We start from the raw sequence: 72,089 nt of genomic DNA on the forward strand, positions 1-72,089 counted from the left end.
CTAACAAGTGCAAATGCTATTTGCTATTTCTGCAAATGCTTTTGCTATTTCTGTAGCTCTAATTTGCTCTCAAGATTCTTTATCAGTCTCTTTCTTCTCCATTCAGTTTTCTTTTACAGAAAATCTGTATTTCCACATCTCAAATTTCTTATCTCAGTGCTAATCCTCCTTCCAGAGGAGTCTTCTCCTCCCTTCAATTTCTCTTCCTGCCAAGTAATAGCCCGTCTCAGTCTTCACATTAGAGTCATCCAAACTTTTCATCATATCCTTGCTTCCTCCCCAGTCTCTGGCCTCCTTCCCTAGGCTGCTGGGCAAAACAATTTATTTCTCCATGAATGTCTGGATTGCTTTAGCCGAAACTGTTAAAATAATTTTGCTGAGAGGCTTTAATCTCAGTATGGAGAATTTCAAACAAAACAGACTTTAGCTTGATCATAAAAGTTGGTTAAAATGGTCTTTTATAATCAGTCAGGCTTAAGTGGTACGTAGTGCTACAGGCCCCGGATGTACTGAAGACTCAGTTCTCTAAGATTATTGAAGCAAAGTACTCTATTAAAATAAAGTGATATACTGCACCGGCTACACTTATCCCAACTTATAAAACAGAAAGTTTCATGGCCAATATTAATTTTCTTTTGCTACAATACACAGTTTTATTTCATGCTTCATTAATAAGTGTAGGTGTTCTTGACACTGCCGCAGCTCTTTCCAATTAGGTCTCATGCATTCATGCTCTTCCTCATACAGGGCAAAACAGGGGGACGAGGTGACTGTTAAGAAAAAAGAGGGCATCGTTTATTACTTGAAGCCTGAGGATTTTTAGTTTCTATTTACGAACCACTGCCAACTTGGCAATTTGCTTAAGGTGGAGGTGATCAGCCTGCAGCCAACCAACTAACCAACCAACCCGGTGTGTCCAGCGCCACATCTCTGCTCCTTCCTGAGCCTCCTTGGTTGCTCCCCAGCAGCTGTCGCAGAGCAAACACCATGTTCTGGAGGTGGCACTGGGTGGCTGCATCTCCTGAGGCTTGGCTGCCCTGTGTCCTGTCCATCTCCTGTTGTGGCATGGAGTCCCCAGAAAGGCATAGCCGAAACAACTCATCCAGCCCACAGCCTCCGACCAGCCCAAACTGGTGGACTGGGGAAAGCTGGGAAGGAACCGTATGATTATTCTGCCATTAACAAGTCACTGCTGGCTGCCGTCTTTGCCAGGATCGGTCTATGGCAGCAGCTAAAGTGGATCCCTCAGTGGATCCAGAATCAGGGAACACTGCACCAGGCAGCTGTGGGGCATATGCCGAGGAGATGGAGGCAGACCACGGGACAGGGACTGCAGCTTCTGGTCCTTGCGAGCCACTAAAGGAAGCTTTGTGCTCTGCTTGCCTGAAAAGGTGTAAAGTTGAAAAAATGGTGGTTCTCATGCATCAGCAGTGTATTATTTTTACGAACAAAGATAAACTTTACGAAAGCGATTGCCTCAAAGCTGAACTGTTTTATCAACTATAGAGCATGTAGTAGAATGCACTCCTGCACGAGCATGTCACCATAGCTCCTGTTAACCTCGCTTACACCTGTCCTGACGGTTGATAGTAATTCCGCTAAATAAAAAGCCTGTTTGTAACACTTTATACTGCCAGAGAAATGTGTTGTTGTTAGAGAAAAACGGTGAGTTGAAGTATTCTGAAGGGGAAAAAAAAAAATCTCTGTATTAGCAAGCACCTAAATGAGGACAGTGTATAACATTGAACTGGTACAACAAATCCATGAGAAAATGTCTTATCTAACACAAGAATGCCAACTCACACCCAAGTTTAATTCTTACAATGATAGTGCATTTAATTGTGGTTTTAACAGTATCACAGTAGTAGCTGGAAGATACAATTTAGTCAGGTAAATTTTGCAAATGTGGAGAAACAGAAACATTTAAAGCGCTTATGTTCAAAATAGGTGAGATATCCAGATGAGGAAGCAGAGATGAATTGTAATTCTGCTTTCAGAGATGAGGACTGAGACACCGAGAGAAAAACTCCTCTCCCTGTTCTTCTCTGCATCTCCTTGACTCCAAGGTCAGACCGAAGCAGGGCAGTGAGCAGAATTGCACTCAGCTGCTTTTAAGTGCCAAGCCCAGGCTTTAACCACGTCCTACCTAAAGGAGCTTTTGCAAGTCAATGCAACAACAAAAATGAGACATTTTGGCATATCTTATTATAGTTAATTAGACAAATTTGTGTCTCCTTCATTGCCTTTATTATATGCTGATTATACACTGATGGAAGGCACTGTGTTTTAAATCCTTAACAACAAAGCAGGTTTTTAAGTTAATCTTTTCAAACTATCTTTGAATGCCTTTGGCTGTACAAAAGAACGGAGAACTCCTTCAAGGAGCTTTCCAAATCATAGAGCTTACCACAGCTCTATGAAGGAAGCATTTGGAGGAGTGAACTGTGGTCCTTGGCTCATCTTATTTTCTTACCTTACCATCTTTGATTCATTCTCTGAGCTGGGATTCTTCATTTCTTCACAGAATTCATCACAGCTGGTACCTAGATGGAAACTTCTGGGCCACTGACAAAAGAAAAATAAAACCCAATGCTCTTGTAGTTAATTTTGCACTGCGGCAGGGAGGTTGGGGAAGCTAAGGAAGTGCCAGACGTCAAGCTAGAAAGTGGTGTAGGATCTTGTTTCCACAAAGCACTTAGGCGCACTCTGAGATCCAACTTTCTTCCAGGCAGCAGGAGATTGCATTTAGGTAAACGCAAAAGAAATGTACTATAATAAGCCATCCATATATTGCAGCCATCTGGGATGCATATAAAGCGTATCACCGCAAAACCCCCAATTCGCTGTGCAGATCTGTTTAATGGAACTAGTTTTATGTGCCCAATAATTAAACAGCAGTTGTGCACATTCACGCACAGGAGGAATTATTTTGGCCATAATTGTGAATTATAACAGTTAAAACAGCTATCATGCCCTTTTTCCTTAAACTCTAAAAGCTGTTGGAAACAGTCTCTTGAAAGCGTTTTTTTGTGCGGGTGTTCTGAAAGTTTGTGTCCAGAAAGAGAAAGTTTGCCACCGTCCCTCGTTGTTATCTAAAGGATCGCAGTGCCATCGTGTGGCAGCGAACGCATTTTCAATTGTCAATAGGCTACTGTTTGTGGCTAAGAGGGAAAGGAAAAGCCTTGAAAATTAAACACGGGAGCTGATTTAAGGAATAACTATCCTATGCTAGAGGTTTTCTGAAAAGAGGTACAAGGTAGTAATTCTCACTATGCTTCATCGCATTTCCGTGAAGAGTTTCCCAAGTGCTTAGAAGTGGTCTCTTGTTGGCAGGAAAGAGCTTCTTCCACTGAGTTGTGATGTCAAACCCCCCAGTAAAAGATCTTCTGTGCTATAAGCAGTGGAAACACACAAACTTCTTAACATTTTCGGTAGCTTGAGGTACCATTCCCAAAACCAACAGTCCCAGCTTCACATCTTCAGGGTGCTTCTGGCATCCACAGCACCCTCAGAAAGCCTGGCTGCTTTCACAGTACCATAACCATGTGTCCAACACCTGATACCTGTCCCTGACACCAGCCCAGAAACTCCTCAGCATCTTTTTCTGCGTGATGATCCTGACACCAGACTGTCTTCACTCCTTAGCCTCAGCATTTCCACATCTCTTTCTCCTGCACAGATGCAGATATATCATTTTAGGTAGGTTATGTTGATGATATATTTAATTTCTATTATATTTCCATGATATACATCTCATAAAATTGCTTGCACAGAATATCATGCAAAGAACTACAAAAAATTGACTATTACACTGTAGTTGCCTTGAGAGATTTCATCCTAGTAAGAATTTTTAGTTTTGCTGAATAAGCATTTAATCTGTTTCAGAAATACTGCTACAACAGCTGCCACTTGAACCTGCCCTGGCACTAGGAAGAAATCTGGAAATCTTTCTCTGTGAAAGAGGCACTGCCATCCCTCACATGAATACGTTCAGGCTCTGGAAATCCCTGCTGAGCTCCCCTAGGATGTGTTCCTATACCTAATCATAATCATAATGGGCTAGAAAATCTCATAAATACTTGTTTGTCATATCAGTGCTTTGATAAAGTAGTCATCATTCTGCAGATATTCTCAACAAGTCAGTCCCAGCAACACAGAAGGAAGGCAAAAATCACTTATTTGCTTGCACAGTCTATTAGTTCTGATGCATGGGGTGGAAAAATCATTAAAGCAAGTTGTTGAATCCTTTGTTTTAAAGAATCATACATTTTCTTTCCATATCCAGTGGCTATTATTCAGGTAGCTGGTGACACTGTGCTTTTTTTGAGCATTCCAACCATTGAGAACTGCCCAGCCCATTACAGTCAGTAACAATCAATTTTTGAAGGCAGAGAAAAGCATGCAGAGATCAGGTTCAACTCATACATGTGATAATCTGAGAACATTTAATTGCTGTCAGATCTAACTCCAGTATGCTCACAACCAGGTAAAAAGCATCACACGATATGTTAGTTGTTTAGATCAGTCTTACTTCTTCTTACAGGTATTTACCGAAAGAGGGTGGCATGTGTGATGATGCTGGCTAAATATGTGCTAGAGACAGAGATACTTACAGCTCCTGGCAATGAAAAGGGAAAAAGGAAAAAGAAAAGCAAGAAAATATAGGTAGAAAATGTGGACAATGTGAAACCTAAGTGTAACATTGCAGGACTAGACTGACATGGATTGGGCAAGAGGATAAAATTGCTGATATTTTACAACAGTTATAACCACTGAATTGGGAGATGCAGGATATACCGCTCAGTCATGGAATAGAAGTATGTTTGGATTAATGAAATCCTTGAGTAGGTCAGAATTAAAAGATGAGCAATCCAGAAAGCCTGTTAATGACAAAATATGTCTAGAAAAAAAAAAAAAAGGCAAGTAAAACTGAAATTTGGGGAAAGAGCAGGTGGATAAACAAGGTAATAACAAAGCTGAGAGGGTCTACTGGAGAGCTTTGTTTTAGTATAAATTTTCTCATAACAAACAATGGTCTATAGACTCATGCTCTGATGTCCAGTTGGTCCAACAGAAATTAAATATAATAATATAATATAATAATAAGTATAGCTCCAGCCTTTCAAATATTTACATACAACCCCAACACTCTGAATAATTCAAGGAGCAACTATCCTGCCAAAGTCAATAAAACTAAATGCCTTTATGGAAACACTTTTTGGGGAAAAAAAAAAATCTGCTCTAAATTCTCTGGAGGTTTTTTTTCCACATGAAAATATAGCCTGTCTCTTTCTATTTTCAAATTCTTTTTAGGGGAAGAAGGAGAGAAAAGAGGAATGAAATGCAATACTCTTCAGTGTTCACCTGAGCAAAGAAAAAAGCCTCAACATTAAAGAAAGAAGGGTTTGCTTGTTCAAGAGGTTGGGATTTTTTCTTTACTCTAGGATATATTGTACTTTTACCAGTCCTCTGTTAACTATCTACATATGTCTTTGCAGGCAAGAGGCATAAATTTGCCATGAAGCAACTCCTGAAGCCATGACCCTCTTCCCAGCAGCCACTTTGCTTTAACTGCTATAGCTAGGTCTGAATCTCAATTTGTCCTTTACCTCTCTGTCTTTAAAAATGTATTATCAGTAACATGCTAGACTTGTAGGTCACATCTCCGAAGAGCCCTCACCAGGACCTCTGCGTTCATATCTGAATAAAAAGCAGAGTGCTGACATTTAGCTCCTTGATTGCAAACACAAGTGTTGCTTGTGACCACAATGCAGAGTTAGATATCAAAACGCCGTTTCTTTTGCCATTCGGCTGAACTGAAACATGAGCACTGAACTGTTTAAGAAATTTTTCCTCTAGAAACATTTCACACAATTTACAGCTTGTAATACTAACCTCCACAAATGTTTTAATGTATTTCAGGTTATTTTCCCTATTACACAGACTACTAGAAAAGCTGCCCCCCAAAACCCGACATTTTCCAGTGAATGACAGATTATAGAATTGATAAGGGAAGAAAGTGTGAAGTTTTGTGAAGGTTTTAGGAAGCTGCGAAATAATTTCTTCAGTAACTGCCTCATGACTGTAAATATAATTTAAATTTTTTTCATAATTGAATAAATGCTAAACTCTTCTAACGATAAAAGTGTTTATTTTGAAGTCATTCTTCATCTTTTACATTTATATGGGAAAAAGAGGAATATATATACACTTTAAACTAAAACGTCTTCTACAAATATCATGGACACTTGGCATGTTTACATTCAATTGAGGGCCCATTGTTGGAATGGCTTTTTGCTTTGGCCGGATGATTCTTTGGATGTTTAGAAATCATACTGAGCTATTCTTTCCTTTGCATCAGGAAACTGCCACATTTATTTGGCTTTGATATATTCCTCCCGGAAGGACTGAAAAATGATTTTGCTTTCAGCTGTTGAATTCCATGTAATTTCAGTTAGCTTTACGCTTGTATTAAAATGTCATGCAACTTTCATCAAAGTGGATGGCCTACTGACTTCAGCAAGCCAAAACAAACATTATCTGTCCATCTCTAGTAATTCCACCACCTTCAGTGACCCACTCTGCTTGTAAGTGAGCCAGCCCTGCACTTTTCTTCTCCATTTGCTCTCTCTTAATAGTGCTCTTCTCTCCAACCCGGTCCACAAATATCCTCACAAATTGACTGAATGGCCTCATCTTCCCCCCTTGGGTTTCCATTGAATCGTGTCCCCTCCATCCGCTTCCCAGAGACCGTGCTGGGGAGACCTGCCTGTACTCCTGTCCTGTGTCGGGACATCCTCATTGCTAAATGGTGCCACAGGGCAGACAGTCACACTGTTCCTCAGGGCTGGTTATACTTTGTCATCCTCCTTTCCCATTTCCACTATAGTATTTTGCATCTCTTCCTTTGTTATTGTTCTTCCTGAAGCTGCCTTTCATCAGCTTCGGTGTCACTGTATCCATTAAGTTGCTCAGTACTAACACCAGATTCATCAGAGACGCTTTGTAATCACCTTCAGCCGTGCCATCCTGGTCCTTGATCCTCCTTAAGCTCTTCAAATTGAGTGCAAAACGCTATGCCACCGCTTTTTGCCCCCAGAGGCAAGGGCTGACTGGGGTGGATAACAGAAGGCCGTCTGGCTCATCTCTAATACCTCGCCATAGCTCTATCGAAGTACCGCTTTTGCTGCCCAACGCCCACCTCTGCTCAGTTCGCTGATCTCCTCCTTGGTTTTCTCTTTTCAGAAGTGTTAGGGAGTATTTATCTGCAGAAGAGAGAAAGAAACTCTAAACTGCAAAGCAAAAGTACCAAACTTTGCTGTTAGAGTTGGAACACCCGTTGCTATAAGCAAAGGCAGCCCCACGGAGGTCAGTGGAGCTGTGTCAAATACCTATGATAAAAAACTGAACTAACAGCAAAGGCAACACAAACCACGTGCAATAGATAAGAAGCATGGTCGGTATTGGAGAAAAAATCTAGTTACAAGAAGATAAACCACTAATACTATACTGTCTTTGGATTTATTGCTTGTAATTGACGTGAGTTTGGTGGCCTTTGGTAGCCTTTAATTCAAATCAACCTCACTTTGTCATGTAACTGACAAATACCACAAATTACGACAAAAGCGGTACGGCCAGCATCCAACGTCAAAGGATGACTAAAAACTAATTAAGTATAAAACTAAAATTCCCCGTTGCCTAACTAGAGGCTAGTGCTGCAGGGCAAAATTAAGGTGCATTTACAGAGCAATGCAGAAAAACCCGTGTTGTGACCCTCTTCCCTTCGAGACAGAATAAACCCTAGTAAAGGTCATCTTTATTTAACCTTGCGTTATGGAAGTGACTCATTCGATGCCTCCTGATCATTGAAAATCTACCACATGATAAGGACACCAGTCAAAAATTAGTTCCACACGTGTTCATGCTTGAAGCACACTTTTAATGATTTGAATTGTATGAGTCAAATATTTGCTAATGGGCAAAGACAAAATATTAACTTGTTAAACAATAGACTGAACTTCTCAGACAATATTTACACATTGCCTAAAAAACAATTAAAGAGAACATTTTCAAAGACCCTGACTCCAGCTCCCACTGACGTTCCCATCTCTTTGCTGTTCTGTTTTTCTGTCCCTTTGAAAAATCATCCGATAAATGTCAGACTACTTAAGCAACAGTGTGATCCCAAAACACAGACCTCTCCCATTAAAGGACACGCAATGCAAACTACAGAAAAAATAGCAAATCAACCTATTCACAAGCACTGTGGACTTTAATAATACTCACGCTTATGATACTGCAGTATTATAAGTAGTCATTACTTCAAATCAAGAACTGCTTTAAAATCTCACCTGGAGTTAGTTTTATATTGGCTCTGGATGCGGATGACAATTCCAATTAAAAGGAAGATCGCAGCTGTGCATATTTAATTCCAGCTGCCATGTCCTAAAATACGGTGGTTCTGCAGAGCTTCCTTGGTGCCACCGGTCCTTCCCACCACCGTATTGGGCCTGGATTCTCCACAGCTGCAGAAGGTCTTGTTTGAAGCTACCCCTTAAGATTTCAGGTTTCAGTTCAAAAAGGTATGCACGTGTAACTTTGAGTAATCCTACAGCTGCCAGACTGATCAGTCCAACCAGCACACATTCATAGTCACACGTAGGCTTTCCATATGCGGAGCCAATGTCTTTATAACCGTTTTCTTTGACAGTTTTTCCCTTCTAAAGACATACTCTGCCACTGACAAAGAAACAGACAATCACGCCATTTTAATTACATTATTGCAGGCTTACCTATACTGCAAATAGTTACTATAACTCCTTACGGCTACTTAATCACACGCTTAGTGCCTTGTAAGTTTGCATGCACCTACATGATAGACCTGACAGTGGGAGACAGAGAGGAAAATATTAATGACACATTAGGAGAGAAGAATGATGAAATAACTGTAGTTCAAAATCTGTACACATTTAAAATACCAGAACTGTTCTTGCTAAGCTTTGGATCTGTAGTATGATGATTAATGGCCCCATTTAAACAAGAAAGATGATGTGACAATGTACTTCCCTGTAAAAGTCTCCCAGTATTTGGTTCAGTAATTCTAAACCAAATACATTCTTGGAAATTAAGTTTCACTGTCAACATATTCTGTCTGTAGTTTAAAGAAATGAGCATTTGCTAATGAGTCTGCCAGTAACAGTTCCTTCAGGGTTCACATGTTCCACTACAAAGTCTAGGACAATTTTTCACTGATAGGAATTGTCAGTTCTTAAAGACCATTTATAGCTGATGACACAAAGTTATAACTTATTTCTTCATGCCACATACAGTTTTCCACGTGATCTTGTGATGGTTCATTCATTTTTATACAAACATGAACTGAAATACCTGCATACCGAAGAACAACTGAAAACTCCCACGACACATCCATCGTCCATCTGAGAAAAGCATAGTCCTGCTTTTTCTTCTCTTTTTTCTTCCTACAGAAATCTTTTCAGCTGACATTAAAAAAATCAACGCTATTAACAGTCTACTTGTCTTTTCTTCTCTTTTTCCTTCCTACAGAAATTTTTTCAGCTGACATTATAAAAGAAAAAATCAACACTATTAACAGTCTACTTGTCAAGTAAATGGGAAATGTAAATCAGAAGGGATGGGAACACAGAGCTTTCTCCGGCCTGTCTCAGAGCTCAGGAAAACTCTGCTCACTCTTCTCACTTGCTGAGTGACAGACCACTCTGTGCAGCGAACTTGAAATGCTGAACATTTTGGCTCCTCTGGGATCCTCTTCCTTTCACCTGGGCACCTAGTCCTCAGAACTGTTTCCCTTCCTATTTGTCCTGTTCCTTCCAGGTGTCAAATTTTTCTTTGTCATTGCAGGGAAAAGTGATTAGAGCCATTTTTGCAGGAAAGTCCCTTAGTTCCTTCCAGCTGTGCTTACTTTTTTTTGTTACTCTAACTGTTTACTTTTTCCTTCCCAGATCTTTCTCTTAGCCCAAGCCAATTTATTCCACACCATTTTTTCTATATTTTTCCCTCTTTCAACAGCACATTCTTTACCACATTGGACACCCAATAAGAGTTGGTTATTACTTGGATATGCCTTAAGGCTTCCAAGCAGCCAGCCACCTATGCCTTAGACAGACTTACGAACCCCTCAGAAAGGGATGTGGCTGAATGAGGCTATCAGACCACAAACCACGCAACACTGGTTAGGCTGGGAGTCTTGTAACATCATGGAGTTAATCAGAAACACAAAGCATTACTCTCCATAGCAGCCCTTTCCTTGGTCACATTCTCTGCTCACGTCGTTCTCCCTTCTATTCTGTCTTGTGGTCAGAGATACCAGAGAGGAGTCAGGAGGAGGAAAAGTCTCCTCTGTGCCAGTGTTGCGCTTGGCTGTGGACTGCTTGAAGCTGCAATTCCCCTTTCTTCCGCCAGTCTCTACCCTGCCTACTTGCAGCTGGAACAACTCATCCCTGGTAGCAGGTATGGACCAAGAGGTGATAGGCTACCAAGATGATTAGGGGAATGGAACACCTCTCTTATGAAGAAAGACTGAGGGAATTGGGTCTCTTTAGTCTGGAAAAAAGACGGTTGAGGGGGCACCTGATCAATGCTTATAAATAGTTAAAGGGTGGGTGCCAGGAGGATGGGGCCAGGCTCTTTTCGGTGGTGCCCAGTGACAGGACAAGAGGTAACGGGCACAAACTTGAGTATAGGAAGTTCCACCTAAACATGAGGAGGAACTTCTTTACCTTGAGGGTGGCAGAGCACTGGAACAGGCTGCCCAGGGAGGTGGTGGAGTCCCCATCTCTGGAGACATTCAATACCCACCTGGACGCGTTCCTGTGCAACCTGCTCTAAGGTGGCCCTGCTCTGGCAGGGGGGTTGGACTAGATGATCTCCAGAGGTCCCTTCCAACCCTATGATTCTATGTTTCCATGATTCTATGATTCTATGATAGGGTGTGTGGTATATAAATCAGTGACATCGGCAGGCATTTTCAGAAACATTTTCTGGGTAAGACCTCTTCCCATCACTTATGATTTGAACTCTGTCATTCAAACAGCACTGGCTCCTTGACAGGACCAGGCACAGTGATATGCACAGGGCTGTAGTGCCGATGGAGCATGAGTAGCACCAGATGAGGAGCCTCCTGCTCCCATTGCATCCTGGGCTTGGCTGGAGCAAGAACACATGCTCCCAAGAGCTGTGGAGATCTTAGCAAGTGACATGACACTCTGATCCCCGCAGCGCAGTCCAAAAGAACCCTGCAGTTGCACAGATCCTATGGTTCCAGTATGGAGTGTAGTGAAGATGATTACTCCTTCTCTAAGAAACAGGAGATGAGGAGAGGAGACTGGAAGGATCTTGTACTCCTGCCTGATTATGCTTGGTTCAGGGTAGGAGGATTTTTACTTCTCCACGCTTCTTTCATGCAAAGGTCAGTTACAGCAGAGGAAAGCAAATTTTACCTTGCATGACTGCTTCTCCCTTCTGGAAGGATATTGTGGCCACCCATTTTAAATAACTCCTGTCCTGGGAACACAAAGGATTATTAGGAAACGCTGAAATGAAGCCTTAACTTACATTACAGTAATTTGGTATTTAATGATTTCTTTTGGCATGAGTTAGATGTAAACATATGAGCACGATAATTATATATATACACACAATTACTCATTCCAATTTGTTTTATTATAAGTATGTCATTTTTCATCCTTGTCAACTACAACACACAACAGGACCAGTGAGTTCTTAGCATTTGGTAGCAGGTTGATTTTTTCCAAGGAGTTTTGACAGAGACACGTGAAAGACAGACACACATTCCATGTGACAGTAAACAAATTTAGAGACAGCAGCCTCTATAAATAATCTATGTTCATCATCTTACATAAGAAAGTGGAAGGTTAGCCACTTATTCCAATCTATTAAATGGTTTGCAGCAGTCTGGTAAGAAAACCTACAGGCTTTCTCACTATCGTTATGCTGTCACGTGGCTGCAGTCAGGGAATGGCAGGAGAATAAAGCCCATAAGCATGTGAATTATAAATGGAAGTACAAGTCAGTGATTTGGAAACACACAAAAAAAAAATCTAGAAAAACAACATTAAGAGAACAAGAAGGAGCAATTTTTCTTTTCTGGTTCTGAATAATTTGTCACTTTTTACAGTATTTATTAAAAAGCTACAAGAGCATAATTTGGAACTTCCTATAGATCCCAGAATATAAATGTCAGAAGCATGTGCACTGGTCCTGCCTCAGCAAGGAGCACCCAGTCTGTTCGGAGAAGGATTCCTGAGGTTAGAGTACGGGAGACGAAGGGCAGGGGGTTTATTCCTAGCCAGGAAAACTCCTTGCACCACCTTGGATAAGTCAGTTTTCCACTCAGTGTTTCTTCCACCTGTAAACAATAAAAAAACCCACTTCCTAATCCCGAAGTGGGATAGTGCATACTGTGAGTACTTCCTATGAGAAAGAGATCTGGTTCTCTGCCTGCCCCAACCCCTGAGTACTGCTGCTGTGGTGAGCATGCACGAGAAAAGCCTTTGAGTTAAGGGAACAGAATATGTTCAGCAGAAGTCACATACAGGACAGCTACAAGCTATAAGCTGTCCTACATAGGAGTCCTGTAAGCTTCAGGGCAGGGAAACCTAGCAGTAGTGCAAATCCAGGAAAATAAATCAAGGAAAATAGGAAAGACTGCTCCTGTCACATATGGAAGTATGAACTCCTGGCTAGTCTACCCATGTTGAAGAAAAGTTTAAAAAACAACAACAACAAAAAAAGTTAATTTTCTCCTTGGTTTTTATTCTGCAGGTATGATGGGGCCAGCTGCTCGTTTGCATTCCTCCTTGGAATGAATGAATTGGAGAACTGGAGAGAGGAAATAGTTTCCATACCTTGTTCCACTTCATCCATGCTCACTGGCCCACATACTGGCCTCTTAGTGGGCTAAATAAGAAAATATCGCTCAAGGAAGCAGCTCAGAAAATCCTCAGGCACCCTCCCTTAAACAAAGAAGAAGCAGGGAAGGTGTCATGACTAAAGAGCATCTTGGATACACAACCTTTAAACATGATTAGGGAACTGCATATTAAAAATGACTTCTCATCTTTTTCTGCCATTTTTTATTGTAATCCAGGCAGATAACAGTGCCTATCACAAAGGAGATTGCGAACTTTCCTGGTTCCTGATTCCTTATAATTTCCCGAGCCTTGTTTTTTCAGATTGAAATGACCGAATATTCAGGATCTGGTGAAGATTTCTTGATTTTCTGAAGGACTTCAGCCTGAATCATTGGGGCTGTTTCTAAACAAACGGAGGGGGGGAAAGAGTGGTCGGGCATTGGAATAGACTGCCCAGGGAGGTGGTTGAGTCACCATCTCTGGATGTGTTTAAGAGACGTTTAGATGTGGTGTTGGGGGATATGGTGTAGGGGAGAACTTTGTAGAGTAGGGTAGATGGTTGGACTCGATGATCCCAAGGGTCTCTTCCAACCTAGACAATTCTATGATTCTATGATTCTATGAAAGGTTGTTTCACTTATGTTCCAGAAAGATCAGGCAACACTTGCTTTAGAAAAATTCCAGTACTCTCCTTTCACCGTCCTCTTTCAAAGTAGAGATTGGACACATGATATCAGAATTCGTTTTCCTATCTGGTATAGTTTTTTTTTGTTCTTGTGCAAATCCACCCTCATATGATCAAATTGTAACCCTTTGGAAAAGGAAAACTCTCTGCATACGTGCAATATAACCTTCTTGGTACTAGCTGCAAACTTTTCAAGTGATCCAACCTCCACTCAGCATCCTTCATCACAGAGAAGATTAAAGGATTAAAGACTTTGGCCATAACACTTGAATTCAGAGTATGCAACATCTCATCTGCATCGCTCCTGCTTCCAATGCTGTGCTCTGAAACCCTGGAAGAGGAATTTGCCCGATTCAGATACAGAGAGGATATGAACCAGTCCTGTGTAGAACAGTTTGGGACGCACAAGTGGAGGAAAGCAGGACCTGAATTTGCCCTACCAAGCTTCAGGTATGTCCTATCAAGCTTCAGGCCTGACTAGTGAGAAGGCAAATAGAATAGGGTGAAAAAGTCTGGTGCAAGGAAGGGAATGAAGATTAGGGATTAACGAAGACAAGTTATGGGGCAGACAGGATAACTAGAAGCTAAGTTTGAGGAGAAAGACTGCTAGAAGAGATAGGAAGAAAAGATGCAACAGGCTGAACAGATATCTCAAAACAAGAAGGCAGGGGAGAACTGGGGAAAATATCCAGATACCAGGCATATTCAGTGAAGGGAATATTTACCATGTGTCAGGGTCTCAGTACCAAAGAGACAAGACTAAACTGGAGATCAGTTGTATCTGACTACAGCACAGCCCCTTTACAACATGAGATGGAACAAAACGTTCCCAGGTCTCACTTAGCATCACCTTAGTGTCAGCAAATATCTTCACCCTTTCCCCACAAAAGCTATCAATTTCTTACCTTAAAAGAAGAAAATCTGAAAACAGACTCAAAGCAGAGCTGGGTGAAACTACATATTTTTCCCCTATGGTAGGGGGGGGAAAAATCTCTTGAGAACAGCAGAGCTGGGACCTAAACGAAAGATTTTTAATCTGAATTCAGTAAAGGTAGTACTTATACATGAAGTTTTTCATAATCTGATGTGAGGCTGTTCCTCAAGACTGTTCATATCCTTTTCATTGCAAATTGACTATCCAAATGAGTATGTAATTTCACTGTGCCTCTTCACTTACCTGTAAATTCACTGTGCCTCTCTACTTAACTGCAAAATGAGTATGATGGGATCCCCTCACCTCAGGAATATGCTGGGATAATAAATTAATTAATACTTCTGAACACACAGAGGTATTCAAGAGCAACAGAGAGCAACCAAGAGGAAAAAGGATTAGGTATTCAGAATGGGTTTGAACAGTGTGCAGTAAATAAGGCACAGGAGCAAGAGAAAACCAAAACTCAATGTCTGCAAATACAGTGTACTAAACCAAGAAGAAACCATGTGAAAAAAAATACCATTCAGTCATGTCATTAAAGCCTATTATGCTTGTATGCATGAGGAGTACGAAGGAAGATTCCATAGCATACTTAGTATTTTCAGCTGCAGTAAGGAGCATTTTATAATACCAAATTTCTTTATAATACTTGAGAATATGAAAAGAATGTAGCAGAAATTACAAAGTATTTGACAAAATGGAGGACTCGTATATTTATGTCATTTTGCCTATGAGTCCTACTATAAAACACCAAAGCTTGAGATCTTGCCAACTACTCTGTGCTGTAAAATATTATTATGCTAGTGGGGAAGACAAGCTTGGCAACATCTGACACTAGCCAGATGTTAAAGGAACTGTAGCTAACTTATGTCCACACTGCACTCATAAAAAAATTGGACCTTTGGTACCACTGACATGCTTCTCTTCTGCAATGATGATTTCAATATGGTGGCAGATGGGAAGTCACAATTTAAATGAAGCATCATTTCAAACCTGTGGACAGTCCTGAAAAAAAAAAACAAATATGCATAGGGTAATGCTAGTGTCTTCTTCCCTACTTCATTAAACGCTCTAAATAATTTGATTCCCTAATCAAAGGACATAACGTGTATTTTTTCTAGATGGATATTAATTACAGAACTAACCCCAGCGGTTACCATTCATTTTCAACAGTGCATGCTTATCAATAATACACACTCAGGACTTGAACCCCGTCTCTGTGACAACAGTGTGAACAAAAAGTTAATTCATCCAAGTCAATAGAGCTATACCAGCATGACGGTCTAACCCAGTGTTTACTACAGTCAGCCAAAGCCAACTAGACATTTCAGCAGGCACTGGGGTGTCGTCTTGAGATTGCCTCCAGTGTATGATGGAGATATCTTTATTTCCCTAAAAATCTCAGATTTGGAGTAATGACCTTGCCTGAAATTTATCTCCAAATAATTTTGATCATGAGCTAAAGAATGCATTTTTGGTTGAGGCACTTACAAACATTAAATGTATAATTTTATCTTTATGTTCAAAAAAGATTGCTCCAAATATCTTCAGTTTTACTTAATCTTTATGTGCATACGGTTCTCTAAAATAGCACAGCAGTTCATTCTGATGAGTAGTCAGCATATCAGTTAAGGAATTAATCATAGAATCATAGAATAGTTTGGGTTGGAAGGGATCTTTAAAAGTCATCTAGTACAACCTCCACAACCTCCCCTGCAATGAGCAGGGACATCTTCAACTAAATCAGGTTGCTCAGAGGGACGTTTCCAGGGATGGGGTATCTACCACCTCTCTGGGCAACCTGTTCCAGTGTCTCACCACTCTCATTGTAAAAAAAAATCTTCCTTGTACCTAGTCTAAGTCTGCCTTCTTTTAGTTTAAAACCATTGTCCCTTGTCCTATCACAACAGGACCTGCTAAAAAGTTTGTCCCCATCTTTCTGATAAGCCCCCTTTAAGTACTGAAAGGCCGCAATAAGGTCTCCCTGGAGCCTTCTCTTCTCCAGGCTGAACAACCCCAACTCTCTCATCCTGTCCTCATAGGAGAGGTGCTCCAGCCCTCGGATCATCTTCATGGCCCTCCTCTGGGCTCGCTCCAACAGGTCCACATCCTTCTTATGTTGAGGGCTCCAGAGCTGGACACAGTACTCCAGGTGGGGGCTCACCAGAGTGGAGCAGAGGGGCAGGACCTTTAACCTGCTGGACATGCTTCTTCTGATGCAGCCCAGGATATGGTTGGCAATCTTCTCCAGAGAGTTGGAATAGAGCAGATATTTCAAAAACTTGTGGTTTTTTCTATTTGTGTGCTACCATCACTGTCACAAATAGTAAGGAGGATGTTTTCCTGGCTGCTAAGGATAATCTCTGTGGCCCCAGAGGAGGCAAACATGCAACATCTGTCACAGGTTGTCCAGGAGAGGAGTAGCAAGAGAAGCAGCACTCCTGCTCCACTTGATGTGTCAAGCACATGCTCCACCACTTCCGGGTCTACATTTGCAAACAGAAAATGAGATTTCTCTGCCCTAACTTACTAACCTCCCTGGCAATCAACAGGCAAAACTGGGCACCTCAAGACATTAGTGATGAACACCTATCTCCAGATGAACCTCAGAACGCGTCCATTTCTAAACTCTAGACGCCTAAATTCAGAGAGATCCTATCCTGAATGACTAGAAGAGAATCACTCTGCATGTTCTGAACATCCATTTCTCTTTAGTATTTTGCAAATGAAAGATGACAAGATCCTTCCGTCTAGAAGTTTGTCCCATAAAGGCCTCACACCTCACAGGAAAAATTCTTATTTCAATGACTCGTTTTCCAGAGTGCTGAAAGGAGGATCACATGTTTTCTGGACATTATTCCTTGAGTCACAGTAAGGCCATAAGCAAGAGAATGCAGAAGAGAACAAAGTGGGACTGTGGAAGGAGAGCTGAGGGTGCTACACTTTATTCTGTTGAACCATCTTCCCCAAATTAACATGACAAATGCAGAAAGCAGCTCCAGCAGCTTAGGCCCATCTTCAACTAAACTACCTTTCTGGAATGCCATGGATCTGAGGCAAGCTCTCACCAGCATACACACCAAACACCTGCACCTCTGCAGTTCAAGCTCTCTGAGGTGCACAGAGAATAAAAATGAAATGCTTTCTAAGGTCGGGGGGGAAGGGAAGGGGTGGGGAAAGGAGCTGTGGTTTCCTTGTTTCCTTTAGCTCTTATATGTTTGAGCTGAAAGCTAAGCACCCAAAAGCACATGTTGAAGATGAGATTGTAAAATGCGAGACAGACTCCTATAAAGTCTCCACATAAAACTGGACAAGAGGTGGAGAGGGTTCTTTTTTTAAGAAACTAGAGAAGCATCAGGAGAAACAGCAAAGGGTATGGTTGTAGAAGCCAAGAGAGGACAAGGAAAGCAGGAGGCTTTATAGGAGATGACAACGGAGAGCTTTGATTATAAGAAGTTACTGTAAACAAAAGAAGATTGTGAAGATCGAAGCAGAGAAATATGACTGAAAAGAGCATAAAAGGGAGAGAAACCTATTTGATGAGTGTAAACAACTTTTCAGTGAGGGCAGAGTTATTAAAAGAGATGGAGGGTGAGGAAGGATTTTGCCCAGAGAGACAAAAGGAGTCAAGGACTGTTGTTTTAAGGTGAGGGGACTAATGAATGTTTATAATGTGAAGAAAGAGTGAGACGAAGGAGGAGAAGAAATATATAAAGGCAAGAAATATACAACCAAGAGCAAGAGGAAGTTTGCTGACAATTCATTTTTAATGGATAGTTGGGCAAACAGATAATTTTTCAGATACATTCTGAGAAAGGTCATGTTTGCCCAAAAGCTTGTTTCCATTTTTTTCCAGCTATATAAATTGATTCGATGAAAAATACTATCTGTTCTTACTTACCTTGTATTGTCTATGTCTTTGGATTTTCAAGGCGCAACAATCAAGAGCAATCCAAATCAAGACAAAACCAGTAAATTTAGTGATTAGTGTATGACTGGAGGGTGGGAGGCACTGAATTGGACACAGCTTTTTTCAAGAGAGGAGAGACAGAAGAACAGAGAAGTTAGAAGTGAGAAGAGAAAAACCAAACACTTCTACACAAAGTGATAAAAGCAGAAGTATGCCTTTTTCTTTACAGAACTAGGAAAAACCAGGGATCTGTGATCCAGCCTTCAGAAAATGGCCAGCTCCTTCAAGTGGGTAGTCAGCTCTTTTTTCATTTCACTTCTAAGATCCAGGCTACATGGTTTCCATATTGTTTTATTCAAGAGCTCGTACTACTAACTCCCAGAGTAAAAGCATGTGACGCCCCTTCTCATGCCGTAAAATGTGCCTGTCACTATGTTATAAGAAAAGGGAAAATCAATAGTGGACAATATTTGGTTGAAACAAACTTTTCATCTCAGCTTTTACTCCTTCACGATGTAAATTTGGGAGTGATTTCAAATACATAATGAACTCCAGTTGGCCTTGCGCGATAACTCTTTGACACGCCGGCAGGAGGAGAGATCTGATGCTGCCCACTCACTCTCCTGCCTACAGAGGGATGAACACCACTGCTGACTGTCTGAAAACTGTTTGGAAGTTTATAAGAAAAGTTAGATAATGATGGAGATTTCACAGTGTCCCTGAGCAATCTGTTCCAGTCCTTAACTCTCCTAACCATTGAGAAGTTCTTTCTAATGTCTAATTTAAATCTCCCTTATTGCAGCTTAATCCCATTATATCTTGTATCCATAATGAATGTGGTGAATAATTGATTCCCTTCCTCTTTGCTGCTACCTTCTGCACATCTGAAAACTGTTTCTTTGCCTCATCTTTCCCTGCTACAGAGTAAACAACTCCTCTTCCTTCAGTCTTCCCTTGTAGGCCATGGCAGGGTTTTAACAGTTGATCATTCTCGCTTTTCTCCTCTGGGCTCTTTCCATCTGGCTCCTATATTTCTTGAAATGGGGTGTCCAACACTGAACACAGTATTCTAGCGAAGGCCTTACAAACGCAAGGTATGGCAGAAGAACTCTACTTCAAAGTACATACCCCAGATTGCAAAACAAATGAATAAATAAACAACTCAAAGCAACAGTAAGAGACTACTGACTTTGGTTCAGCTTGTTATTTCTTACAAGTTGTGATCCCCTTCTGTGCACCTGCTGCCTTGTTCTGTATAAGTTCCTGTCTATGTGTAGTATTCCGCATTTTTCTTTGCTGAAGTGTACCCTGCTTTCTTCAGGCCCTTTCTCTAATTTTCAAGATCACATTAAATTCTACGATGCCAGTGACTTCTTTTGGTTTGGTGTCACCTACAAACTTAAAATACCAGTGAAGAGTCAGGAAAAACTATTCTTTGAACATTGATATATCACTGGTTAAGAAAACATCGTTCATTCTAGAAACTGGAACCTTAAATATAAACGTCATCATTTACTGTGGATTCTTTCCTCTAAGTTGTACTGCATTTTTTGCTGTGCAAATCATTTACATTTTGCACAGCTCAAGTTCACAGCTCCTTCATAACTCAAAAATTGTCTTAACATTTCAAGGAACCTTTTCTAGGATAAAATTTGCATATGTCAGGATTTCTCCAAGACATGTGAAAACCAAAAGAAAATGGCTATTGGCCAATAAAAATAAGTCACTGGTCTACACGCTTCCCATATGCACACTATCACTGTGTTTCAGATCCTATCATATGCATCACTGCTCATTTTCTGATAGTTATCAGAAATAATACTAATATTCCAAGCCTTCAGTTGGACCGCAAGCCAGAAGTATCTGATCGGCTACCAAAGAGCTCAGAGCTATTACAAAGGCTTCCTGTGTGATGCCCCACTGGCTCAGCAGCTCTAACCACTGAAATTAACTGTGTTGTTTTATTCATTAGAGACAAAGCAGAGGTAAGAGAATGAGAACAACCTCTGCTGAATAGTGTAGATCATCAGGCACATCTTAACGAACTGCTTTTAAAAATAATTTTAGGAATTAAAAAAAAAATGAGGAATAAAAAGTCTCTTGTGGATCCATGGTGCTATCAAACTTTAGAAGTGACTTTGCGAAATTTCGAAGAAGGGAGTTTGGTCTGTTGAGTTCAGAGACGTATTGGTTTGAAGGGCTGGCCAAGCTGCATTGCTGGTAGAGGCTGAGGAGCCTGGATTGGCCCAGTAGTGAGATTTCTAGTATTTGCTGGTATTGATCCAACTGTGTCAAGAAAAAAGTAAGTTCTTTTCAGAGACTGCACTCACTTAACTAAATCAAACCTAGCTAGCTCAGCGCACATCGTGGCAAGACAATTTCCCTAGAAGGACACAAGATTTGTGGGTTGCTCTCAGAGAGAAATAACCTTCATTTGAGATGTCTGTATGAAGGAAGGCAATGTAGACTGTGTGAGAAAGACATTTGAATATTCCTTCTCACGTGTTGTCTTTTCAACCTTCATTTGGGTAAAAAGAAATCCCAATCTCTTTTTTTTTTCCTACTTAAAAATCAGTCTTGTTAACAAAAAGCCAAATCACAGAATCATAGAATCATAGAATGGTTTAGGTTGGAAGGGACCTTAAACAGATGCAAACAAGGTAAACAAAACCCAGGCAGAGAGCACAAGCAGGCGAACAGAACCCCTACTTAGCAGTGACTTCTGCAGGCATTCTCACACTAAAGGTCTTCACCTCTCCGTGTTTTGATTCTGTGCATGTCCCAAAACATGTCAGCTTTGACAGGCTTTGGAGTTCAGTGAATAGCCATTTAGACACCTACTCAGAGCCTGGAAACTGACTCCCAGCTCCTTGGAAAAGCTCTTCTTTTCAAAGTATAATTCCTTTGGAAATGCCACTTGACTTCATGCAGAATGTAGTGGCAGGTGACAATTACTTTTAAGACTTGGCTAGAGAAGTAGCTGCCTCTTCTTGTTTTCTACCAATTTTTTAGCATCCACACAGAATATAGGTCATTTCTTCCTTGACCCAGAGCTAGTCCAACTCACATTTTCTACCTCCAGAGGGGGTCCTAGTCACCCAGCTACCCTTAGAAGGTGGGGGAGAGGGACATTATTCATCATTCTGGTGGAGGTATGGTCATTCCATTTTCCACAGAGGAAACTGGGATTCAGGGGCTAGAAAACATATACATGACTGTAGCATAGTGGCTGGAGTAGTCACAGAGGAAAAATGAAAATTTCATAGAATCGTAGCATCATAGAATAGTTTGAGTTGCAAGGGACCTTAAAAGATCATCTAGCTCCATTCCCCCTGCCATGGGGATGGACACCTCCCACTAGACCAGGTTGCTCAAAGCCTCATCCAACCTGGCTGTGAGCACTTCCAGGGATGAGGCATCCACAGCTTCTGTGGGCAACCAGTTCCAGTGTCTCGCCACCCTCATAGTGAAGAATTTCTTCCTAATATCTATTCTATATCTACCCTCATTCAGTTTGAAGTTGTTCCCCCTAATCCTATCACTACACAACGTTGTAAAAAGTCCCTCTCCAGCTTTTCTGTAGGCCCCCTTTAAGGACTGAAAGGCTGCTATAAGGTCTCCCCAGAGTCTGCTTTTCTCCAGGCTGAACAACCCCAACCCCTGTCTGTCTTCATAGGAGGGGCGCTCCAGCCCTCTGATCACCTTCATCGTCCTCCTCTGCACTCACTGCAACAGGTCCATGTCATTCTTATGCTGAGGGCACCAGAGCAGGACACAGTACTCCAGGTGGAGTCTCATGAGAGCAGAGTAGAGGGGCAGAATTTAATGTCAGATGTATCCTCATTTCTAAGCAAACTACTCCCTTGGCAGTGAAAAACCTTCAACAAGAAGGGCAGAGCTGACTCATTCTCCATAAGAGCCACCAGTTACGGCAGTCCCCAGGCCAACCTCAAATTTGAATACCTGCAGGCAGAGAAGGTGCCTAATTCCAGCTCTACCAGACTCTGAGATGTTCCCATTGGATTTCAAAGGGGTAGGGTGTCAAAACCCAGAAAACAGCAGAAAGACCCTGTACCCAGGTTCCCCTGTTGGTCAGCTTGAAGCAGCTCCTAGTTTGACATGCAAGCAGTCGTGAGCCTCATGACAAACACCTCAACTTTCCTTGTATGGCTTGCAGGGTTGCTCAGGATCTCGCACCTAGAAATTGAGGACAACAACTGAGTCCATAGGACTTGCACCGCTTTGGGGATCCTGATCTGAGTGCTTTGCTGTACTACTCCCTTAACCTTTTAGCCATATGGGGCATCGACAACCATCTTCAGGCACGCTTGCACCACCAAGTGTGCAGTCACCAGCTATCACACCTTCAGTGGTCTACCTCTGACCAACTGTAAGACACCAGGGAAAGTAGATCCGATCTTAACCTTGAGATTAGAAGAGATGGTCAAGAGATTAACGGCATCAGGCCAGGCTTCTCTCCTACCCCCCATGCTGCCCCATCGCTGTCCTTCCATAAACCCCCCGTTATCCTGACAAGAGCAGTTTATTTGCCTGGTCTCAGTTCTCACATCTTTACCCCCCCCCCCCCATGGCAGTGGGCGTGCTGGTGGAGACCTGGCCACGCCACTTCTGTGCGGGGACAGGAGCCGCCCCCCTTTCCCCAGGGCGGGGGTGGGGGGCTGCGACAGCGACACCAGGGCAGCCCTGACCCCACGGCGGTGGGGTTGGGGTGGTGGGGGGGTGATGGTGGGGAGGTAGCAGCCCCACCACAGAACCCGGGACACACATTTCTGCTGGGACCTGTGGGTTGTCGGGGGGGCAGCTGGTCCCGTCGGTGCCGGGGTCGCTCCCGCCCGCCGGCCGAGCCGGGAGCCCCGCTGCGGGGCGGCTTGCTCACGGTGGCCGCGGGCTGGGCACGTCAGGGAGGGACCCGTCACGACCGGGAGATCCCCCCATCCTCCCACCCCCATCCTCCCGCCGACGCACATCCCCACCCGCCATATATAGGGGACGCGGGGGCAGCTCCGGCGCCGGCCGATCCCAGCCGCTCCGCGCCGGGCAGCGGGCTCCGCGGCGACATGGCCCTGTCCCGGGCGGCGGGGAGAGCAGGTGAGGGCGGAGCGGGGCGGAAGGGAGCGGAGCGGAGCGGAGCGGAGGGGTCCGGGGTCGGCCGGGCGGTCCCCCCGACGCCCCGCGCCCCCCGACGCCGCCGGGCTCTCCGCAGGTGCCGCCGCGGCGCTGGCGCTGCTGTGGGTGCTGGTGTGCGGCCCCGGGGAGGCCGGCTGCCGCCTCCTCAGCGTGGCCGATCTCTTCGACCGGGTGATCCGGCACTCGGGAAGGATCCACAGCCTCTCCACGGCGCTCTACGACGAGCTGGTGAGTGCCGGGATCGGCCCCGCCGCCGCGGAGAGGGCTCCCGCCGCCCTGGGAGCGGCTGTCGGTGGGGCGGGGAGGATGGGGGTGGGGTGCTCTCGGTGTTTCTTGAGGTTTTCTTCCCCCGTAGGAAAAAAACTTTCCTCCCCGTGACAACGAGCTGGGGAAGCCGGCTCGGAGGTGCCACACGTCGGGGATGATGACCCCCAACGGCAAAGAATACGCCCAAAAAATCCCGGTAAGGCTGAGCTGCGGCGGCGAGAGGAGATGGGGCGGGTGCGGGGCACGGCGCCCCCTCGCGGGGTTGAGGGGATGGGAGGGGGCTCCGCGGGTCACACCGCAACCTTCCGTCCCCCTGAAGAAAGGGGAAAATACGCCCCGTCCCGTCAGAGCCCCCAAACGTCTCACCCATCACGCTGCGGTGGTCCCCCCACCCCACTCGGGCTGGAGGTGGGCAGAGAGGTTTTTGTGCCTCCGGTGCTTCATCAGCAGTTTGGATTGAAGAAGCTGATGAGTTTTGACCCCAAACAGGTGCACATGACTGTGGTATAGTATATGAATCATTAATTTGTTCATTAAAAAAAAGCTTTTTATGATTCCATATGCTTAAATCATATTTATTAGTTATAATAGAGGTATTGCAGTAGTACTTCGTCTGAATGACTGACAGACAGACATCCCTTCGATTTTGTTGTGGCAGTCTGTAGAAGAGAAACTTAGAAAACTGTGCATGTGACAGGTAAGTTAAATTAATCAGTGTCACTGCAAAGTACAAAAAGCGATCAGGAGAAAGAAATAACACTCATTATCTCTCAATCGGTTGTTAGGTAAGGGGAAAAGAACAGCAAATTGTTTTAGACAGATGTAATGGCAAAGAGAAAAAAAATCGTGATTAGTTTAGAAGAGAGCAGGATGAGTTTCTTTAGACAGAGAAAAAGCAGATTGTAAAGTCGAGGATACAGCAGCAGGAGAAACTTTTGCCTCTACGAGAAGGCAGATGGAGACAAATCTTAACGTTTTGCTCTTTGGTTGTGATGGAGCGAGGAGCTTCCCCAAGACATTTAGAAGCTCCCCTGGAAGGGCAATGGGAAATGAAGCCCTGCCTGCTTTAGGGAGCTTTAACCCATCAAACCTATTTCTGAACTTATATCGCAAGAGAAGTCTTATGGCCACTGAGTTTCTGTTAGAGATGCAACCGTCCTGACCACTGGGCACCTGCTGGGAAGTGTGTCTGCAGCAACCCGCTAACTGACACAGCTGTAACCACGGCAGATGTGAGGGAACACCTGCACTTCCATGCCAGCAGAGATGTCTCCATGAGGCTCCTTGGGCTCTTGAGACATCCAGGAGTTCCTGAAAACTTTTTCAGTACCAAGTAAATTTGATAGGAGTGACACCATTTTGCTAATGTTGTACTCCACGGTTTTAGGTATTATAGAGTTTAGGGAGTCTAAGAAAGATGAAAACAAGACAAATACAAATTTGAGGTGTTGCTTATATCTAAGCAAATAAGCAGAGGCAGACTGGCCCTTAAGTTCTGAATATTTGAAAACTGTGGAATTGCAGATGTAAGTCTTAATCCCACTGAGATTTCACAGTGAGACTAACAGTGACGTGACCTGCTGCAAATAAGCAGATAAATTCTCTACTGTTTTAATTTATAAGAGAGAAGAATTAACTCACTTGATACTGAAACTTTTGCAAGCCTGGAAAGAACCGCTTTCCCACTTTAACCAGCACCACCAAGAGCTACCTGACGACAGCCTTAGCAAAGCTAAGCAAATCAGCAATATGGTACATGAGCTGAAGACTGGAGTTGAGAAAGTAACAGAAAAGGTAAGATTTTCGGTGTAGCTTTTATTTATACCAGTGATGTAGCATGAGTGACTTGGGGGGGGGGGGGGGCAATGTCTGCGCTCACTTGGGCTGAAGCCTTTATGCCAACAGAGGCTCTGATACAGCAACACTGGACTTTGTTACAGATACAGGAATTTTTCAGCTGAAGGATGTGACTTAGTTTATGGATTAGCAGATAAGTAGATGATGTTATGTACGTCCATATGTGTAGAGCGGTATTTTATTAATATGAAATATATGGAAGAAAAACACAAGTACAAAGACTAGAGCCATTTACAGCTTCAGATATGAGCCAGTAAGGACTTGGCTTCTCCAGGGCAGCGGAGGACACGTGGGTAGACCATGACAAATACTCAATTACTGTTTTCAGTTTTATTTGTATTTACATTCTAAGTAACCCAAGTCTGACTGCTGTCTGCTGCAAAGAGCTCCTTCCTAAGGCAACAATTTTATGCTGGGCTAAGTTCTTCAAGACAACAGTGGCATTGCTTAAGTCAGATGCCAGGCACAAAATTTAAAAACTCCACTCCAAATTCTGGCAGATCATATATAAATTATTGGATGTAACTTTTTGTTATTTCCATTTCTGTCTTCTCATTACTAGCTAGAAGTCCTGATCTTTGTATTTTTTCTGCATTCATATCTAAACTTCTGTGTAGTTTTGGCTAAACAAATGAGGGCTGTGTGTCCATTCTCTGAAATGGCTACACTGCCAAGGTGTCTGTTTCACTAAAAAGTGAATAATAAACTACTTTCTTACACTAGTAGATCACCTTTCAGCTTTGTGAGCATAGGTGGGGAATAAAAGTTTTAAGACGATAAGCAGCTCATCACTAGAATAGGATGAATTGCTCTGAAATGCAGCCCTGATCAGGGTGACTCTGAGAGCTACAAACAGAAAAAGTCCATCTTCCCAGTGCAGCTGTGTTCTGGGTTAAAATGTTCAGAGGTGTTCGACCTCAAAGTTTGACCTTTGTTTGCTTCATTCTGTAACTGAAGCAAGCCATCAAACTCTAAACTAGCTATGGACTTCTGGCATATTTACCTGATTTATTTTTCTAAAACACCTTTGAAGGAATTACTAAGAAAGAAGGCTTTAAAATTTTGACCTCTCTGTACTATGGACGTACCACAAGGTAGAAATAGAATTTTAAAAATTAAGCAAACAATGCAAATTGTTTGCAATCATTCCAATCTTTTGCAGCTGTGTTTTTCTTTAAGGCATTTATTCTAAGCTTGGTTCTGTTGTGAAGCTCCTACTCTGAGAGGTGCGAACAGCCTGCAGAGTTCACCAGGTTAAACAGCACTGGTGAATGCTCGTGTTAGAAGCTTCCCTTCACAAAACTCCTTAAAATAAATGGCTAAAAAATTTCAAGACTGATTTGCTATATTACTTCAAGAGGAAATAACAATTACCAAACAGGAGTTCCCCTACTTAAACTCAGATAGAGTCATACCACAATATTCTTGCATATACTATTATATCAGACCATTTCAGGCTAGTCTAAAGGTTGTATAGGTCCTGTTAAAAAAAAGACATTGTTATTCTATGTAAGGAACTTTACATATATCTTCAGTAAGTATGTGAAAGGTCTGGAGTCAAACAGCCCAACATAGCGATGCCTCAGTCAATTTCTACACTAGTATTTTAAAGATTTGTTGTATCTGTAGTTACGAGTTGTACTTCTTTTCCTGTTTTCAATACAGATGCAGTCAATGGGGATCATCAGCAATTCATTAAATGGAATGGCATCATCTGAAGCCACTGGTTTATCAATTAGTAATGAAGCAAACATGATGAGTGACTCTGACTTTATTCACTGTTTCAGGAGAGACTCCAATAAAGTACAAAGCTACTTAAAAATTCTTAAATGCAGGATTATGCCAGAAAATAGTTGTTGAGTTGTAGTCTCTTGGCAAATAGTCCTCAGCATGTTGTTTATAAAGATGAAAAAATAGAATTTATAAATTATCACATTTACAGTAATTTTCATAGGAAAGTGGTTTCAAAATTCTTTGGCAGCTACTTGACACAGTTGACCTATGCAGATGAAATATTAAATAAAGTGTCATGTGTGTACATGGGTTAACGCATCAGATAAAAAGGAGTACTCTAGCAGTAGATAAATGTCAGTGACAGACTATATTATGGTTGTGTCCCACAGTTTAGATATATACATAGTTGAAAGTGAAATTCAGTTTGTTAAACCTTGGTACAAATACGTCTATATACTGTCAATAAAGTATATTTTTATGTAAAAAAAAAAAGTTTCCCCCATTTCTACATACGTACATACCTGCAGGATATTGCTTGACACTGAAGAGTAGTATTGCTGTCGATCAGTTCATGTAACTGCAGGGCCCATGGCAGACTTTTATCTTTGCAACATACTTCGTACTAATTTCTATGGGCTCTCGCATGTACCCCACAAGATCTAATTCCTAGCGCTTATATTCATGCTGAATGCTCTTTTATACCTGTAATGGCTTCACCGATTTCAGTGGAAACTCCTAAAGAAACAGTTTCCATATGAAAGGTAAGTCAGAATTCCGGTCCAAGTACTGCTTCAGTCCGAGGGCTGAGCGTGGCTGATGTAGCAATAAGTCTCTTTCCCATAACACATGCTGACACGGGGCTTGGGGTTTACAGTAACGATGACAAACTCTATAGTAAATAAAAATCTGAAAGCTGTCAGATATTTTATAACAATCACATTTTCCTAGCAGTGGAGTGGGGCTGATGGCGGTTTATAGAACAAACCATCTTTGCATTCAGATCCTAAATGAGCCATTTGAGCAGGCATTTATAATCAACATGGATTTATCTTTAATATTCTTGTCTATTTCATCCCTGAATGCTCTTTTCTGGCCTCCCCTGATCTTGATAGTTGTTGACAGTAGCTGGAGCTTGGGCTGCCAAGGATGGAGAATAAAAATGCTTGAATAACTGAAAATAAATAATTTAAAATAAATGATGCTGGATTTGGGCTTGAGAAACTCAGCAGGAAAATGTTTCAAAGAAACATTTATGCGGAACAGAGGAACAACCTTTTCAGTTACATCTCCATAACTGATGATCTACTGTCTAGTAGACAGCTGATGTTCTTTCTCAGCTAGAAGCTGCGAGCATTCACAATTCCCATCTGGTCCCTGTTGTGCAAAGTATGGTAGAAATGCGAGGGGTTATATCGTGCCCGCCCTGAAGACCTTCCGAGCTGCAATTCCTTCAGCAGCAAGATACTACAAACACAGAGCGCAACAGCAGTGCTCACGTGCAAGTTTTGAAGAAATTCTGGAAACAAAACACGAAGAGAGTAAAGGAAGCCTCCTCTGGGTAAACAGACAGAGCCAGAGAGGGATGCCCACTCTGCTGCATCTGTCCACAGCCTCAGAAGATGTAGTAGCAATTAATAGTTACGGCATTTATCCCGTCCCCTAGTGCAGCTGCAGCCCCAGAGGACAGCAGCGCGCTGGCCTGGGGTGTCTCCTGTGCCAGCGAGGGCTTGTTGCTGCCTCTGAAACGCCGAGGTTGGGCACCTGTGCGGTCATTAAGGAGAGAACCGGCGTTGGGGTGTGATCCCCCTCCATCCCGGCCATGAAACGGCGCGGCGCACAGCAGGTCCACAACAGCTCTGCTCCACCAGCAGCGAAAGGTGACAGACGCGGGACGGGCTGCTGGGACAAACGAGGCTGACGGGAGGAGGCGGGACCGGCAGTGTCCGTCCCGTCCCGTCCCGTCCCCCGGCATCCCCCGGCCGGGGCTGATGCGCTGCGCCCCGCGCTGCCACGGGGGGGGGCGCCGGCGGGGCGCCGCGGGGGGAGGTGGCCGTGTCCCCGTGGGTGGGATTTGGCTGTGCCCCCGCAGGCGAGCGATGGCCGTGTCCCCGTGGGTGGGATTTGGCCGTGTCCCCGCAGGCGAGCGGTGGCCATGTCCCCACGGGTGGAGATGACCGTGTCCCCGCAGTTGGGAGGGTGCCATGTCCCTACGAGCGGGGGGCTTGGTGGCTCTCAGCGAGTCGCAAGGTGACTCGGAAATCAGCCATAACGGCTACTAGGAACTTCTTCAGCTGGGAAGACGCCCCCAGGGGATGCAGCTGAGGGTCAGGTGGAAAAAATGTTGCAAATGGAGCAGATCATAAAAATAATTTTCATCTCCTCTAAAGGGCAAAACCCTGGCAACATTTTGCTGTAGAGAAACATGAAGATAGAGCAAACGAGGAAGCAGATGCCACAGGAGCAACACCAATGCACCGAAGCATTACCTATAGTCATTTATACTCATTTGCCATCGCAAATTAGTGTTACATTTCAAGACTTGCCTTTAGCTGAAGAGAGGCATGTTGGTAAAACAAAAGCCATCTTATATTGCCGACATCGCCTTGCTTCCTCTTTTGATTGAGGAAACAACTGAACAGCTGTCTGAAAAGGGCGTGTTTTTCTCTCTGGCCACTGATGCCTCAAACAGAAAGAAATCCCAGTGATGGTTGCTTTATACACAGGGGAATACTCCATCTCCTGCAGGATTTCTCGCCAAGACAGCAGTGAAACTAGTTAGGAATACTTGCAAATGTAAAATTGTGTGCTACAACCCAATGCTTTGGAGTTTAGGAATGCAGCATTTGTGACTAAGAATATTAAGAGAAACAACTTTGCAAATTCGTGGAAAATCAGAAATTCAGGATTGGCTTCCAGTTAAGTGCTGGGCTCAAGTGCAACAATCTGTAACCATGTATGTTATAGGTAAGCCATGGTGTGATTTCAGTTTGCAGAACAGCCTGCTTCCATTAACTTTCCTTGTCAGCCAAACAAATTTAAGAATTAAAAATATTTCCATCGTTCTTCACACCTTATTCCATGAAATGTTGCAGGATACTGACATTTTTTTAAACACTAATTCATGTTTTCAGTTAGTAGTAGTTGCTTTTGTACGTTATAGATTTCCTTGTTATAACTTTTCTGTTTTTTTCAGGATGATGAAGAGTGATAGAGACACTCTCAGTAACTGAAAATGCATTTTTTCTTTCATAATGTGCTAAATGGCTTTGATAGTATATCTTAAATTTAGACTGAATCTGATACGTGCTGATGTTTGAACAATAGATTAAGTGACAGATGTCACAAGAGAGACTTGTAGTTTAACTCTTAGTAAAACCACATGATCGCAAAGCAGGAAGAAAAGGAAACAGACTGCTTTGAACAATATGCATTAATGTTCACCTACCCTGTACTACATTCAAATGTTGGCATGCAAAGAAAAAAATTACTTGGAAAAACTTGAGAATTCCTTAAGGGCTGGATGCTTATAAGAGGCAAGATGTCTGTGTGTTTGGGTGAATACTGGAGGATCACTGTTGAGATGTTGCCTTGTGACATCCCTGTCCACCATGCCCAGCTTCATGGCTTAGAAATAACAACCAGTATCCATAGGAAACCAAGGAGTGGGAGTTGCTATTTCCTGGCAGCTAATTTAGGTGCAAGCCCACGTGGGGAGCATCTCCGGTCCAGGCTTATGTACTTCGGTTTACCTTATACAGCAGCACTCATCAGGCACAGAACTTAAAAGCATATTCATTGAAGACTTCTACAGTCAATGGCAGTTCTGCCACTGTGAACCTTTCCCTGCAGGGGCCTTTTGGTGTCCCCATGGTCCAAAACCAAGTCTCAAGTTAATTGGGCCCTAATTTCTCTCTGGCCCTTTCTTAAAGCGCTGAATTTACAGCTAACTTGCTTGAAATCGGTTTGCCTTCCCTTCTAGTTTGTGAAAATCAGTAACAGTCTTGTTGGTAAGAGGGGGCTGAAGCATGTGAATGTACTTAATTTATGTCCGTCTTTTGACTGTGGAACATATATTCGTCAGAGGAGCTGTGCGACTACAGAGATGGCAACTGGTATTTAAAACCCAGTACTAGTAAATCCCAGCGGATAAAACAAATCTGATGTATTACTGCAGCTCGGGAGTGACATTTGACCATTGTACTATTGTTCTGACACTGAAGTTAGTAATGCAGTTTTGTGCCTTAAAGCAGTCCTGTTCTCCTCAGCACATCGTAACAATTAATTCCTGTTTGGCAAAGAATCAATACAAACAGGAGAAGTGTTAGAAAATTATTTTATGCTATAAATCTGGTACAACCAAAGTGTAAGTGCTGACACAGGTGTGGTCAGCAACTGCAGCTTCTAGCACTGTTACATGAGGTCCATGGAAGAGCAAGCTGGCCTCTCATGTTCACAGCCTCACAGTTGTTTACATGCAATAAAATGTGACTGTGGCTCTGTCGGACGTAGACTGGCATAACCGGCATCATTTGTGATACCTTTTAGTAGACCAAGAGCCAAACCTAGAAGTGGAAATAGGCACCTTCTTGTTAGGTGTCAGAAAAACTCCTTTGAGCGTCTGACCTTAAGAATAGACTTTCAAGATCCACATGCAGACCCGTCTGGAGGATCTCCAATAGGTGAGGTGAGAAAAGCCTCTCCTGTTCCTCCATCTCCACATCAGCAATGCAGCCTGAGGGCACGAGAGTCTGGAGCTCGGGTAACAAAGCGAGTACTAAGTCTGGGCCTTTTCCCCCTTTCCCAGTTGTATTCTGTATTCCATTAGCACTGATAAGTTGCCAGACTAAACAGAGAGGTGCCCAGCGAGTATAAGTATCCGCATTGTTAATGGTGTCTGAAGAGTTGGTTTTTTTTGATTGCGGTTTGGAATTTGAGGTACCTGAACTCTGCCCAGCCCCAGGATCCCAACAAACGTTCTTCACAATATTCTACAGCCTGGAGCTATAGTCTCAAAATGCCACACATAGGAAATACCTCAGATAGACACCCTACAACCATGCTGCAAGGTCATCCGCCGGGTCATACATTTGAAGTCAAAGTGATATGAGGGTGACGGAGCACTGGCACAGGCTGCCCAGAGAGGTTGTGGAGTCTCCTTCTCTGGAGATATTCAAAACCCGCCCGGGTGCATTCCCGTCCAACCTGCTGTAGGTGAACCTGCTTTGGCAGGGGGGTTGGACTAGATGATCTCCAAAGGCCCCGTCCAACCCCAACCATTCTGTGTGTTACTGGTTTTAACTGTGAGATGCCATGAGTATCTATCATGTCACTCTGTAAGACCAGACACACTCTGTGCCTTGCACCCCTGCAATGCGCCTGTCACAAAGCACTTCAAACACCTGCTGGGTATTTTGCATATAATTTGTGCTTTGTTCTTTTATAACTAGTGTGCATACATTATTTGAAGAAAACGAATACTTACTACTCGATCCATCACACAGAAAAGTGACACTGTAAGTATATCATATTTTTGTATTCATACTGAATGCTGTTTCTCATTTACCAAGTTTTCACAGCATGGACTGAAGGGAAACATCTCCTTTAAATAGCTTAAAAGGAGAGGAATCAAGGTTGTATGTGTCATGGGCCTAAATCCATTTTGACTAATTGAATCAGACTATTTTAGGCATAATCCAAAATTCACATGTATACTTTTAGGGTTTTTAAGAAAGTTCAATCAGCATTTTCAAGTGAAGAATGTTTTATCTGGCATATTGAAACTTTATTCTAGCTGTGGAATAAGAATATTTGTAGAAGGTATTAAGAGATTTCGAGGGCCGTGAAAAGGTGTTTTAATAGGCTACAGTGAATCCAGAACTTGCTCAATTTAAAACACGTATAAAATTATAACTGTGAAAACAATTCTGCATGAGCCTTGCTTGATCTTTGCTTCAGTGAGACATCCCTCAGATGTGTTCTGTTTAGCACATTAGCTCAGAGTTTTGACAGCAGTTCACATTCGGTGCTTGTAACACCATCAAGTGAAAGAGTTTCCCAGGGAGCACTCTGAATCCCACTTCCCCTCTCCAGAAGTGTTGCTTCTAACACTGGTACTTGACTGACTTGCAGTAAATGAATATAAGCAGCTGTGAAGACTCCCTTTCCCTAAAAGGTGAGATGGGAAAACCCCAATCATGCCCACCATACACTGATTTCCTCCAAAATGGGAAGCACTGATAAATACCCCCACACACATGTACCTCCACTTGATGGTAATTTGGAAATACCTGCATGCCTTTCACTGTGGGCAGACACTAGCAAGTGCCATTTCAGAAGAATCTGGGCCACCAACACTTGCTGGTCCTTCAAGGAGGAGTTAGTCAAACAGGGCAGGACTACGACTTCAACAGGACAATTGCATAGCAAATTCATTCCCAGGTGTACACAATCTGTCTGTTCATCCCTAAAGATTTTAGGCAGAATATGAGTTCATTCTGGGATTTCAATTGCAGGACAGGACTAAACTTCTCATGTTTCTGAATAGCATATAACATATGGCATCCTACATGTGTGCAAGTGCCTTCTGAGGGTAGGTATCTAGGCAGCGTATGCTAACAAGGGTTCGTAACCACAGGAAGAGATGACTCCTTAATTTTTCTGTAATTTCTTTTTTCTTTAAAACAAACGTAGGAAATCACATGCAAAGAATGACATATAGTGCAAGACTAGAACTGCACAGTTTACCACTTAGAAGGCAAGACATGCACAAGGTGGGATACAAAACTATCCTGATCATGCATTAAGTTTACGATACAAGCTTCATCACTGCAATCTCAAGTTTTTTAGCTGCTAATGTACCTAAACTTCACCTCCCAGATAATGCAACGTAACAAGAGGAATAGTAGATCATCCACCAAAAGGTAAAATGTTAAATAATAATTGTATGGCTTTTTGAAAGATGTATAATAAGGTTCAAAAAGCTGTGGAGCTCAAGGCAAGAATAATTGGAAACATTCATGTCATGCATGATGAGGAAAGCCAGACCAGATTATCATAATCATCTCTTTTGACTATAAAACATATAAATCTGCCAGAAATGAAAGAGTCCCTATAAAATCATGTTCTCCAAAAGATTTTGCCTGTAATATAAAATACCTTTAGCCTCTCTTCTCAACAAACGCATCTACAAATACATGAAAAAGAAAAAAAAGTTCTGCTCCCATTTTGAGCTACAGAACCTTGCAAATAAACAGAAAATGATACTTAAATTCAGAGTGATTTCCTTGAAGTGCATGAAGCAAGCAAATCATTTTAAGTAAAGCAGTTTTAATAATATTATTTCAGGCTACTCGTATTACACAGAATACTGTCCTGTCTTTGATACAGACACATGCTAATGTGTACTTATTGGCACCAGTTTAAATAGGAGTAAGTCAGGAACAAGGCTACTACAGTATGCCATCTGCTAAAGTACTTCTCTGAGATGGCTGTAGTGGCAGTTTTTCCAATTATAGTTCTGTTGCTTAGAGCATTTGGCCTACAATTCTGCATATCATCATTACAGTTTTGAAATACAGAAGAGATTACAAGAGATTGTACTAATAGATTGACAAAAGTCACTGAAATTCAGAGTTAAGAATGCTAGAAGGTTCATCCATAGGAGAAACGACGGGAGTTAGTGAACTGTGTTTCCCAGTATGCATTCAAATCAAAGTGATTTAAACACAGAGTATTTTATAGGGTTGGTTGGTTGTCTTTTGGTATTGAATACTTTACTAGGGTTATCAGCTGACCTGTGACCGCACTACTTAAAACTAACTGAATACTGATAGATGAGAACAGATGGAGAAAACATACTAAAAATGCTTACATTTGTCTAATATGAACCTATGGTGTCATTCAATGAATTTCAAAAAGAACCCAAAGAAACTCAGTGTCTTGAGGGAAATAGGGTTATTCTTATCGTGGGCACAAGAGAAATTAATTGGTCTGACTGCAATGAGAGATGAAAGTGATTCTCTATCAGTGTGTTTTTAATTAATATCGTATACAGCACAGATGTATAAATCAGAGCACAACTTCACTTTCATGCTCTTCACTTCATTCTACTTACCATCAGTTTCTATTTCACTTTTAAGGTCAGTACAAGACTGGAAAAGACACAAGAAAAGACTGAGTATTGAAGAATACTTCTTAAATCATTAGTTATTTGTCATTTTAATGGTGTTAGACTTTAGCAAATTTATGAGGCATAAACTAGTTAGCTTTACAATGTCCAAATATTGTTAGTCTTAGAAGACTGCTCATTTGAAGCCTGTGCTCTCCACTCAATTTACAAACTGCCCCTCTTTCCTTAGGCTGATGATGTAACTGCCTTATTTGCAGTGTCTTGGTCAGGATACAAATACAGTGGGCTCTGGGATGAATTTGCTCTTGGAGGTGGTTGTGTACTAGTCAGTCTTTCAGAACTTCCTGGAGAATTCTCCCTCCACCTTGGACTTGCCTGCTCCTGAGACACTTCCCACACAGATGGGCACGGGGAGGTAAAATTCATGGTGGATCGTGAGAGGTAGTTCTCCTGAAGACCTTCTTCTTGGAGGCACCTGTTTGAAAGTACTTCTTTTTCTTTGGAGTTTCGCCATTTCATCCTTCGATTCTGAAACCAAATTTTCACCTGTTCGCAAGTTAATGAGAGTTTATTATCATTCTTTTCTTTAAACAACTTTGCCCTAACAAGGTTGTTTTTTTTTTTCTTTCCGTCCCCTTAGTTTCATGCTCCTTCTTTATTCAATACCACAGCAGATCTAATGAAGCTGACTGACTGACACTCGCTGAGGATTTTCCCATCACTATTTACTACAGCTGGGCCAAATACTCTCCTTGACCTTCACCACCTCAAACAGGTGATTATTTGGCTTAGACTGGGAAAAGGACAGGCTAATGGTTAGGGATAGAGCAATTTCCTATAGCAACATCCTTTTAGACAGAAAAGGATTCTCGGAGAAAATTAGCATTGTCATTAACAAAACTAAATAGTATTATTGGCAATGTGAAGCCTTCTATTTAAAGATGCTCTAAGAACTATGACTCTCCCTTTCACAAGCATAGCTAAAAACAGCCTGGCCATATAGCTTCAGAATGTGTGTTATGACACATGACAAAGTAGTGAGGATTTGAAGACATTTTGTCTGCATGACTACAGTTTTTCAGGAGCTGCCTAGAATCCACGTGCTTTTGAGATAAAATCCATTTTTCAAAAACTTTGAGTTGTAAAGCTTGATCTTAAGTGTCCAATGGCATTTATGAAATGCTGGGAAAATTTTGGGGAAATATACATCTAGGAACTGGTTTTACATAAAGAGAAAAAATGGGGAAGGATCACTCAAATTATTCAGACTGTGTTCTATTTTCCCATAAATATTTGCATTTAATTCTGGTATTCAGATACTTAATATGAAGACAAAGGGGCTATGCTTTCAAAGGTTTGAGAATCATTGCCTTAGATGGCAGGTACTGTTCCTCCAGCACAACTGGTCAGAAAAGCAACTGCTCTTCCTTTCATGGGGGCGGGGGGGAAGACATAGATATCTGGTTCATCATTATCATGAAATTATTTTCCTGTAGTGGTAGGTGTTATCTATGTGTCGTTCCATCACTTTTAACTCCCCTGGGCTCTCTTGAATATCAAGAACACAGAGGAAAAACCTCAAGGAAATAACCGTAGTATTAGGAATTTGGGAAATGCAGTATTAGGAATATCAGGAAGTTTTTAGGTAGCACACTGGTGGGTGCAATTGCACATTTTGATTGAAATAGTTTATCCTGCAGAGATTGCAGCTCTGTTCTTCACACTGAAAAGCACCACACACTGCTTCTTTTTTTGTCTATAGTTGCAGTGCTTGCAATGGAGTCAGTCATCCAGGTTGCAAGTAAATACTACAGACCACAAGATCTAACGTCCTGCGCAAAGCACAGCCAACTGTGAAGTTAGATCAAATTGTTGAGGGCCTTGTCAAGTTCTGAAAGTCCCCAAAATAAAGATGATGGGAGTTCACATCACCATTCCCAGGCTTTTCTGCCCTCCAGATAGTTTCTGCCATACATATCTTAAGCACTTTCACTCCTGCTGCATGCAAAGAAATAAAATTGTACTTTGTCTCTCACTGTCTTTCAAACATACTCTACAGATCTGCGTCTACTCCAGCACCTTCAGAATCTGACCCACCAGTGGCTACCATGTTCATTTTCTACTGTTACATACCCTCACAAACATTTTTTTCCAGTTTCTTTCAGGTTTTGTGCTCTTCAAGCCAAGCACTTTTCCTTTGGTTTTATCTGCAGCTAGGTTAGGCCTCTAAGATTCCAGACTGGGCTACTGCTGCTCAGCACCACCAGTAATGTACTCGTTCAGTCAGAACAGCTCACTGGAGGTATTAGACCCTCAGCTAAACTCTGAAGTCCTGCAGTAGGCCAACTCAGACTCATGTGAAAAGTCCTGTGAAACGTGGATGGGTAAGTAAAGTGGAAACATTTTGGAGGGTCACCCTGCACAATTTTTCCTTCTACAGTTTCTCCCAGCTCCGAGGATCTCTTTCCTTGTGCAGCTAAGTTCCTTCTGTAGGGATGGTTGCCTGTCTCTTGGGGCAGAATGGTTTCAGAGCAAGTGCTGTTGATTGCATTGTCACTAGCTGTTCATCTGTGAGTGCAAAGGGTGCTCAGAGGAATGCAGGAGGGCTCTGTGCTCTGCTGTTTTCTGCCTGAATCACTGCTTATCAGGCAGTGGGATGGAACGGAACATAGTTCCCTACCCCAAAGCTCCGGAGGGGGCTCTGTCAGACTGCAAAATGGGAGTCAGAAATGAAATGCAGAGGTGACGCTTCTCCCACTTTGCGTGAAAATGGAGCAATCACATTTTGAATGTACACCTTCAGGAAATAAACTAGGAACCTGTTTAAGCATTCCTTGGTTAAAACTGCCATTGATTTACTGAGGTCTTTGCTCAGTGAAGGAGCTCAGGGCTGCCCCTGAGCTGCTCAATCTTCCTCCTTCAAAGCCTTTTTAAAGATTCTTCCTCAAAAAAGACAGAAAGTCACAGATGCTCTGTCATTCCTTACCTGAGACTCCTTTAGACCCAGGTTAATGGCCAGTTTCTTCCTGTCTGTTTTACTGATATACTTCTGCTTCTGAAACATTTTCTCCAAAGCTTTCCTCTGGTCTTCAGAAAAGACAGCTCTTCTTAATATACCTCTCCGGGCTTTGGAGTTAGACTCCTGGGTCAGAAGAGGCAAGACACTTTCCTCTCCTAGTGGAAATGGATGAGAATTTCACATAATATCTAACACATGTCAGAGAAATATTAAGTGCTGTTCATTATAATGCTAGCAGACTACTGTCCCACTTTTGATTTGTTGGTGTTATAAGTGTGTCGTAATGCTTCAGTCATGTTCATTAAGGATTAAATCCTCACTTGGATCTAGAGGTGTTGTCAGTGGTCAAAAGTCTCCCCTTGACATGATAAAAAGTAAATCAGATGAGTTCATAGAGGAACAGTAACACAGTGCCCATGCTACAGTAAAAGTCAAATATAGTCAGGGAGAAACTTCTCTGCTTTCCTTTGCACGTTATCATCAATGAGTAAAGTGCAGTACGTTTTCCTGGGAGTTTTTTTTCTCCTTGTGTGAAATGTAGAACCAGATAAAAGTGGTCTGTAATACTGATTCAAAGACGCTAAGTAGGCTTTCTTTAGTTTTGTTTACTAACGAAAGGCTTTCAGAGTGAACTATTTCTCAGAAAATCCCTGGCCATTCACTTACTTATTCTGGAAACCACAGCCATTTCTTTATTACAGGATTTGGGGAGTACTTGAACTTACTCCTTTCAGCCTGGTTTCTAATCCTTTGACATCTCATAGCAAGTCCTGGGAGGGCAGTTTTCAATGAACCCAATCACATTCCCTTGATCCATGCCTAGAGGGAACCCTACCCTGGAAAAAAGCCTCAAAGTTGGGGAGACAGAGCTGCAGTGGAGAAGTAGAAGTGTTCGCACTGTCCCTTCATTGGCCACACAAAGAGCACAGAAAAGCCAAATCCAAATAAATCTCTTGCCTTCCTCACACCCAATAAAGCCTAAAGCCATAGTGCTTTCCCATGCTCCCTCTCTCCTAGAAGGATGTGGTATATGGGGAGCAGTCCCTGGTAAGGCTTGGTACACCTCCAGCACTCCTGGCTTCCCCAAATGCTCACCCAGGGAGAAGTACCAGAAGCCAGTTGAATAGGGCCTGTCATCAAGCACTGGATGTGATAATTGCACAGGGCAGTTGCAAGCAAGCCAGGAAAGAGCTGCACTTTGACTCAGAAACCTGTGCCATGGCTGTATAGCCACTGACACCGACAACCTTTCTGTACAAGGGAAGCCATGAAGGTGGCTTTAGTTTGTATCGTGTGCAATTCAGACTCTAAAGGTGCAAGCTGTCCTCCTGTTGTCCAGCTTCCCATGTACAAGGGCCAAGACTGCCACCCTGGTTTATAGTTACAGCGGCTGCAAAGGTGTACTGCTGTTCAATTTCTCAGATTGTATAAAATATCGCACATTTTTTTGTGAAGAAGTCTATCTATTCTAGTCAGCTGTAATGGGGGGGGGGAGATTATACACATTTATTCAATAGATATAGTGCTCTTGAAAATCCTAATTACAACCAGGTGCAGCTTTCACAAACTGTTCCCTGGGACCACACCACACTTCAACTTCTGTGTATTTTACATATATACACACAGGTATGTGTGTCTTTAAATACCCACAGAGAAACAAACACACTTACACTGAGGATATTGTAGAACTGCATATGTATAATGCTGAGAAACTAAAGTGTATACCTGTATGTCTTGCAAAGTTGACTAAACACTTTTGTGGTACATGGGTCACTGGTTTGATATTACATACGTTACCCCTGTATCCTTCCTCCACCTGTGACCAGTGGACGAAGAATATTAGAACCTCAGTAAGTATACAATGATCCTTCCCTAAAAAACACTGCCACTGTCAAACATAACTGATTTAGGGACCATTGCATTCTGCTAGACATGGCTTTCTTGAATTTTTCTACGCCTTAAGAACCCATCTTTACATTTGTCCCCCATAACAGCTTGTGGCAAAAAGTAATTATGATTTAAAATGTTATAATATAAAAGAATCTAAATTTATACAGATGTACTTTGATTTTGAAAATCATATTAGATCAGATACAAAAAACATAACCTACTGGCTACTGTCCTGATATTTACGACACAGAGAGACACAGTCAGACTCCATCCAAACCAAAATAAACTATCTGCAGAACAAAAGTCAAAATGCCACGACGAAGGTTTCTGCAAAGGGCAAGCTGGGTTCATATTTCTCTGAGGAGTGCATAGCACCCTCACGACCCCCACCCCAAGCTCCCATCCTGCCAATGAATCTGGGGTCACACACTGGCCCTTCTTCCTCAAGCATGTTTTCTCTCCTTCTTGCTCAAATTTGGTGAATTTAGGTACCTTTTTCCAGGTAGCCTCCGAGTAGTTTCTGATGAATCATCAGCCACCTCAAGTTCACTGGAAGGTACAGTCTGACAGCAGAAGAGCTGGCACTTTTCCTCATCCCCACCGCAGGACGAGAGACACCAGCAAGGGAAGAGGCGTAACAGGGCTGGTCCTTGCTTCCCGGCCTTCGTGCCACAATGGAGTTGTCAGCCAAGGACAGAGAACGCCAGATTATGTGACCCCTTAAAATTTGTCTTGCCTGGCTGGTTGTTAACGGTCAATCAGCAAAGAAACAACCTCCTGCCAGAGCCCTGAGGTGCCAATTAATTCCCGTACAGGCAGTATGCAGGGTACAGCTTAACACCTGTATTAGACTAATTTAATAATGAAGAATCTACACACTCTAAGGCACACAGTATGTGACTGATTTTAAAAGCCTAAATAAACAAAATTTAATGATGAGAAGAATGCTCACAAGCATTAGCAGCCATTGTGTCAAAAAAATTGAAACTCATGTTTGGGATAATGAATAGTCACCCCCAACTGACTAGCCTAGAGAATTTTTTTAAGAATACGCCATATTCCAAAGTGCATTCCAACTGTTCACACAAAAACTAAATTGCAGTTTGTGGATTAAAGGATTTTTCAGTACAGAGGGATAGGCAGTCATTCATACATTACAACAATTCCATCAAAATTAAAAAAGTCAGTTTGCAGCCTGTTGCTCTGAATATGCATCAAAAGGTTTGGTGCTCTGCTGACATAAATGTGAATCTGTTAGCAACTATTTCCTGTGTTGCTGGTTTGATTTTTGTTTTGCTTTGTTTTTTTTTTTTAAGTCTTTCCTTTGTATCCTAATATATAGTGATAAATGTCCTCTTAATCTGTGGAACAATCTTCATTTGCCTTCATGGCAGAGACCACCTTGAAGGAGCAAGTAAAAGCTTTAGTCATGGTTTCCATTTTTTCATTTGAATTCAATACATTCTAGTTAAATGGACAATTAATAGGTCACTTCCAAAATAGTAGTGTATCAGTCCTGGTTAATAAACAATCCCCGCAGTTGATAATGGGCCTATGTATTCAGCAAGTCCCTGTATACACTCAGCTCATCCACTAAATCCCTTTTCAGGTAGACAGGGTTATATGGGAAGATGAGCTAGAATGAGTCTATAAAAGTCAGTTTCATTCACTGCTTTATTTTTCAGTCAAGTGCTTTAAATGGTGTCCAGAAAATCTCTTGGAATGTGAGACAGGAGAAAAGACTGGCACATAGAGTATTGCTTTATGGCCATACAAAAGGGCAACTGACCCTTGCCCAGGCCTTTTCAATGTGAAATGGTTCCTAAAGTTCATCTGCACAGTGAAAAATTGTGGTGAGGTCGCGTGTGGATGAGTAAAGTGAAAGTGGTGATTGGTCATGGTGCTGTCAGGCATTGTGGGAGAGCCGGGGCCATGTAAAACGCTCTGTGGGAAAGTGTCAGCCCCCTAAAGAGGTGCTCAGAAACTTGCAGCTCATTAAACTGCCAGCATTTGCTGCCTCACTTGTCAAGAATCATTCAACTTAGCAACTGCCCTTCTGAAACATTCATAAAACGCATCCACGTAGTCAGGAAGGTTTCAAATGCAACTGTGATAAAAAAAAGTGTATGTTAGAGCACAGATAAACTCCAATTTTCATTTGGATTTGCAAGGCAATTTGTGCTTTTTCTCCATTTTGAAGGACTAGGAAATGCCTCTTCTGTTTGTATTCCTGAGCCATAAATGTGTAAAGTCATGAATATCCATTCTTACACTATAGCATGCAAACTTCACTATCAAGGTTAAATTTAGATTTGGATTAAATGGAAGTATGTTCCAGGTCTTAATCCTGAGCGTATAGTGTATACTGGCCAAAATTCTCTTCAACTTACTTCTTCAATTTTTTACATTATAATTAAAAAAGAAAAACAAATTAAACATGCATGCATTTCACTGCTACAGAAAGAATGACTGTTTTATGCAAATAATGTTAGGGCTTCCTGAATCATAATTTAACCCTAACAGACATTAAAGTGCAGCATCCATATTAAGATCTTTCAGCTCTTTTCTTTTCTTATTTGCAAACGTTTATTGACACAGATTTTTAAAAGAGTTACCGATTTTAAAGAATCTTTTCTAGCAAACTGAAAACAAGGAGCTTTCCTAGGTTAGTTCTGTCTGGGTGTCTCAATGCCATTGGAAACCTCTCACAATTGCTCAGTGTACTTAAGTTTGATAAATCTTTGGAAAGCCTCTGAATAGGATTGCTGTGATTTTACTAAGGAATTAGCTGCTGCCATTGCATCACCAATTAGTTTTCCAGAACACATTAAATCCTGCTGCTTTGGTTTACAGAATAACTCAAGCATTACTGATGAAGCATAAAAACTTACTTGGAAAAGCAGTGGGGGATGCAGGGTGCTGACAGGACCCACCGCAGCATGCTGAGTAGAATGGCGGGGCTCGGAGAAAAAAGTGTTTGGAAAGAGCTGCAAAGAAAGCATAGATCTAATTGATTATCCATTGAGCTTAGGCGATATTCATAACAACAGTCCTCCAAAAAGTCAGTGTGTAAAGTCCTGCCCCACAAGTTCTTTTTCCTTTTTTCAAGATGGTGATATTTTTAAGGCAAACAATGATAAACCAAGTAATTGCTCTTTAATTTAGAAAGGTTACTTTACATGTGTAGCTTAAATACAATATGCAAAACTCAATATATTTATCATAAAAATGAAACTCTGCAGATTTGAAATTTACTTCTGTACTTGCTATAATTATGGGAGTTTTTCCTAAATATTGGGATTGAACACATTGTTTAAATAATATATTGTTGAAATAATGAGTATAATGCATCTGAAAAAGTTATTTTGGATAACTCTAGTAAGCATGATATCCTACCAAAAACGAATCTAAAAGTGAACCCTGTCTTTTCTGCTTGTATTTCAATGCTGTTATTAGTCCCCAAACCAATATGGTCTTCAATAAATAAAAAACCTTCATGAATAAATTCTATAAAATCTTCCAAATCTTGGCAAGGTCTTCATTATCTAATAATCCCTTAATTTTTTTCTATAAAGCTCATGGTCTTTTCCATTAATCCTAATTACCTTTTAATTTCTGCTTGTACTAGTCAACTATGAAACTTGGAATATTTTTTTCTTTTGAAAATAGCTACTTCACACTTGCTAGAAGTGTACACTTGTAAAATGTGATCAGCATCAAAACATGTCACTTTCCTGTTTTGTTTTAGGCAGAAAATAAGTATCTCAAAACTTTGTACTGTAGTTTTTCTAAATTTCTATAAATAACCTTATTAATTAAAAAAAAAAGGAATTGCATACTTAGATAAAAAAATTAAGAACTAAATAATAGGGAAGAAAGATAGCTAAATAGATAAATGTATCTAAGCCACGTTCTTAATTTTTAACAATTTTTCTACTGGAATTAAAACCAAAGATCATTCAAAATTAGGTTCCTGAGTACATATTAGGGCATCTTAATAACTTTTCTGATGTTCATATCTGCTGATCTCCCAAAGCAATAAACTATTGCTGTAGAAGCCTAACTCTGAACATTTTGAAAATATTTACCTCCATTTTTTGTCTTATTTCATACAAGCTTAGGTGAAAATTTCTTCAACTGTAACTGCAAATTGATAAGCATTTCATTACTACAGCTTTTCATCAACACTTTACTGTTTCTAATGAAATATAAATATACTCCAAGAGGAACTAGTTGCCTATTTTAAGGTGTATGCTTGCAAAACAGTTACAAAAAGGAATGGTTTACATCAGGCATTAGCATTCTAAAGCTTCTTTTTCACACGAGACCATCAAATATGGACCTGAGTCCTAAGGAGCTTAAAAGGGTCAAGAACATGCAACCAAATTTTACCTGTCTTACCTATCCAAGGGGCTTCAATGCAACTGGTGGGGTGTATAAGTTGGAAAGGATTGACTGTAACTGAAGAAGCACAAGAGATGGAGAAGGGAAACTCCTACCAGGTAATCTCAGCCATTCCTCCGGAACATAAGAGCTTGTTCTTGATGATGCATTTTATCTGCTGCTAATGTTTAATCTGCTGCAGTTTCCAAAATCCCAGGTGAAGACCTTTTCCTCCCGACCTTGGGAGCCATGTTCCTCATGCCATTATCAAGTTTCCCTTACAGTCATCCACTTCTAAATATACAACATAGTATACAGAAGGTACTGCACTCAATTTCTTTGCTTCCTTTTCACATGTCTCAAATATTCCTTGACTGCTATAATGCCCTATTCTCCCTAATCATTGCTCGAGCACCTTATTCATGCAATACGATTTTTGTCAGACATGTTGGCCCATCCTTGATATTCCCTGTTATGATTTCTTAGCTCCCTTCCAGTTCCTTGCTCATTTTTGGTAATGTGGAGGTCATAATGGTATGTGACACAGCCAGGAGATATCTGGATAAACCGGAATTGAATAAGCTATTGCTTCAGATAGATAGCATGCTCCTGCAAATAAAGATAGAGGAATGGGAAATGATAGGTTTTCTCCATTCATGAAATTTCTCAACAAGCAAGCTGCAAGCATAAAGGTCAGGAGATGGATCAGGATCAAAACTTGAGATATTTTACTTAAGGAAATGTCAAACAAGCCACATATTTCCACGGATATTGCTGGCAATGATTTAGTGCACTAGCACAGCACCATGATCAAAAAGTAGACATCTTGGCACTAATTCTGCTCAAGTCGATGGAAATCATGCTTCTGGCTTTCTTGGGCATTTTACTTAATTCCCTCAACCAACCGCTGTCTTTTCTGCCTGCATGGTGCATATCCCTCGGAGTCAGAACATTTGCTTAAGAAATAAGATGCAGATGATATCCTCACATAACTCTGAACCAAGCGGTTTCTGAGACTGTTGCTCAAGATTGATTTATTCTAGATCCTGTGGAATTAAAAAATGGCATTATGTCTCCCTCAACCTATAGCCAATGCACACGTCTAGTTTATAAACTTCTTTGATGTGCTCCAACTACACTGATGCACAAGTGAATTCTACATCAAGGGTAACAAACTACATCTTCAGGTCCTATCTGCTGCACTCAAACCAATGTGTAGCAGTTACACAGAGTTACATCACTAAAAAATCTGGCATAATACAGAGATACTCAACTGTACCTTAGGAGCCCTATGTAGAGGCTGTCTACATGAAACTGCATTAACAGATTAAAAATTGCTCAGAGAAAAATTATATGTTTAATGTATATGTATTTCAGAATTATATTCAGAATTATACTGTGATTGTACCTATAGGAATGACACAATACCTATCAGTGCTGAGAACAACATATAGAAAGCATTGCCTATGCTTTTATTTTCTGGTCACGTATATCATGGCCACTTTACCAATATTTGTTGGTCAAACAATCTGAAGCAAACACTGTTTGCTGGTCATATAAGGCTGAAAATTGCTGAAATGTCAGAATATTAGTTCTGTATTTATTGGCCAGAATGAAGTTCGCTGCAACTAAAAAGCAGCTGCTGCTTCCAGCCATGTGGAGTACACATTAACCATGGGCCAAATCCTAATAATTCCTGTTCGAGATATCTCATTCTTTTTCTGCTTAGCATTCCCATTTCATAAAACCAGAGACTGTGTGGAACTAAGCATTTCACAAGGGTGAGACTTTACAGGTTTAGCTTCACAGATGCATGAAAATGAAATATCAGAATAGGGTATAAGTACCTTTGGGCACTCCAAAAACCATACTATAAGATTTAAAAGAAAATTTATCAGGTCATGAATATAAAAGTATGAAATATGTAAAATAGAAATAAATTATTTATTTCACTTTTTTGCAAAAGATAAATTCTTTTGACACTATTACTGCATTCAAAATTTAGTAATAATGCTCATTTACATTCAGCTCTGTGAATTTGAAGTGTTTTACAGACAATAAAATGATACTAAACATGCAAACGGACCTCAAGCTCACCCAGTGCTAAAACTCAGGTATTAGTTCAGATACTGGTATTTTAAAATATACTGCCAGCTCTGAAGATATTCTAAATTCAAAAGCCCTCCCATACTAAAAAGTCATGCCAACAGTGGGACTAGTAGTTTTCCCTCTAACTATCCACCATTTTATGTGTAAGGTTCCTAAGTACAATTCGATTCAAATGGATATGTAGTTTAAAAATGGTGTATCATTCAAGAACACCACTGTTTTTTCCTAATCATAGTGTTGTGAAATTACTTGGGAAATAGCATAGGCCATTAGCCAGCAGGAAAGGATCAAAGAAACAACAGCTACTGAGGAAAAGCAAATCGATGGTAAACTTCTGGTATGACCCATACAGGGATACTTCCCTGCACATGCTGTTAGTTTGTTGGGGTTTTTTACAGCTAACTGATAAAAGTGTAGTATAATACTGCGAAGAGAACTGAAACACCTCTGAAGAGTGATTGTGAAAGCTGCCTAGAGCCAGCTAACAAGAAACAGCACAGGAGTAGACAGACCTCAAGCAGCATAAACACAGCCCTTACACTCTCCAAGTATTGCTAAGTCCACATGAACTCCTTTCCACAGTTGATGCCCAGGCTGCAGCCCTGCAGGCAAATTAAAAATATTATCACTAAAATGATCCCATTTAATCTGAGAAACTTGGATGGTTTTGGGCCCATGAAGTGGGCACAAGTAAACTGTCCCCAGCAATTACTGTGTTTAGAGTGCAATGCTCCAGCAGCAGTTGTGCACCCCCAAAGCATTTCACCCAGCTGAAGAGGAGCCCCTGGCCATGAGAAGGAAGCAACAGCTGCTGCCATATCCCACCAAAGGCAGTCACCACCACACGGACCTGGCAAAACTTACTGCAAGAGCTTGTGGTACAGCATCCCTCAGACCTGGCTTTCCTACACTCCCAAATTCACTGTCTATTTGCTTCCCATTCACTCCTCCGTAAAACATGCTCAAATAAAGTCAAGCCAAAAGGGCAGACTACAGCAGCATACATAGATCAGTCTTAAAATGTTGGGAAATGTTTATAGAAAGGGTTTTGAAGTTCTAAATATGTATTTTGAAATTCTACACAAAAAGCAGATGCAAGAAGTGGGCTTGCATTTTTATGTTGGGTCTCAGTGGGGCTTTCAAAAATTAGCAGAGCAGTCACACCAGAAAAGGGCTTGAAATGTGCCAACAGCATAATCATCATTTCCTTACATCTATAGCAATGTAGTGGCTGACAGAGTCACTCTGAGGATTAGCTGAGATCACGTGAATCACTGTCAATTTTCAGAGGCATCATTCACATGCCTTATTATTAGGGCATGATTTGCTGTACATGTGTGATTGGGTTTTCTCCACCTGAGGAAACACGGGTGCCTCAGGCCGGTGGCAAAGAATGGCCAGTTTTACCTCTGACAACCCAAAGCAGCAACCAAACCCCACACCATTTGTCAGAGACTCCATAGGTCTCCTGGTGTCAGCAGTAAAGGTGACCTCCACCATCTCCATGCCTTGTACACAGCCTTGCTATTGAGAAGAAAGATGGGGATCTGGAAAGCTGTGGATTTACCAGCTTTGTCTCTGGCTTTGTCCTTCTCCTGAAATAGATGTCCATGGGCTACTGTGCCCCAGCACTTTCTGCTTACCAGTTCCTGTCAAAAGGGGCATTACTGTCACTTCTCTGTCTAAAAGTTCAGTGTGTTGTCTAACCTGCTTGTTTGGACCTCCTGTACAGTCAATGAGGAGCCATAAGTAGCTCTATATAATGATTCATCACCTTAAAATAAGACGTCTAAGAAGGTAAATTGTGTTGTCCTCTGGAGGTGTCTCCCTGTATTGATTATGGATTAGACAAGATATTTAGACAATTAGATTAGACAAGACATCTATTTTTTAATAAACAGCTGAATTACTGTGACATTCTTCTTACCCTTCTTAGGTAATGTCAAAAGAATACACTCCTCTGTACAGCCATAAAGACTGTAAAAAATGATAAAATTCAGCCATAAAGGCACTAAAGTTATTTATTTGACTTTCAATTTGTGTAGAAATAATTTCTTCAAGCAACAGAAAATTAGGGTCATATGCTGCAAGAGGACAATTCACTCGTTTCTGATTGTTGCATCCCTAATTCATAATCTTACCATAGGCAAAACCGCACCATTTATTCCAGTGGTATGCACTGATTAGCTAAAATTTCCTACCTGGACCAGTCTTTACTTGTTGCAGTACTGCCAGCTCCAACCAGACAAAAGTCTCAAGACTGGCTAAACATTGTTAGAAGGAAAAAATAATGAACCGTGGATTCTTTTTTTTTTTTTTTTTTAAAAAAGCGGGGGGGGAGGGTAGCCTTTTTACATTTGTACAAGGAAATACTTTTTCAAGTTAAAGTCTGAGATATTCACAGTCACAAGATTCCAGGGTAACACTAAATTGTCCAAGATTCATGCAGAAGAGGTAAAATCCTTAACATACATACAAAACACCTCAACAGAATTATGTGGTATAACTTCAGAAAAGGGCAGCCTCTCAAGGGAAACTCTCATGAGCTTTTCAGCACAAAGCAAAGGCCACTTATCCTCCAACATGATGACTCACCTCAAAGAAACACAGCACAGGTTACAGAAAATATTTAGGTGCCTAACTTTATAAGGATCAGGGTCTACAGATCTGACATTTGAAACAGCCTCCTACTGCTTTATATACCTTCACTTGTTTTCATTTTTAAAAAAATTACCTTCCCAATTCTGCTACAGTTCATGACTGACCACAAAAGTATCATTTAGAAAAATTAAAGAGCTGTTTTGCAAAGCTGCGCTATACAAGAATGCATAACACCTTTGGTGGACAATGGAGGCCGAGAACTTGCCTTCCAAAATTCAGGGGAATTTTTTAATGCAAAAAAACCCACAGTACAATGAAACCTGAAATCTGCACTCAAGTTGTGAGCTTGCCTGATGAGATTAATCCTTACCACATTCATGTGTTTTCTAAATACATGAAGAATATACTACAAGATTTCATAAGACCAGCTCATTCTGCAATATAAAATGCATTTTACAGCAGTTAATTTGCTAACTGAAGGCATGACTGATTCCATGGTTTCCCCTCGGTGAATTGCTTTTCTATAAACCCCACCACTTGTCTTCCTACTGCAGCTTTGAGATCTTCCGGCAGCGCTTAAATCTTACTAGGGACCAAACTCAGGATCTTCTTCCTTTCTCAGAGATGGCACAGCAAGAGTCGCCAGAGGCAAGAGCACTGCCCAGCCAATGCTCATATTCACTGCTGAGCCCAGACTGCCAGACTGGTGGCTGGGTCGGAGTGTAGCTGGCATTAGTCTGGCTCTGGCGACCTTACAATGAGGACAAAGATTTGTCCTTTAAAGGCCATTTTGCAGCCACTTTTAAGGGATGCTAGGCACCCCAAACTGATTCTATTAAAGGGCTCACAAAGCAGGGAAGGATGCTGCACCAGGGAAAAATCAGTTTGTGATTTCTGGTACTTACAGAAACTTCTCTGTCTCCAAAGACAAACTTTTAAATGAATGCAGGAACCTCAATGCTCCTGGCAATCAGGACATAAGAAAAGATGCTAAATAGATCTCCGCACCTTAAAGAAATTTTCTATCCCCAGAAAACACCAACAAAACAGGAAAATCTTGGGACTTTAGTGGACAACTTGTTGCCTGAGTGAGGGTAGCACATTCCAGAGGCTAGTGCAAGCCTAGAGGGAGCTGAGATACACTACTCAGCTCTTTCCTGCCTTTTATTTTACTGAAAGTTACATGTTGCTTCAGGACATGCTCTGCTTCACAGTTGGTTTGAAATCGATAATTAATAAGCATTTATTCATGAAGAGGGAGTCCAAAATGAAGGAAAAAAAACCACCTAATTTCAGCAATTCAAATATCTCCTGGTTGTCATAAACACAAGATATTTTACTAAAAATGGGAAATAAAGTATATTGATTAAAGTAAGACTGTTGCAGGATAGAATTACTGTTATCACCTGAGGGGGAAAAACTGACACTGGTCCAAAAAGTTAGCCTGCAGAGGAAGGTTTGCGTTTATTTCCGTGCAATGCTACCATTTTTCTATATTACCTTAGGCAAGTCACCTCATTTCTTTTTGCTTTATTTGTTTCATTGCACTTTCTAGTTTCCTTTCTCTGTTAATATATCAAAATGCCAAGATTAAAGCAGAAAGCCAGATTCTTGCCATGTATGACCATATTCATGGTCATACCACTACTGACCATATTTAGGCTGTAAAACACTTACTGTCATTCTTCTCCAGGGCAAATCACTTGAGAAGAGCAGAGATTTCCAGAAAATAATTTCAGGTAGCAAAGTAACTGTGCATTTCTCTCTGACCTGGTGCCAGCCAATGCTTTTGGAAACCAAGTCATGAGGAAAGATGTGGAATGAACCTCTTTCAAGCACCTGTGCTACAACAGACTGCATCTGAGCATCCTGTGGATAATTTTCCCATGTCAGAAAATGCTGAGGAAAACTGTCAAGTCTTCTAATTGATCCAGAAGGTGATGATAGCACAGGAGTTCAAGGAGAGGGACTGAATCCCAGATTAGCAAACAGAAATTGAGGACTTCCTCCACACTTAAGAGTCCATTAGTTTGCTCAGAACTTTTACCTGGAGCTTCCCTCATCTTTTAAGAGGCAGTTCAAGTATAAGCTGTAATATGTTTCACTGGGAAATGCTGATTTACAACAGTGCATTTTTAAAAGCTTTTAGACAGGAAGACCACAGTCTGGGTTATCCAGTGCTGAAAAAGTAGAAACAGCATGGCTTTACCTAGTCAGGGCTACAAATACACACTGTATGCAAAGTTCCCACAAAGCAGAAGGCAGTATTATGCATATATTTTATCAAGGCAAAAGGTCTTGAAGGAGAAGAATCAGGCCCATAGTGCACCGGTTAGGAGAAATTTGGTTCAGTTAGACAGAAACACAGCGCTCACCATGCCCGCTGGAGACGGTGGGCCCAGTTCAGTGTTTCATCACCCTCAATGGGGCTTCAGAGCAGGATGCCAGAAAGCCTGCGGGAATCCCAAGCTGGTATAAACTGGCATACCGTTGTAGCAGGCAAGTGAGTTTATCATCTAGCAATAACGTTCCTCCTGCTTCCCCTTCTTAAGTTTTATATAATATGACGCTTGTTCACACCGTTGTACTCTTAAGTCAAAATAAACTAAATTAACTTTTAAAACCTATGATTTAATTACATTTAATTTTTAAAAATCAGCATAACGATGGAAAGTGATTATTTTAATCTTCTACAGACAATATATTTCTTTCAAGACCACTCATTAGATGATGTATCTTACAACGTGGTACTTTCAGAGTACATTTCCAGTTTTTCATTTAGGATTATTTTGGAGGAGAACTCAAAATATGTATGCAGATAAGCACTTTAAATGGTCAAATTAAATCCTTTCAAACCTGTAAATTATGGAAATGGAAACTTGCTGATAAAACACTGCTGCTGAGGAATTACGAAGGGAAAAGCTATCATGACCAGATGTCACAGATGAAGAGTGCCATCCCACTCAGGTCTCCTTTGCAGCCATGGATAAGAATTTTCCAGTTTACAGAAAGAACACAGGATTTTTGTTCTTTGGCACTTTTATGGAGTGTTAAAAGGTAGCCTGAAATTGAGTGCTTTCTTCATGTCTTTCCTTGATAGGTGCTGTGAATACATGTTGGTTTTGGAACTGTAAAAAGATTCAGCCCATTCAGTTCAGTCCCTGGTGTTATTTTATATTCCTTCCTTTCTGAGAACTTTTGGTGACCTCACCAGAATTTGGGACTACATGAGCAATACAGATTACGGATTCCAAAAAATCCCATATTTTTCAATTCTCTTTTCTATAGGTTTTTTTATTATTATTTTATTTTAAAAATCCCGGGTTATGCCAAGCTAGTTTATTAGTGCACTTTTAGTCCCTGCATGATCTATAAAGCACTTGCTAGTTCAGAAAGATTAAAAAAAAAATTTTACTTTATCATGTTCAATCGTCTTATTAAAGACTTAGACCAAGATTTTGCAAAATGCTATGTGATTTGTGGGGTCCAAATAGGAAAGAGTTTATTCCTCCAAAAACTCACAAAAATCAGTGAATACTCACAAAAATCTGTAAATTAAAAAACATTACCTAGTCTTAATTCCTTAGTTAAAATGCCTTCATTACTACCTGAAGGCTAAAATTCTTATTCTGACAAAACACTTTTTTGCCCTATCACCACGTAAACAAGACACCCCAGCCTTACTCACAAATGCAAGTGTCCAAGTCTGAACAGTTCCCCAGCATACGCCTACACTAGAAAGAAGAGTCTCCTTAGAAACAACAAAATCTCACTCAGCCGGACAGTTCCAATATAATTTACATTTATGAAAGTTCAGACACCTAAGAGCCCTCATCACTTTAAGGCATGTAATTCAGAGGAGAAGCAATACATCCCTGTTAGAATATATACATCTTTGTTGTACATCTTCTACATTCGCAGGAGACTTTTTTTCAGAGTGCATAATGCATGAGGAAACCTAGTATTTCTCACTGCTCAAATGTAAGAGACTGGTGCTTTTGCCCAAAGGTCCCTCTGAAATCCCTGGAAGCTATGGGATCAGAAGAAACATAGGATCGAACGCCAAATCACTAGGCAGACCTGCAACACACTGCTAAACTCACGAGTACTGCTGTAGGCCAACCAAAGAAAGAACTAAACCTGGAAGCAAGCATTTGAAAAACTCGGCATTCAGGAACTTCTGTACTACTTAGAAAAAGTTTACCTATGGCAATGAGTGCTGGGGCATCTGCTATCTCCCCTATTACATGCGCTCTGTACACATAAATGTAGCATTTTCTTTAGAGCTTTTTGGGGGCGGGAAGAATATGCACCTAATTCCAGAAAGATTGTATTTGTCTTATTTCCTGGCCTGGCCTATAGTTAGCTAAAATAAACATGTTTAAAAAACTGATATGCTTAAGATAACACTCGCTACAGCTAAGGTCTGGAATCTTCAGAAATGTTAATGTACACTTCTTTGACTCTCTCCTTCCTGCCTTTAAAGTACATCATGCTAAAGGATCAAAAACCGGTTTGGATTTTGCAGAACAGTTTCTAGGATTTAACTGGACTAAAATTATGCTTGAAAAGAAAACAACTGTTATTAATTCTGGTTCTAAAACGAGCTTTTTGGCTTCATATCTTAAAGCCTTGCTTCAACAAATATAATTCTGTTTGTCTTACTTTAAGTGCATTTAAAACTGGATGATTCGTATGTAAAAATTCTGAAGACTACACAAAAGGCTGAAATAAATTGGTATATTGTAACGGAAAGGCACAATATAACATACATGGCAAGTCTAATCCCGAACTTTAGGAATTAACTTTGTATTCAACTTCAAACAGTTCCACGGCTGACAGACGTACGCATTCCAAAGAAAAAAAAAAAAAAATCACTTTAAATCGTTGCCCATGCCCAGGCAAAAGATATTTATACGAAAAGGGGCGCATCCCAGAAGCAAAACATCTTTTGCGGAACCGTTTGCTTCCCAGGGCAGCGACCCGGGGAACGGCGGGCCCGTTCCGTGGAAGTCGGGGCCTTTCCCGCCTCCCCCGCTCCCCTCAGGGCGGGCGGCGGCAGAGCGGCCCAGCCGGCACCCCCGACACCGGGACACCGGCAAACTCACAGCCTAGCGAAGGCTTTTACCTCGACGCCGGACCCAACTGCTCACTACAGACCTTTTACACAGCTTTAAAGATATATATATTTATTATTTTTTGCACCAATTTTCTTTTTGGTCGGAGGACCCCAAGCCCTTCCCCCCTTGCCGTCCGCCAGGGACAGGGCACCTGGGGAGGGAGGGGGCTGCTGCCTCCTCAGCTATCGCCACCCAGGAGGACGGGACCGTTCCTCTTTTCTCCCAAAATTAGGAATTTCAGACCTTCCCGGAGCGCCCGTTCGCGGGAACGCTCTTTCGCCGTCCCTTCGGGCTGCGACGTGACAGCACCGCGACCAAGGGCAGTTAAAAGCACTCCTCCCTACCGGCACAAGGCTTTGCCGCGCTCGCTACACCCGCAGGGACGCCGGCCCGCCCGGTTTAAAACCCGCTTTGAAGCCGCCGATCCGCCTCACCCTCACCATCGCTCCCCTTCGCCCGCGCCTCGGGGTCCCGTCGCCAGCGGCAGGGCGAGACCCTCCGCCGCAACCCCGCCGCGGAGAAGGCGCTCGGCGGCACGGCCCCCAGCGGGGCACGGCCTCCCGCCGCCTCCAGGCTCATCGGGGCGGAGGGGAACGGTCGCCTCTCTCCCTACCGAGCCCTCGCGAAGCCCCGTCTTCCCGGCGGCGGGACGGGGCCGGCGCTCACCTGTGGCTGCCGGCGGGAAGACGCCGCCGCCTCTCTCTGCCGCCGGAGCCCGCGCTGGCAGGCGGCCGCTGTCCGCCGCGGAGGGGTTAAGCACTTGAAAAGCCCATCTTGTCGGGTAGGGACCCCCTGAGGGGCTGATTTGTTCCGCCGCGGGGCACAGCTTGAGGGGGACGGGGCTGGCGGGGAGGGGACGGAGCTGGGCAGGGCTCGGCGGCGCCCCGGCCCGCAGCAAGTTCTCGATGAGGAAACTTTTGCCCAGGTTGCCGAAGCCCGGCGCCGCCGGCAGGTTGAGGAGAGCCGAGGAGCCCACCAGGTCCCAGTACAGGGCGCTGGGCAGCATAGCGAGGGCTTTTAACCCCCCTCGCCCTGCCCGGCCCAGCCCAGCCCGGCCGCCGCGGCCCCTCACTGGGCTGGGGACGGGGCGCCGGGCTATGGGGCCGGGCGGGCTTTGCGGGGCGCCTCCCCGAGGGCTGAGGGGAAGGGAGCGGAGAGCTCGGCGGGGCTCTCCGTGGAGACGCGGCGCGCCTCTTCGCCGGGCTGGAAGGTGTGTCCAAGCGCATTCATTATGTCAGCCGGGGACGGGGAGTGATGGACGCGGCCAACAATGCCGCCTTGCCCGGCAGCCCCCCGGGGGAAGAGGGGGGGGGGGTAGGGCGGAGAGCCGAGTGGCCCCGGCCGCGTCCTGGTGTTGGGGTAGTTGTCCCGTGTTACCCGCCCGACTCCCCCCCGTCTCGGGCCCGCCGCCATGTCGGGAGGCCGGGGGTGCCCGGGGGGCGCCCCCGGCCTCCCGACATGGCGGCGGGCCCGCACCTCCCGCTGCGGGGCTGCACCTGTGTGGAGGGGAAGGGAAAGGCCTCCGGCCTCCGGCCCGGCGAGGTGGCGGCTCCGGTGCTGGCCGCGGGAGAGATCATGTCGACCTAATGATCCCATGAGGTAATAGGAAGATAGTCATTAGCTCACTCCCTCTGGGCATTTTTATCTGGCCTTTTTTGTTGGTGTTTTTTTTTTTCTTTAGTTACCCCCCCACCCCCCCATCCCCCCCATGCTGAATTTTCAACATTTGTCTCAATAAATTTGATTAAGATCAGCGTGGCGCTGTTAATCATGTTTTCCTCGAGATGCGGGACGATGCTTTCTGTTGGCATAAACATCCTTTGGCAGGGCTGACTCAGACTGTTTCTACTTCCTTGCACGTATTCTTATTTATTTTCTTACAAACCATGTAATGTGGCAAAGATGTCTCATTTTCCAGTTCAAACACACATGCAGAAAGTTAAAATTGGATGCTGTTCTCAAAGACCTGAAAGCATCTCCCTATTTTACTGAGAAATCCTTTTATTTGAAAGCAGCTGTTCACCAGGCTCATCTAGGGGATATCCGCTGTAGAATCCTCTGGAGCAGGTGTGTCCCTTATTTTTGTATAGCAGTAGGGGCATAATCCCTCGGACATCAGCATGGTTCATAGGTAAAACCACTTGGTGGAGTCATCCCTGTCCTCAGACAGCAGACAGGGTGGATGGTTTAATTGCTGCGGTACTAATTAATACCTTGGGAGACGTGAATTAAGCGCTTGGATGTCCCAAGCTTTCCTTCACATCCTTGGGTGGATTAGCCCTGCAGAGTTTAGGCACTTACTCCGTTGTCACCAAGATATTTTTACCAAGAGTTGATAAGGATGCTTTATGCCAGGGGCCCATGTAGTCTGACCTGTCTTCAGCAGTGGCTGTAAGTATGAGGAAGAATAAGACCACAACGAGTGTATCTGATAGTTTTGGCCTGATACGCTCCCATCGTCTAACTGTTACTCAGCTTAAGAAACTGTGTCCACTGTGTCTTAACTGTGTCCAGTTTTGGGCTCCCCAGTTCAAGAGGGACAGGGAACTGCTGGAGCAAGTCCAGCGAAGGGCAACTAAGATGATTAAGGGATTGGAGCATCTCCCTTATGAGGAAAGGCTGAGAGAGCTGGGACTCTAGCCTGGAGAAGAGAAGGCTGAGGGGAGGCCTTATTATGGCGTACAAGTATCTAAAGGGTGGGTTGAAGGAGGATGGAGCCAGTCTCTTTTCAGTGGTTCCCAGTGACAGGACGAGGGGTAATGGGCACAAGTTAGAACAGAGGAAGTTCCGTTCAAATACACAGAAAAACTTCTTTAAGGTGAGGGTGACAGAGCACTGGAACAGGCTGCCCAGGGGGGTTGTGGAGTCCCCTTCTCTGGAGATTTTCAAGACCCGCCTGGATGCAGTCCTGAGTAATGTGCTCTGGGCAATCCTGCTTTAGCAGGAGAGTTGGACTAGATGATCTCTAGAGGTCCCTTCCAACTCTGAAAATTCCGTGATTCCATGATTAAGCACTTGTATTTACAGATCTGAAGGCCTTCATCTCTTTGTAAATTCAGGATACTAATGCAAGTATTTTACCTGTGGGCATTTTGAGATGGGAGTTGTCTCTTGCCATGGAAAAGGACAGAATCTAGCATTGTAGATCCCAGAGTACATCTGAAGGTAATATGCATCATTGTAATATTAAGATGCAGAAATGTGAGTCTTCCCAGGAGGGCACCTGCCTTTGAGCATTGCAAGTAGCTGCCTTTCCAATTACCCCTCATAAATTTATTCACACTTCAGGATTTATTCTGTCTTTCCTTTCACTGACCAAGTTCTCACAGAGTTCCCAAAGGCCTGAGATACTGGAAACCATAATTCAACACTTGGGAAAGTGCAGTTAGTCTATCCAGCTGTGTTGCGTGAATAAAAGGTATTCACCAAGGAAAAGGTGGTTGTCAAAGACAACCTTCAAAGACAGGCTCGGGGTTTGGTTTCTCCAAAGCCATTTCTCATGCCAAAGTGTTACTGTGTTAATCTCGGTTGTGTAGTTCAGTAAAGTATGATTAGCAAGTTGCACGTTTCTGTGAAATACAAGCCCAACACATGTAACATTTGACTATTTGCTGCACTCCATGGAAGAGAGTGATCAGTTGCCACACGGTTAACAATTCATGTCAGGTTTCATCCGTAGTTCCAGAGTTCAACCCATTCATTGCAATGTGTGTTTAAGCAGTTCCCTTCCTCTCCCACTTTCATCTATCAGTGGCTTCTCGCTCATATGCTGGCTCCACTCTCGTAGCTGTACCAACAAAGCACTGTGAACCAGATCAGAGAACTCATCCAGGTTTGAAATAAGATAGTCAGGAAATACTATTTTTCAAGAGATTCCCAGTGCAGACCTAAAACCAGTTGTGTAAGCTTAAGTAAGGGTGGTAGAGTAGAATAGCTGAATGAACTCATTAAACCAGAGCAGCCTCTGAGCCCTTTGTCTTTGGGACACATGTCCATAGCCCTGCTGAGCAGTAGCCAGCAAATTTTGTTTATCCTCTAGGCATGTGATAATCCCGTACAGTCAGACCAAAGAGATGTTACCTTGTCAGAAGCTGGAGAGCACAATACGAGAAAGTATAGGTTCCTTGTTCAGATCTGGAGTATGAACTGATTTGAGTGTAAAAACTAGTGGCATCCCTAAACCCAGATCCTTTCTGGTGAATGGAGTCTGGAAATGTATGGCAAATGGATCCCCAGCCAAGAACCTGGAAAATCATTACTTGTGTATTACCTGGATACATACAGTAAGTAGAGATGGTATTCACTTCTTGGGTTGCAGAGCTTAAAAAACGGGGTACATGGAACATACATGAAATGCTCAGCACTGTTATGCCTTCCCCACTGAGAGTCCTGGGTACAGTCTTACTGTCAAGGTGGACTGTTAATTTGATATACCAAGCACAAGATCTGTGCAACTAAATCAGAGTCTCCTTAATGATCCCTCTTCTACATCAGCTCTGCTGTTTCTCAGATGGTACTTCCATCCTTCAGCTGGGGGATCTCTCCCTTGCAGCTCCTTCCCTGTAGCAATTTCCATTAAGCTGAATCCTGCCATTAGTTCAAACTTTTCTTAAAACCTTCCCATTGCTTAACAGGAAGCATGGATATTAGCCGTCAGATGCTCCTCTTAACTTTCTTTCCAGTAATTTCTCACTAACTTGTTGACGTTTTACTTACTTTCTTCTAAAGCTGCCAAATACCTGGTCAGTCGTAAGCTGCAGCAGTCAACCACAAAATCCAAATAACAGAAACAATTCTTAATTAATTTCCTTATTTTTCTTATTCCTTATTCCTCTACAGCATCTACATTATTTGCCAGATTTACATACATGTAATTTTTCTGCAAGCCCTTTTTTGATAAGGAAAACCTCCCTGGCTAAGACAGCTGTTTAAGGTTTAAGCAGCTAAGGTTTAGGTCTGCACTCCAGTAAATCACTCCAAGGTATCCAAAGCATAATGGGGAAGCTCCTGGAGGCTCCTTTATTTTACTGTGTAGGCTACGTTGGAAACCAGTAGCACAGGTATATTAGGAGAAGATGTATTTTCCAGGACCTTGTGACAGCAGCAGCTGAAAACCCTTGTAATTCAAAAGAAGCATGTAAATGGGGGAAAAGTCCTATTCTAGCCCAGGGCAAATTCACACTATGCTGTTTCTTACTGCGAGTTTTCCCAAAGGCATCTCTGATCAGCATGGATAAAATGCCTAAAATTGATTTAAGAAGACAAATTAGTCATTTATATGCTCTTTACGTTCTATTAAAATCAGCTACACAAACACTTCAGCACACCTGGCATTTCTGGGTGTGAAGATCTCGCGTGTTGTGAGCTGTCTGCCTCCATACTTCCAAACAATGTTCCTCTTTGGCAGCCTGAGATGCTCGGACTGCATTACTGCCATTTTATTCCATATAGCCAAGAATGAGGAGCTTGCTATAGAAACAGATGCACGCTTGCAGTGACAGTGATGAGGTAATTGAATACAGGTCTTTTCTAATGCTCTCTTTGCTTAGGTGTGCTAAAGGCAGCTCTACCCAGTCATAATTTTACTGGATTCTGTGTATGACACTTTAGACACATCTATTTGAACTCACTTATTAATTATTTCAAACTTTGTTTTTCCAGCAAAAATAATGCCATACTCTCTCTACTTTTCTGCTTGTAAGCTTTTGAGTGACATTGTAGCCAAAGGAATAATACACGAGTCCTACCAAAGTGTACATGCACTTCTTGAGATTGATCCTGAAGTTCTCTGGCAAAAAAATGCTCCAGACTTAGGCATCGAAATGCACTTCTAATAACATAATTATCTGCCATTTTCTAAGTTAGATGCATTTTCATCACTCTTAGAGATAGGTGCCTCACACTGTTTTGTCTAACCTAAGCAGAGTAGACAACAGTCTGCAAAAGTACATTCTTCAAAATAATACCAAGCTTGGCAGGCTCAGGCTGGGTGGTGTCATCGTTGCAGAGCAGCTGTAGACTTTTAGGCAGATGTTGCTCTAAATTTCCCCTCTCCACTCAAAAATCACTCCCTTGACATTTTGATGGTGGTCATATATGGGGAGGTTGAGTGTCCTGGCCGAGAAAGCAACTCACTGTCAGGTTATGCTAACCTGGGTGCAAACTACTCTGGTTAGCTCCAGCCCAGAGACACCACAGGACAGCGGTGACAGAAGTAGCACAGGTACTCAGCAAACTAGGAGCAAAGCTCCAGCTTTGCAGGAGGGATTTAAGTTTTGACCGTAAGTTTATTTCTCTGTTCCTGTACCATCTCCAGGCTATTCTGGCTTACACCTGCATCTTTGTATACCATGAAGCTTAGGACGCAGTTCAATTAAAAAGTATGGCACCTACACGATGTGAGGCACGAACCTATGCTGACTTCTTAAGCATAGCTTACACCAAAAAATGTTGCGGTGACATGCACTGTGCAGACTTTTGCTGGATGAGTGTTACCTGTACCACTTAATGATTGGGTCTCCCACAGACAACCTGGGGAAGCCTTTGGTATCTCTTTCCAGGAAAGGGCAGGGTGCAGGAGGAGACGAAAATTAGATTTGTGCACTCTGGCCAGGCTGGTGCCTTATCACAGCTCAGTATTTTCTCCTTTTAGCTTGGGAATATTTTCTGTGCATTGGGAGACCTAGCCGGAGTAGGAAACTACACTGCTGCCTTGCTCTCTGTGCAGCAGCAAGGGGCGGCCTCAAGCAGAGCCTGGGTGGGCTTGTGTTGGATGTGGGCTTCCGCTGCCCACACAAGCCACTCGCAAGCCTCCCAAACCTTGCAAGCCACAGCTGCTTTGTGAGAGAGGAGCAAAACTGGCATCCAGCCCACAACATTAGAAGATTTGGGGCACCCTGTTGTTGCCATTTTAATTTCTGAGGAGGCTGTTTGCCTTGACACTTATTTCTCTTCCTACCTCCTGCTGTTTTTTTTTTTTTTTACAGTCCTGACATCCTGAAAGCAATATAAACTTTGCCAGGTTAGTCAGGCTTTTGAGAAGTCTAGATTTAGCTAAAGCATTTCACAGCACCCCGAGCTGAACTTAACCATTCACCAGGAAACTCTGCTGTGCTTAGGAATCACCGTCATTCTGAACAAACACAGATGGAATTAGCATTCTTTCAATCCAGTTCCATAAAAAGCTTCAAGAGCTCAGTTTCAAATGACTGAAGTCATTTCCGCCAAATCTGGCTTGGCATTAGATCTCAGCAAGTTGCAAAAAAATACACAGAAGTGAAATGTTGAAGTGTGAAAAGAAATTGATTCCCTGTCAAGTTATGTTGCAGATGTGCACAAATTCTTACTGCAGCATGCACCCGGACTTTTGTGCATGATTTTAACACACGTTGAAAGCTAGCTATATGGATGTGAGTCAAACTTTTAAAACTATGCTTCTCCCTGCAGAAGCCACACATGGGAAACTTCAGTCCTACAGGATTTTACTTGGAAATTTCATTTTCATACTTTGGATTTTTTTTCACCTCTGTGACGTATTGGGAATAAAGCGGAGTGTGTGAAAGAGAGCTTATATAACAGAACTTGTAATTCACATTTAATTAGACAGTAGCAGGATCTACTGCTCCAACTCTGATACAAAGGATTCAGAAGGCAGTATATAAAACATACAGTGATTTCTCAGAAGATGACTTATATTCCTAAGAATAAATCATATTTACAACTCTGCTGATGTGAAATACAGAGCTTATCCAATAGCCCCAGCATCGTCTTCTGTACCTTGGTATGATTTACAGCAGTGTTGATGCTTCAGGCATCTGGTGATATAAAAAACGGAGCAAGGTGTTTTCTGAATGTCTTGGGTATTTCACACAACTTCTGTTGTGTACCTTTGTCCTCTTGGGAAAGCCATGGTGTTAGAGACTTGTGTAATTGTTTTAAGGAATGTTTTTCGATATTGGATTAACCAGCTGAAATCTATGTAGTAAGTACTAAAAGTACCAGCTATTTCTATGGTCAGAGCATTGTGTTCCTCTCACAGATCATAGTTTCAGGCTGTATTTTTAGCAAAAGACTAAATTATTAAATCTCCTTCTAACAATTTATAGATTTAAGTAGTTTAAAGAAGGTGGGCGAGTCACTGTTTTCTTTATTTCCCCTCCCTTTCCTGGAGGCTTCCTCTGCCCATTCTCTCCCATAGTCTGTCTTCTCCCTATAGTATTTTATGGCTGCTGCCACAGTTCCCAAAACTTTAACATCTCCAGGTCAGAGGGTACAGCATGCTGCTGCACGGCTTTGTCACAGGTGAGTCTGTCTCAAAATAATGGGCAGACGGACAGGCTTTTTCTATTCCCTACATATGTTTCAATTACTGTACCGTACTAGTTTCTTTAGTGTACCTAGAAGGGCCTTACAATAAGACACGTTCAGATAATGCTATTAAAAATCAGTCACCATCCTGTTATCAGAGGGTGCATGCCCTCCTCATGCTTACTCCGTAAAGAACAAATTCAGTAATTTTTTTAAGCATTGTTCCTTAAACAGTAGAAATAATTGTTTCCCAAGAAATAGCAGAGAATCAAGGAGGTGGGGAGTGTCTATGTGAAAGAGAATATTTGCCCACTTATTGACATAATTAATTTCTATTAAACTTTGTAACGTAATGCGAGGAAGCACATGAGGTGGGTTACTGCATTCAGAAGCACTTTACCCTCAGAGGTGAAAGTTCGCAATTTGGTTAGGTCCCATATAGCTGACTTGCATAACTGGCACTTCCTAACTAACTGAAGTGTTAGGTAGTATAATGAAATTTCAAGGCAGAGAAAAACACAAATAGCTTCTGCAGTTGTGAAAGAAGTAAAATCTTGACAGCTAGGTCTCAACCCAACATTTACAATACAATTACATGGTCCATTAGTCAAGCAAAAGTCCCGCTCAGGTAACACTGCATAGAAAGTACTGGACTGGTTTTCTGTGGCAGTTTCTCTTCACTGCACACCATCATAACATCATGGAGATTTTATTTTTTTCACCGAGAGAAGCAAGGCTGTTACCAGAATTACAAAAAAAGAAACCTAAATTCAGAGGAAAGAGGACAATGTGGTCTGAGCTGGCCATGCTTTGCAAATAGTGCACAAGAAACAGAGGTTTGCCCACGTTTTGCTTAATAACAATTAAATAAACCAGCATTGTTGTTGAATATAGCCATTCTTTTATCCAAGGACACCATCTTTTCTCTTTCTGCAGGTGGAATAACTGTTATCTATTTTCAAAGGAAGAATGGTGCAATTGCCAGTTTGATATTAGTAATTGAGCACTTTGCCTGCACAATTCAGGAACCATCTTTTGTGTAGGTCTAGCCAAGGTGTTACTGAAGAAAATAGTAGTATTTCAGTGTGGCATTCTTCTTGAGAGGTTCGAGCCTGCTTGATCCAGCTAGCTGAAAGGTGACATGCCATTCTGATCATGGTGGCTGAGCACCACTAAAGTCAAGATGACCATTCGTATTAGTTAGGCTTTTGGAGAACTGTGCCTTATAATTTCCCAAAGGAAATCTCACTATTTAGCTATCAGAGTTGTGCTATGCTGTGGCAGTTTTTCTGCTCACAAAGGAACCTTTCATTATGGTAAACAATAACAGATTGAAGCAAAAACCCCAAATATCCTGCTTCTTAAGAAATGGGCATAAATGCTGCACAAACAATTTGGGAGACGGGGGAGAGAAGAAAAGATCTGTGAAGCTGTACTAAGGGTTATGGTCCAGCAGGAGAGTAGGTGGAGAATCTTAGGTGGCTGCTGACTGCCAGACAAACCTTTTATTGCTACGAGCAACATAGGGACTGGGCAGCCTGACCAAGCACACTGACACAAAGGAAAGCGGGATTTCTGCAAGCAAAGAGAACAGGGCTCAAATCTATCCACCCTCCTGGTGGCTTCAGTGGGGCAAACTGACAGACTGAGGCAAGGATCCTGCTAAATAATCTCCAACATGGTATTTTAATAGTTTCTGAGAAAGTCTGCCCTATGCGGTACATGCCTTTTTTGTTGTTGCGTTTTACTTTGGTTTTCCCTCTTTGACATGCATAGGGCAGCATGCCATGTGTGTCACATCTTTCCTGCATGTGATCTATAGGTCTGTAAAATTTTTTCCCTTTTTTTCACAGGAAGAGATAGTAATCCAGCAAAATCCAGTAAAAGCAGGATTGGAAAAATCAGACTTTCAAGACTAAATACACTTTATAGTTTAAATAAGCTTTATAGTTTACTTAAAATTAAATAACCTCATTTCTGGACACTTTTTACTTTTAACAAACTAGAGCTATCATAGAAAACCATTAGCATTTATTAAAATTCCTCTGGAAAATTTTTTGTTCACCAGACTACAGGAAAAAAAAAAATTTGGCTCGTTCCTCGTATGAATAACAGAAAAGATAGATTTACTTCTGTGTAGCAATTTCTTACCAACAGTGCTCTCCTCTGTTGTTTCCAGAGCTCAAGATACCTGAATGTTTAAGCGCTTATCTATATGACTTCAGCATTGTCTCATGTGAACGTCTGCCAGGCAGGAACTGGGCTGTCAGCTTCATCCCATCAAAAAGCCTTCCAGTGCCATGAGCTGAAGGCAGGTTCCAATTGTTAAGTCATTCTGGCCCGGGCTGAATTTAAAGGCAGGCTCCTGTAGCTAGCGGAAGTTGCTGGAGGCAATGGCTCAGCAAAAGGCATTAAAATCATATGTCTCATAATTATTCCTTTGACTCAATTACCCATTTACTCTTTATTTTTATATCCAGTGGAACCTGAGGGCAGCAAATGCTGCATAAGGGGAACAAAACCTGTATAATAGTTCTTGTTTTGGTACATTCACTTAGTGGTGATTTATTAAGGGCTGCTGAATAAGCCTGATTAAAATGCATAAACAGTTCTGAACAGTAAACAACCATGTCTAAGGATGAAAAAATGGGACCCACATGCTGTGCATGGAAATTGCCCTTAACAACATGGCCTATTGTTGAACAGATAGGAAGCCAAAGGTTGCTTGTAATCAAATTTGAAGTTTCCCATCACTTATAAAAGCAACACTTCCTTGTGTAAACGTTTCAATTTGTTGTTGTTGAAAACTGCTTCCTGACTTAATCCCTACAGGAACCCACAATTTCTTTGATTGTCAGGTAGAAAGACAATTTCAGACAAAGTAACTTTTAGATTTAGACAAAGTAAAATAAATACGCTTAGCCCAAGTGTTCCTGCAGCAATAAAATCTACATAGTTTCCTAAGATTAATTAGTAAAAATGATCTGTTGCATAAATTTAATCTCTTCTGAAAATTTCCTCTGTTATTGCAATTAAAATAATGCAAAATAGCAGAGATATATAGAGCACAGTACAGCAATACTAACCTTCCTAACTTTGTACAGCAGCTAGAAGCCCTCTGCAGATTTTTATTTTTCCCTTGATTAACAAGGTTAATTAATTATAGAAATTTTCCTAGTAAATATCTGATCTAATGTACACTAAAAAACTATAGTCTTTCCATTGTCAGGGGCTTTGAGTCATGCTTAGGACAAACACAGGTACATTTGAAAAAATAAAAGTTGCTTTTGATTACTTTGACAAATACAGCTTCAGAGCAAGGAAATGCAAGTCCTAGCTGGACTATAAATGCCATTACATTTCCAGTTACATTTTCTGGAGGCAACGGGAGTTCTGCCAGAGGCTTCCAGGGAGCCAGGATTTCACCCCTGTGTTTGAGGTCTCTGAACAAAACGATGTCTCCCCAATGTTGTTAAAACATTTTTTTTTTCCTGTAACGAGTAGGAGCAAATTGTATTTATCTATGTCCTCATGTATATGACATGATTCTCTATATTGGTTGTCTTTGAAAGGTCGTAGAGACGTAGAGGTCCCTAACAACTGGAGAAAGGCAAATGTTGTACCCATCTCCAAAAAGGACAAGGTGGGGACCTAGAAGAACTATGAGGACTTTGTGAGATTCAGCAAGGACAAATGCAAAGTGCTGTCCCCAGGAGGGAAGCACCCCTGCAGCATCTCGGGCTGGGAGGAACAGCCCTTGGGGAGGAAGGGGGGGGGGGGGGGGGGGGGCGGGCAGCTGGGCACGGGCCAGCTGTGTGCCCTGGCAGCAAGGATGGCCAGCAGCCTCCTGGGCTGTACAGACAGGGATGCAGCTTTTGGACTGAGGGAAGAGATTATTTCCTACTTCTCAGCACTCGTTAGACCATATTTAGAGATCACGGCCGATATTGGGCCCACCAATGCAAGAAAGAGATTGGCAAACTGGAGTGAGTTCAACAGAGGTTCCCAAGCTAGATGGGGACCGGAGCACTTGCCCAGTGAGGAGAGACTGAAGGAACAGCTTCAGGGGGAACAAACAGCTCCCCAGTACCTGTGGGGAGGTTAGCAAGAAGATGGAGTCAGGCTCTTCACAGCAGATCATGGAGGGAGAACGGGAGGCAGCAGGCATAATTTGAAACAACAGTTGTTTGGACTGGATAGAAGGAAAAGCTTTTTCCCCCTGAGGACAGTTAGGCAGTGGAAGAGACTGCCCAGAGAGGTTGTGCAGTCTCCATCCCTCAAGGTTTTCAAGACCCGGCTGGATAAAGCCCTGAGCAAGCTAGTCTGCACTCAGAAGTGGCCCTGCTTTGAGCAGGAGGTTGAACTAGAGACCTCTTGAGGTCCTTTTCAGCCTAAGTCATCCTATGAGCCTATTCCAGTATCCAGGAACAAAGTTCCTGGTGACAGATCTGTGTAAAATACGCTGCAACGTCAAACCAGTTTGTAATTATGTTGTACTTGGGAATTTTCCATGTAATAGGCTTTACAATGTATATTGGACCTCGAGAGATAGCTGCCTCAACTAAGAGAAGGTGGTGAAGAAAGAATATTCCTAGATCTTTTTGGAGAACCTCTACGGCCCTTACTTATGGGTCCTTATACTGGGATAAGACTGAGATCCACAAAACCTTAAGCTCTTCTGTATTTAGGCATCTTCTGGGTAAAGATTGTAAGCTCCTATTTTTGCAGATACTCTTTTTTCAACAAAAATACAATATTTTTTTATTTTGTATATCACAGGCCATGGCACTTAAGCTGAGCACTTTTGAGGGCTACGAGCTCTGTGGGGCAGGAGAGAAGGCGTTGGAAAAAGCCCCTCTCTACAACCTGGGGACAAGTCTTCTTGTTCTGCTGCGGGATTGCTTCCAGATTTTGCATCAGCTGGCCTGAGGCTGCCTAGCTGTACACGTGGCTAAAGCATAAAAAATGGATATACTCTTTCTCACTGAATGTATTTTTGCTAATAGAGGCCTTAACTACTGTATTCAATCTTTAGGTTTCCCATCTGTTATAGATACCTGGATTCTGCCAAACAAAACGGGCCCTTCCAGGGACGTCAGCAAAATCAAACCTACACACGGGCTCCCAGGAAGGCTTAGGCATGGGATGGGCACTGGGGTGCTGCCCTCCGCCACGGCGGGGGTGACTGACTCCCATGGGCCATGGGAGAACTCGGTGTCTATGGTGCATTTAACTGTTGAAAATACAGATTTTGTAGTTGCCTAAAAGCTGGTAAGAAGCCTGGTGGAGCAAATACCATAGACACGGGGGCCTGTAGTCATAATTAGAAAGGTTATGTCTGATAAGAATCATGCTGAAAGCGTATGATTAAAATTTCCAAGGGTTTCTGTTGGAGCTAATTGTAGCTTGAATGAATTATAGTCAGTAGAAGGGTACTCATGTCATTGGAAATTAACTATTTTATAAGCAGTATGAACGTGCATTAGTATGTTTTGTTCTAACCATAGAGTTACACAAGTTTTGTGAGGTCAAATACAAAAATGAAAGTTCGGTCTTATCTTTGGTTTGGGTCTTACCCAATTTGGGCATTTGATTTAGAAAATTAGTGAAAAGATTGTTATCTATTTTAGGAATGGTTCTTTTCAAATTAGAAGAGTGTTCACTGTATTGGTGTACTGATGGCTTTTCCTAACATGGAATGCCATTTCAAGCATGTGTTAATACTGTTAAGCTTTCACTTAAGATTAAGGTTATACCTTAAATATTTTAAGAGTGATGGGATTCAGAGTATTACGGGGTGCAAGGCTGTATGCATAAAACTATGCTTTGGTGAAAATACAGGATTGCATATAAGAAATCCTCTTTTTCTTAGTTTCATACCTTACAGGTTGTTATGTAGGTTAGAAGCTCCTCAGATGTGAGATACTCTCTGTTATTACCTGCGCTTGGTGTCCTTTGCATTCTTCACTTGTCTGCTTTTAATGTGCTGCCAAATTAACATACCAAGCTATAGATGTTCATTTACATTTTGCTCTCCAAGCAAACAAATAGCAAACAAGCTATTTCCTTCACCATTTTTTACAAGTATCAAGTGATGTATTTGAATTTCTGTTATTACTCTGTAAACCTTTTTCTGATTATTTTCATAGAAATGTGAGAATAAATTTTGACAATAAATGTGATCTAAGATTCTTTACTTTAAAATATCTATATTTTCCAATACTTTCAACCGTTCATTTTCTTTCTCTTCACTAAAATTCATCCTTACAGTTTTTTTCTGCTTTGCACAAATGCACATCTGGTTTGGAGTGTTTATGTATTAATGGAAAAAATGCTATACCTGATCACAATTCTTATGACGTCCCTCAATTTATATCCATTTAATACAGCTCTCTTATTTCATTTAAGGAACCATTTTTCCCCAGTGTAACATGTCACCGTCAGTACCACATTTGATGATGTTACATATCCATCTTTTATGTGATGCTAAATCAAAAAGGCTCTTTGTAGTCAACTTCGGATGTTTCACTCCTGTCAGTTTTCATTTTCTTTCCCATGAAGAAGTTAATCACGTTAGTTAAACACAATTTTCTATTTATATATCCATTGTGACTAGTGTATATCTGTTCATATGTTTCCCAGTTATCTTTCCAAATAATTACTGAAACAATTTTTATGTTTTAGTTTGCTTTTAATATAACAAATCATACCTAGGTAGCACGTATTTGGGAAATCACTTAACTGAGACACTGGGCCAACAGGGAAAAAGTATTTAGGAGATATCCTAATGTTACAAAGAGATGTAATTGTCAGGGAATGGACCTCTGACATGTTTACCATGTGTTATTTAACCTATCACTGTCAGTCTGTCTGTCCTACGTGCATAAACTCTGACTCCACATTAGCCACCTATAAGCACATTACTGCACCCAGTAACCCCTATTTAACCCCTCTCCTCAGGTCACTGAAATAGGATTCAAAAGGATGTGATCAATTACTCAATTAAAGTAGATTGTAATCTATCCAGGTGTTTGCATAGCACCTACTCCCTTGTATACAATTACTTCTTTCTTCCCCATGCACTCATGTAATTTAAATGTCTTCTTTTTTTTACTCTGGAGAAGAATGAATAACATCTCAATGGTACCATGTAAAAACCATTTGCTTTTCATTATTAAATTCATTACAGCTAGTCAAGCACTTGCTGACCAAATGTTTTTGGTTGGAAAACACTCATTTGAAAATACCACAATCATTTTTGTCTAGAAGTTCATTAACAAAACTGAAAACTTACATTTTGTTACTATTGGCACTTGGTTTTGATGCTAAAATACTGAATAATCACTCTCATAAAAATTAAACAGTAAAATCATCTACATGTTTCAGGGGCAACACTTACCTGAAATTCCCCTTTGTAGGAAATGATAATGTCCCAAGTTATTATTCCAGTTGGGAATCCAATTTCAAAAGGTCAGAAGTGATCACGGAATAGGTTACCTGCAAAGTCTATGGCTATGGGGTTTTCTGGCTGCTCTCATGCCAGTCTATGTGGGAGGGACATGTTTTATTCTCTCAAGCTACTTGGAATATAATATGTCACCTCTATAGGATCTTCTCTTTGATGCTTACAGGCAATACCTCACCAACTGCTGACAACAGGAGTTTTTTCCTTGCTATCACGTCTAACTTACAAAAACGTTACTACGTTTTGATTCGAAGTCCAGTCACCTCTTTGCTTTTTCCCCAGATATCAAACCCGTAGCTGTACTTTAGTGTGCTTTCATAACTCCGCTTGAAGAGGCATTGGTAATATCCTCGCATCACCTGCCCTTATAGACCCCTGCCCGACCTTTGCACCTCCTACAATAAATCTCTTTTCCTTCAGTTCTCATGCGATCACCCTTTTCTTTGGTCTTAATTAAACTCACCTTTATGATTTTTTTTGCCATTTGATACCACTTCAGAAGGCCTGCTACTCCTATATCACTGTACGGGATCAGACCATTGTCAGGGATTCTGCTCAGTTTCACGTATGATCCTTTATAGGTGCTGTACATCTGGGTGGGTTTTTTTATAGAGATAACACTGGAAAGAGTCAATTTATTTTACACCTATTCTAGTTGTCCTAATTACTGTTATTATATTATACTTCCTATATTACATTACTTTTACATTATTAATGGTAATATAGTTGGAAAGTCTAGAGATGAGCTATTCGTGGTCCATTGTGCAAAGAGCTGTAGCTGACTGATAGCACTTGGAAACCTCCATTTCTGTTTCCGGTAAGTCTGAAGAAAGCTTTGAAGTTGAGCAGTACTATCAGATAGAGCATGGACCCTTGAAAGGCAGCAGTGAGAGCCCCATGATATTTGTGATATTTTAATAGTGACTTTATTAATATGACTTAATATGACTTTATTTTATTTATTAATATGACTTAATATGACTTTATTTCTTGCACCTGCGGTGGTATGCAGCAGACACTCGTGTTCAGCTTCTTCCGTCTCGCCAAGGACTTGTCCCCAGGCACCTGGGAGTGAAATTCTGGTGAACGCAACAGAACCCAGAATAAGGATACAGCTTATTCCAAGTAACAATTTCATCTAATAGAAAAATATTGTCCTGAAAAGTGTTGAAAGAATAATGTTACACACAGCCTCTGCCTGTTTAAGAATGCCAATAAATCCATACAGGAAACATTAAAATGGGCAATGACCTACTGGTGATTTTTATGCTACCATTTATCTAACAAGCCTTCAAGCCATATAATTTTGCTGTTACAGAGCAATGACTTTTAGTGGACTCAGTTCAATTAACTGCTGACTTAACTTTTCCTCTGCATTGTAATTAAAAATAACAGCAGCTGGAAGAACAGTTTCTGCATTTGTTTGTTTGCGCAGCTTCTGAGAGAACAAAGTGAAAATCCCAAATTATTGATGTGATATCTTGAGGAGCCTTCCTGTTTACAGCGTCTTGACCATGTCTCAGATTAAATATATTTGGAGGCCAAAGGCCAAAATCCTAGGCCACAATCAGACATTCACTGCAGAAATGACAGCGCTTGTTGAAATGCTGCTGCCCCCCCG

General features: G+C 42.0%; 2 protein-coding genes across 2 annotated transcripts; one reads left to right on the forward strand and one right to left on the reverse strand.

Annotated features, from left to right (window-relative positions):
- Positions 1–23,518: 23,518 nt before the first annotated feature.
- On the forward strand, positions 23,519–27,636 carry LOC309677190 (prolactin-like; the record flags this gene model as incomplete). The annotated part of the gene is made up of 5 exons (XM_082489943.1): positions 23,519–23,549; positions 23,665–23,816; positions 23,944–24,051; positions 25,479–25,649; positions 27,378–27,636. 5 exons carry the CDS (start codon positions 23,519–23,521, stop codon positions 27,570–27,572), a joined length of 657 nt encoding a protein of 218 aa, XP_082346069.1. The 3' UTR covers positions 27,573–27,636.
- Positions 27,637–35,799: 8,163 nt separating this feature from the next.
- Positions 35,800–55,717, reverse strand: DBX2 (developing brain homeobox 2; the record flags this gene model as incomplete). Its single annotated transcript, XM_082491187.1, has 4 exons — positions 55,363–55,717; positions 43,375–43,470; positions 38,561–38,748; positions 35,800–36,120 (listed from the first exon to the last, which is right to left on the reverse strand). Exons 1-4 carry the CDS (start codon positions 55,700–55,702, stop codon positions 35,800–35,802), a joined length of 945 nt encoding a protein of 314 aa, XP_082347313.1. The 5' UTR covers positions 55,703–55,717.
- Positions 55,718–72,089: the final 16,372 nt, after the last annotated feature.

The sequence above is a fragment of the Vanellus vanellus genome (genome assembly GCF_965231255.1).
Source record: "Vanellus vanellus genome assembly, chromosome: 1".
Classification (NCBI taxonomy): domain Eukaryota; kingdom Metazoa; phylum Chordata; class Aves; order Charadriiformes; family Charadriidae; genus Vanellus; species Vanellus vanellus.